This window comes from Gymnoscopelus braueri (genome assembly GCF_963280865.1).
Source record: "Gymnoscopelus braueri genome assembly, chromosome: 9".
Classification (NCBI taxonomy): Eukaryota; Metazoa; Chordata; class Actinopteri; order Myctophiformes; family Myctophidae; genus Gymnoscopelus; species Gymnoscopelus braueri.
In genome coordinates, this window is record NC_137610.1 from 41,558,113 (window position 1) to 41,630,201 (window position 72,089).

General features: G+C 41.8%; 7 protein-coding genes across 12 annotated transcripts in view; 3 read left to right on the top strand and 4 right to left on the bottom strand.

The window, feature by feature from the left end:
* Positions 1 to 3,348: 3,348 nt before the first annotated feature.
* rxfp3.3b (relaxin family peptide receptor 3.3b) lies at positions 3,349 to 36,382 on the top strand (the record flags this gene model as incomplete). Its single annotated transcript, XM_080438175.1, has 5 exons — positions 3,349 to 3,410; positions 26,772 to 26,845; positions 33,220 to 33,506; positions 34,671 to 34,954; positions 35,710 to 36,382. The coding sequence occupies 5 exons, from the start codon at positions 3,349 to 3,351 to the stop codon at positions 36,380 to 36,382; spliced, it is 1,380 nt and encodes a 459-aa protein (XP_080294301.1).
* A 6,389-nt stretch (positions 36,383 to 42,771) lies between these two features.
* On the bottom strand, positions 42,772 to 45,884 carry LOC308092324 (calmodulin-like protein 4; the record flags this gene model as incomplete). Its single annotated transcript, XM_080438176.1, has 5 exons — positions 42,772 to 42,869; positions 42,995 to 43,183; positions 44,388 to 44,528; positions 45,436 to 45,466; positions 45,813 to 45,884. 5 exons carry the CDS (start codon positions 45,882 to 45,884, stop codon positions 42,772 to 42,774), a joined length of 531 nt encoding a protein of 176 aa, XP_080294302.1.
* Positions 45,885 to 46,667: 783 nt separating this feature from the next.
* Positions 46,668 to 51,736, bottom strand: cln6b (CLN6 transmembrane ER protein b; the record flags this gene model as incomplete). The annotated part of the gene is made up of 8 exons (XM_080438177.1): positions 46,668 to 46,815; positions 47,002 to 47,130; positions 48,019 to 48,141; positions 48,396 to 48,451; positions 48,687 to 48,875; positions 49,302 to 49,400; positions 49,764 to 49,884; positions 51,684 to 51,736. The coding sequence occupies 8 exons, from the start codon at positions 51,734 to 51,736 to the stop codon at positions 46,668 to 46,670; spliced, it is 918 nt and encodes a 305-aa protein (XP_080294303.1).
* Positions 51,737 to 53,315: 1,579 nt separating this feature from the next.
* On the top strand, positions 53,316 to 61,185 carry fem1b (fem-1 homolog b). Its single transcript, XM_080437154.1, has 4 exons — positions 53,316 to 54,103; positions 54,577 to 55,000; positions 55,202 to 55,699; positions 57,545 to 61,185. The coding sequence occupies exons 1-4, from the start codon at positions 53,856 to 53,858 to the stop codon at positions 58,256 to 58,258; spliced, it is 1,884 nt and encodes a 627-aa protein (XP_080293280.1). The 5' UTR covers positions 53,316 to 53,855; the 3' UTR covers positions 58,259 to 61,185.
* A 2,679-nt stretch (positions 61,186 to 63,864) lies between these two features.
* On the bottom strand, positions 63,865 to 66,646 carry lyrm5b (LYR motif containing 5b). 5 transcript variants are annotated; one of them, XM_080438398.1, is made up of 3 exons: positions 66,638 to 66,646; positions 65,697 to 65,767; positions 63,865 to 64,907 (listed from the first exon to the last, which is right to left on the bottom strand). In XM_080438398.1, exons 2-3 carry the CDS (start codon positions 65,739 to 65,741, stop codon positions 64,695 to 64,697), a joined length of 258 nt encoding a protein of 85 aa, XP_080294524.1. In that variant the 5' UTR covers positions 65,742 to 65,767; positions 66,638 to 66,646; the 3' UTR covers positions 63,865 to 64,694. The 5 variants fall into 5 exon arrangements, with proteins under 5 accessions (XP_080294524.1, XP_080294523.1, XP_080294522.1 ...); XM_080438397.1 differs by lacking the exon at positions 66,638 to 66,646 and adding an exon at positions 66,496 to 66,637 and having other exon boundaries at positions 65,697 to 65,764; XM_080438396.1 differs by lacking the exon at positions 66,638 to 66,646 and adding an exon at positions 66,496 to 66,636.
* A 1,520-nt stretch (positions 66,647 to 68,166) lies between these two features.
* LOC308091735 (ran GTPase-activating protein 1-like) lies at positions 68,167 to 70,389 on the top strand. Its single transcript, XM_080437443.1, has one exon. It carries the CDS (start codon positions 68,221 to 68,223, stop codon positions 70,075 to 70,077), a length of 1,857 nt encoding a protein of 618 aa, XP_080293569.1. The 5' UTR covers positions 68,167 to 68,220; the 3' UTR covers positions 70,078 to 70,389.
* Positions 70,390 to 71,060: 671 nt separating this feature from the next.
* The window catches only part of nedd1 (NEDD1 gamma-tubulin ring complex targeting factor), a 12,678-nt gene continuing 11,649 nt past the window's right edge, over positions 71,061 to 72,089 (bottom strand). For both annotated transcript variants that reach the window (XM_080437442.1, XM_080437441.1), the window contains exon 16: positions 71,061 to 72,089. This exon is cut by the window's right edge and continues 262 nt beyond it. The gene's annotated coding sequence lies outside the window, so the exon portion shown is untranslated.

The window sequence follows — 72,089 nt, forward strand, 5'->3', positions numbered from 1 at the left end:
GTTGATCCTGTGCTTCAGGAGTGCCTCTAATGCAAGCATGCATTTATGTGTTCAACAGCCATGTTGATCCTGAGCTTCAGGAGTTCCTCAGCATTTGATTGTTAGACCTTTCCTATCCGCACAGATAAGAGGGATGCAAGCATGCATCCGTAAAAGGTCAACTATCTACATCAGAATGAACCCATGCCATTGCCAACCACTTTTGAATGCAGACTCTTATTTAACCGTCTCCTCATACAGTACATGCCACTCATTGCTTTTTGAGCAACTTTCAAAGTTTAAGCCGGGACTATAGCCCCGCCAATGCGGAAATGAGTGAGTTATACAGATGCGCAGCAGTCCACATCTTTTGCAGAGGAGACGGAGCCGGGCCGTAAACCATGACTTTGGCTTTCCCTTGTCGGTCAGGAACAACATCCGTCTTGCCTCGCCAGAGGACGTCTTTGCAGGTACTGGATCATGGAGAACAGAGACAAAATATGGTTTTAGTTGGGGTTAGGGTTAGAAATAATGACGTTTGCACCTTTTCCCTCCCCGTCTGATTTACAGTGTTTAAGATGTATAAAGTTCATCCTACAATAGTGTGAAACTATGTGTAGCAGCAGCATGCTGCAGACCGCAGAAATTATTTTATTAAACGAAACTAAATTAATGAGTGTAAAATGTAATAACTATATGCAGCAGTAAGCATACTGCGGACCTTACCCATCACGCACAGATAAAGAAATGCAATACAAAAACAGAATCATACTACCCAAATCAGTGCAGTGGAACCCAGCCAACACTTTCAGCAGCATACTTATGCCTGATGTCAATCTCAGATACGTAGATAGCAATCCACGAAAGCTTCAAGTTCCACAAGCATGCAGAAAACCACCTAGATGAACTTTTGGAAAGACACACACACAAGAGCAAGCATGCAAGCCTTCTCATCTGGACGCTGTGGAGATCTGCAAGCATACAGCTGGGATTATCTCATTCACTCATGGTGAACGTAGTAGCGTTCATGGCTGCAGACCGGCAACCTGCTGCTTCATTGTGAATGCTGGAACCTAAGCAGCTGAAGAGTACTGTAGCTGCACCGTTTGCAATAAGGGCAGACCGCAATGCATCTTTAAGACTTTGTTTGCAATAAGGCAATTATTTTTTATTGCAATTATCATCATAATGTTTTTCTTCTTTCTGCAACCATCCAATGAAACTTAACCCAGCAGCACCTGTATGAGACAGAGACAAGTAAACTCCCTTTATCCTTGCAATGAATATTATATGATTTCCGCCTTTCACCTGCTGTTTCTTTTCTTTTTTTCTTTTTTTTCCAATTCGAGATGTGGCCAGACGGTGCGTAACTTGCTTTAGTAATTAACAGACAAAGTATGCATCTGAAAATATTTGAGGTGAGAAATAAGCAATGTACTAGATAACATGCCTCAGTCTGCCCACTGCTGACACTATGTTACTATGTAGCAGTAACCTTTTTCCTGTAGCACATTAGTATCCTCAGCATAGTAGTAGAAGTAGCAGCTCAACTGCAGTAGAATGAGTAGCACAATAATAGTAGCAGCATTTAGCCAAAGCATGATTTATAGCTGTAATGTTAGCAGCAAGTTTAAGTAGCCTTTTAGTAGTGGAATCAGTATCTCACACTTTTAGAACTAACACAACCCAACCTGAACCTTCCCGGCATCCGTGATGAAAAGAAGGTCATGCCATCAAAAGCCTTGGATCACCATCATAGCAGTCGCTCATAAAATGAAAACATAAGCAGTGTGAATTCAGCAATGAATATCCCTTTACAATGACATGGTTAGCTAAAAGTGAAGTAACATGCAAATTACTTCAGTGCACTAATGAATCCGCTCCCTGCATCTAATAATGCTGATAGGAATTGAAGCAGCAGAGAATCAGATTAACCTTTGTTTGCCCTCTAAATGGCACCCCCTGGAGGACAACCCACTACAATTGAAGCAATCGCCCCATTTCTCAAGACTTCAAATCCACCATGAAGTAATTATCTATTTAAGCATCTGCAAACTAATCCACCCACATAATAGTTACCTGAACTTGAGTCTGCCCCCCCCCCACTGACCGTGTCTCCACTTCGGCCACTCCCACATTCCATTCCTTCTCTCAGTTCTAGTTACACACCTGTCCCCACTCCCTCATCAGCCCTGAGGGGTTGATGAGGGCTTGTACTCATCGGCTCGTACCTATCGTTGGGTTTGGGTTCAGCACATTCTGCTATCGTGACAGTATGAACTGACCTACTGTCACGATAGCAGAATTCTGCTGGAATGGAGACACGGTCAGTGGGGGGGCAGACTGTGACATAGACTGGCAGTCAAATGAAGTTGGGAGCTCTGTCAGTTCGAAGGTGAGAAAGAAAGTTGGCATCCTCAAGCTGCCCCTCACCAGTCTCACAGAGAAGTTCAAGTGTGCAAAAACAAGACTCCAGAGGACACTGAATGAATCCAGAGACTTAGTGGTGAGCAACAATGCACCGACCTTGGCAACCAGGCACAAATGGAGACCAGCCAAAGCAGTGGAGGAAGCAACAGCAGCCCTCAAACATGCTGACATTGTGGGATATGTTCAGCAAGGAAAAGGAGGCTTTGGGCTAAGAGCTGCCCGATCAGTTTGGAGTAAGGCCATAGCACCAGAACGGAGGAAGATGGTGGTGGAGGAAGTGTGCCACCAGGAGGAGGTTGCAAGGTGGGCCAAGGCAGTCTCTCTTGGCAAACAGGGACAGTGGACGCGATGGGACAGTATGGAGAGGAGGAAGATCAGCTGGAAGGACATGTGGGCCATGGAAGCACGGCAGTTGCACTTTTCCATTAGAGCTACATACGACGTCCTTCCAACACCAGTTAACCTTCACCAGTGATACGGTGAAGACCCGGGGTGTGCCCTTTGTTCCATGCCAGCCATCCTCAGGCACATTCTCACAGGGTGTAAAACCAGTCTCACCCAAGGACGTTACACGTGGCGTCACAACCAAGTCCTAAAGATCCTTGCATCCACCCTGGAGGACAAACAAGCTGCCACCAACTCCCTACCACCACCAGCATCCAACCACCAACAGGCAACTACCTTTGTCCGTGAGGGGGCTAAGGTAACCAGGAGCGGCTCCACACCATCTGAGCGAGGCCAGCTACGCTTGGCCCGTGACTGGAAGATGCTGGCCGGATATCGGCCAACAGCTTGTGTTTCCTCCAGAGATCGCTACAACCACCCTGAGACCTAACTTGGTGCTCTGGTCCCCTTCTCTAAAAAAGGTGTACATCATCGAACTCAAAGTACCCTGGGAGGACTCAGTGGATGAGGCTTATGAGCGAAAACACCTACACTATGCCGATCTTGCTGCTGAAGCACAACATCATGGCTGGAATGCTGAGGTCCGCCCAGTGGAGGTGGGCTGCAAAGGTTTTGTGGCAAGATCTACCAGACTGTTAGCAGATGGGAGTCAGAGGCCAAAGCCAGCGCTTAGCCATCAAAGCTGCATCAGAGGCAGCCAAAAGAAGCAGCCAGTGGCTTTTTATGAGCAGGAAAGACCCCTGCTGGGCCCCGAAGTAGCAAGCCAGGAGATATGCGGTCAGCTTAGGCTTGACTCAGGGAAAAGGACGACCCTGCCATGCATAGTCCCATGCAAGTCTGCCATTCAACATAGAGGTGTATAGTGTCAAGGCCGAAACACCCCAAGAACCAAGGGAACACTACTGATGATGCGTCCCAAATTACAACCTAACCCCAGCTCCCTTGCATCCACCATTCATCACCAAGACGACACTCTCTGTATGCGCCTACACAAAGTAAATCTACATCTTATCCTGTGTTTCAGAAAACCTACTATTCACATAAGATTTTTGTTTCAAAAAGCTTTATACAATATATATAACATGTATATAACGACGCAATGTGACATAGCTCTGTTTAACACAATGCTGTAACCCAGGGTTCCCCAATAGGCGGCCCGCGGGCCATTTGCGGCCCGCGAGAGGCAACTGTCCGGCCCGCGACGACTCCTGTCATATATATTTTTTTTAAATAAATAATTGTATATATATATATATATATATTTATATATTTTTTTTAGAATAATAATATTTGTATTACTGTTCAAGCAGACTAAGGGCGCGCTCCCACCAAGAGTTGGCTGGCCGCTGTTAAACGCAGGTTGTGCCACAGTTTTTTGCAGCCAGCGGATTCTAAAAAACGGGAGTGTCACTCACTTTCAGGACCCTCCCCGTAGCCCGCACTGCCTGCTGCCTTGAGCACCATGTTGCTTCCTGAGTCTTGATACAGTCCGCCTTCGACTCACCCGATTGGACAGAGGGAGAAAATCAGCGCCTGCCTCCAGCAGTTTTATGCTTAGTCGCGGAGAGCAGATAAACGCACGGTCTGCGCGACTAGCGGAAAAATCTGCTCTTGTGTGAATCAACGCATTTGCATTGACAATGCATTGGCAGATTCTGCAAACAGCGGCCAGCCAACTCTTGGTGGGAGCGCGCCCTAACAAACACATCTGTAAGTAAATAGTTGATTCTGGACTTATTTAGATTTTCAGTATGTACAACTGGCTGCTGTTAATCTGTATTACTTATTTTGTTTCCAGAGTGCATTTTTTCCTTGTGTGACCCTCAACACAGGATTTAAGAATCCCAGGCCTAAAATAACACAGTGTCAAATTAGCTCAATTAGAGAAACAAAAAAAGCGCGCGTGCGCGATTTAGGCGCCGCACAATGCCCCTGGCCCTCGGCTTGGTACCCGAGACATAATTTGGCCCTTGGGGAAAAGTAATTGGGGAACCCTGCTGTAACCCCTCCAACTGTTGCAGCCTATATACTTTCGACATTTTCTTAAACTGTTTTTATTATATTTTGACACTTGCTTTGGCAATGTAAACGTATGTTTTCTCATGCCAATCAAGCTCCTTTTAATTGAAAGTCTTGACTAAACATGTGCATGCTTAAATCAGTCCTTGTCCCTTTTATGCCCATATATGGAGACCCCTGATGTCATCAGTATTATAGTCATCTCTATAGTCATGTACTAATAGTCATGTACTATAGTCATCTCTATAGTCATGTACTGTAGCCATGTACTATGTCATCTCTATAGTCATCTCTATAATAATCTCTGTAGTCGTCTCGATAGGCTGATTTGCCCATATATGGAGATCTATATATATGTAAGTCCTTGTCCCTTTTATACCCATATACTGTATGGAGATCTCTGTATCTGTCAGTCCATGTCCCTTTTATGCCCATATATGGGCATGCCCCCTTTTGTGCCCATATATGGAGCTGACTGATTTATTTGCTGATGTCATGACACAGTCCATATTTGGGCGTAGCTGCATTGGGAACTCCTTATATGGTTATATGGTGACATGAGTGTGATGTCAGAGGCTGGTCCTCTTAAGCCAATTTTAATATAGGATAAATACTGCACTGCAGGGTGCTTAGGGCATGGGCACAAGGTTATCTGTATTTAAACTATTTTAGTGTATCATATCTTTTTGTATTTAATGTTAATTAAAACCATAAACACTGTGTGCCTGCAGCAAACAGCAGTGCAATTCTCACACGGCCATATAATTTTGCTTCAACTAATGATCAATATAATATAATAAATAGAATACCACCGGTTGCTTCAGTGATTTTACAGACTTCTTTTGCCTTAAAGAAAAGCAGGAGTAAGTGCTTATGATATTGATTAGTTAATCAATCAATATAAGTTAAAGATACAGCATAAATATTAGTTTTGTTTCAGAGAAAATATGACAGCTAAAAAGTAATAGCCAGCACTTTTAATTCATAGATTCATCGAAAATATGACAGCTGACAGCTGTTTGAATGAGACGAGCCATGCTACGCACGCGCGTACAGTCCCACACTTTGTGCCTGCATTTTGAGCACATATGCAGGTGTAGCGCTATTTATACCATGGACATGTGCTGTGTTCAGACAAAATACATTTACCACGAGCACTACCTCTGTATCGCATTTTGGGTCCCCGCTATCCCTCCTAGCAGCCAACCAGAGAGTTCTACGGTCCTCTCAGCCCGCTAATCCGCTATACTATCCGACGGTCGAAAGCCGTCGTACAACTTTCAACCCAACGCGACAGTGTACCCACCGCCCATTCAACTGCAGATTTTCGGCAACAAATGCTTTCCAGCACTTACCGTCACCGACGTCAGTTTGGTGGAGAGCCACCTTAACTTAAATATAGTGAAAGTCAAGATACATCAATTCAGGACATGATTACAAAGTCCATTAGAAATGTATAGAAAATAAATTTCTATACATTTTTATCAGCATGGTATAAGCATTTTATAATGCAGCAGCAGACAATTGTACATAATAATTTGCTTGAATGAACAAAAGTATTTGCAATTTGTTCAAAAATAATTGCTATTTTTTAGCAATTGCTTTTATGATGTGCACAAGTGACTAGAGGTTGAACAAGTAGTTCAGAGCATTTATATTCTGATGTCTGATATGTAACAAAGTGACAAATATAGAAAAATATATGAACATACAGTAACAAACACACAGTAACACACAGTAACAAACACACAGTAACAAACACACAGCAAGTTGTTATGCTCTAAATATACCCAATATCATTATAGAAGTACTATAATTACTAATTTACTTCTAACTGTTGGATGTGTACTCAGAGGAGAATGATGACAGCTGTAGAAATTGGCTCAGATAAAACGTGGTCTTTCGTGTCCACAGGACACTGAGTGACAGGTAGCTATTCCACCGTGGGAATGCATTTTATCTCGGGATACTGTATGAAGTATCCTGGGATATCTCGCCTGTGGTTGTGGCTGCGAGGATGAAAACCATGAATGGTACAGAATACAGAATATTATTTCATCAAGGCACTGCTATTGCTTCTGGGTGCCAACTGATGCAAAAATAATGAAATACGTTCATGAATGCATAATCCAGTGCATTTTTTAAGACATTAAACAGAGCAAAGAGGCCACCAAAACGTGTTTAGCATTATTTCAAGTCTTCAAATAAAAACGTTTTAATGGTGTGTACTGGCCTGGGTAATTAATTTCTCATCATACTTTATATAGATAATATACAGTTTGTATATACTGTACTGTATGTATGTATACTGTGTGTGTGTGTGTGTGTGTGTGTGTGTGTGTGTGTGTGTGTGTGTGTGTGTGTGTGTGTGTGTGTGTGTGTGTGTGTGTGTGTGTGTGTGTGTGTGTGTGTGTGTGTGTGTGTGTGTGTGTGTTATACACTTGCACTTGCAATCTCTTAATGTCGGTACAATAGCCATACAATTGCTCAATTGCTTTGATATTTTTGGTAGCATAAGATGTGTGTGAAAGGACTGGCTAAAAGAAGGACAAAACAATTACTCAAATATTGTTCTGTGTCTGCCATTGTCATTTTAGATGGAAAAGACACTTTCACCCATAACTGTTACTAGTCTTGACATGATTTATGTCTTTAATAGAAACTCCAAATAAAAAAGAAATGTATGTGCACACGCACACATGCACTCACGCACGCATTCACGCACACGAGCACACACACACACACACACACACACACACACACACACACACACACACACACACACACACACACACACACACACACACACACACACACACACACACACACACACACACACACACACACACAAGCAGTTTTCCTATCTGTTTTGGATTGTAGAGATGTAATCTATTCCATCCTTAAACACTAGACTCTATACCACTCTGGCCTCAGGTTTATCGCCGCAGATAGTTACGGCATCCACCACTGTGTCCTTTACTACAAGGACAACAAGGACCTGCTTGTTCAGGTTTCGGTATCCAGCATTGGTCGGGCAGGATTTCTCCTTCTCTCTCTCGCTGAACAAGCTCTGGTTTGATGTCACACACAACAGAAACCGTTGCCCTACAATGCCCGATTTGTGCTGATGTCAACCGTTGCCTACTGTAACAAATGGCAATTTGCAGTGTGACGTCAGGCTTGGCAATATATGGGCATATTTGTATACACACACGTTCCACAGGCAGAGAGACAACTTGAACTTTATAGAATATTTTGCCAACCCTAACTTTTGGCTCAACTTTACAACACAGGAACAGAGACAAGTAGCTATTATTGACTCTATAGACGTCTCTGTCAGTCCTTTGTTAGCCAACTCGATTTGTTCGCCTATCTGTGCCTATCTTGTGAACAACATAATGTCCATGTGACTCCTATACGCTGACAGAAAGGTCACGTTGATGACCTTTTCTCCACAGGCGAGTAATCGAGCATGAGATACACATAAGGTGGAGATTTCTGCCTCCGTACTGATGGTTAGACAGGATTTGGAACATGTTGTTCCCTGCCATTCAATGCAGAGGTGGAAAATAGACTGCTTTCAGAGTAGACTTATTTGAACTGCTGTTTACTGTCAGGAGCTATACTACTCACTAATGTGTGAACATTTGTGAAAACTCCCACCTATTATCACATGCCCAAAATAGGGATGCCAGGGTTAATGTGGTTATTCAAAAATATTGAACTAGGAGAGACAGACCTTAGTGAGAGGGAGTCAGTGTAGGAGATTGACGGTAGGAAAACAATTGCTTCCATCCAATTTAAAATGGTGATGACCTACAATCTTCCCCTACTTTCAAGATATGATCCAGCTCTGCACCTCTTCCAGCACACTTCAATCAGCAAACACAGGACATCTGTTCCTCCTGTCCCTGCGACTCCCTGGTCAGCATGCACTCCAGGGGACCTAGGCTACTCGTCACCCTTACTGGCTGTGAAATGGACTACATTTCTTGTGCCAGTCAGCTACCATAGTATCTCCAAAAACTGTGGGTAAGGTCAGAGTACCTGAGTTGTGTGGCTCCAGGGTACAGGAAATATTTGTTATATATTGTAATACTAGCTAGTGCTGTATATTTCATAAACGTAGATACAAATATAAGTCATATGTTTGCTCCACAAGTAGGCTACAGACAGAAGAGTGGATTCAGGCAGAGAGGTGACGGTTTGTCTGAGCCGGGTGGGGGTTACAATTAGCATTCCCAATTGGGGAGACAGAAGGTCTCCATCCCCCCTTCCTGCCTCATACAGGTGCAAATCGAATCAGGGACTCAAAGTGGGATCTATTGTTTGTCTGGGTGGGGTCTCACCTTTTGAAGGCTGACCCCCACCCACTTATTCAATGCTATATAGATTGTACTGAAATGTAAGCTTGGGGTAGTGTGTGTGCCACTCCAGGCCGTGAGGCTGTGGAGCTGGCTGAGGGACCCTGGGGTCCAAAGAACTCTGTTTGGTACTATGAAATAAATCGGATGCAAGAAACCTCACTGACTGGAGTGATGACTCAATTCATTCTACAACCATTCATACTCATCTCTGGAACAACAAACTAACTACAATATGGCGTTGTTGGCAACTACAAAAGTGCAGTAGAACCTTTAAGTCTGTGGTTTTCAGATACCACACTAGCTAATGAAACCACCTGGTGTAGTGCTGGGCTGGAATCAACCACTGTGCAGTCTTTTGATATGTATTGATCTCCAATGACAATCTCCCTGCCAATTAACAGACACAGCAATGACCTCTTCAAAAAAGAGAACACCGCGTCTATGATATCAAAGACAAAATTATGTTCAACTTCAACTTTACCAGGACAACAGAATTAAGTCCATAAACAATAGCACAACATCTTATGCTGTCAGTTCTACTGCGAGGGGAGCTGTCTTTTGGATCAAATGGAGATGGCATTTAGAAACCAAATGATTTGGTTATTCATCCAACAGAGATCTAACCCAGTTAGAGCCAAACAACACCAGCTGCTCGGTTTGAACAGAATTGACCTCGGATCCCATAGAAGGGGGCGGGGCTACTGACATTAGGGCAGTTGGAGGGGCTACTAAAATATCACTAAGTGAAACAAACATGGCGACTGCAGCAAGTTACGTTACGCCAACAAAAGCTGCTGATATATGTTGGAGTTTGTTTATCATGTACAGTGCACATACGTCAGGCAATGTTTTAATACGTTTCTTTTCTATTTTTTCTTGCAGATATATTTGGTTCACGCTTGGGCAGGAAAACACAGATGGACTCTGGTCCTGTCACCACTCAATCATAGTTTAGTCTAGCCTGGTTCCAGACGAATCTGCCATTGCAAAAAAAAAAAAGCCCTCTGCAGATTATACGCAGTGATATTAGTCTGGCCATATGCCAGGCTAAGTTTAGCCATGCCCCAGCGAGTGAGCTGCTCACTCATCCTCTCCACTGTTTACTAAAAGAGAACCTCCATTTGGAGTAGAATGAAAATGGATGGGTGGACTGGGGAGACTAGAGCAGAATAAAGTGATTCTGACATGGCAAAATAAAAATGTATTAGTAAGTTCACCCAAAAAATGACTTTATTTCTATCATTTACCTACCAGGTGAAAATGAAGAAAAAACTTGCTGAATGGAATTAATCCGGGACCCAAATTAACAGCAAAACGATATGAAAAATCTGTCCATAAACTCCAAAACACCGCTCATAGTGTGTCCCAAATGTCTTCTATCATTTTGTATTAAAGCTCCGGTGAAAACATCTTCTTCTTGATGAAAATAAACTCCATGTTTTTAACTCAGGGAACCTTTGGTCCCAGTCTTCCACTTGTTGAGGGTTCATAATTAAAAGCAAGTCAGAGATGTTTTTTGGCCGTTAGTGATTGAATGATTTAAAGATGAGCATCAATATTTTAACCAATCAATTCCATAACTCACTGGTGTAATATTTTCAGCTTTATTAGTTCCAATTTGTATTCTAGCACCTGCATGGTGCATGAGCTGTAGCTGTCTGTTTTGTTTGGGTATACCTGAGCAAAGATCATTACTGGACTAACTGCTAGAGATTAAAGGTTTCATGACGTTCAGTTTTACCACACATTAAAAGTCTTTGTCATGGTCCTTCAAACGTGTATAAAAAGTTTTAACAAAAAAATCCACTCCATTGATCCATGGCAGGTGTTTTTCTCTCACATTTCTAAAGCCTTTTCAACTGCAATGAAAAAAGAAATCTTTGCCTGCGAGTGTCGCTGTTGAGGGATTTTGCCTGTCAATCATCGCCTCTGCTCCGCCCCCCCCCCCCCCCCCCAAAGGAAAGGATAGGGGAGGGGAGGGGCGAGGAGGAGAGTGGGCGGGATTAATGGCCTGTGACTTCACTGCCGAAGGGCCAAGCTCAGATTACTTTTCAGCCTAATTATTCAGAAAACCCCAGACCACAGAAAATCCACTGAATGTTCAAAGTTCAGATTTTTGGGGTGTAATTGAGGTCATAAAACCCCCCAAAAAACATACAAAATAAAAAAAGTGAAAATGAATGTCATAGAACCTTTAAGGCATCCTCAAATGTTTACTATATATTAAGATCACAATAGTCTGACTATATAATGACTATTGGCTATTAAAACTATATCTATAGTAGTCTAGTCTACATCCATAATTATACAAAGATTCTTAGCTAGGCCTTTTAACCTTCAGATACAAACCCATTTAGACCTGAGGCCGATTCTAGTCCCCATTATCAGGGGAAACCTGAAATCACATTAAACGCAAACAATATGAGTTGCTTTGAGGTGCAAATGTTCCAACTCATGTGTATGTATTGTGAGTGGGTATAATAAGTAAGCCTTGCCGAGCTCTGAGGCCCATAGGGCAGGAGCCTATCTCCTGTTTCCTTAGCATGAGGCAGCTTGATGTACAAGTACACCCCCTGAACATGACGCTATACTGTATGTCACAGGGACTTACCCCAAGCCAACCCTTGATGCTGAGTGCCAAGCAGGCAGGCATTGGGTCCCATTATTAGAGTCTTTGGTATGGCCAGTGGGTAGAGTGGCCTTCTGGTAATCAGAAGGTCAGTGGTTCGCTCTTGACCCGTTCAGTATACAGTATGTGTCGAAGTGTCCCTGAGCACACTTAACCCGTAACAGCTCCCCCCCCCCCCCCGAGCGCCTGTGAGCAGCCATAAGCCAGTTGATTCTGAAACTTTGTTTTCCACAGGATTAATAAATGTCTTCCTCTTCAGGTTTATAATTACAAATTAGAATATACATACTGTAGGGTAATCACGCCCAGGATTACTTAGACAATTGGCACTGGGTGAAAAAATGGGTTACAAAATCGTAACCGTAAAAGAAAAAGAATATACATACTGTAGGTCATACTGTTGTTTCAGTGACATTTGAGAAAACATCCAGCTCACTGTGTCATTGCCTGTGTTGTCATTAGGCTACTGCTTATTGATGGTTGTGGCCGGTGGTCACTGACCAAACAAGGTGCGGCGAGCAGAGGAAAGGACAACTCAATAGTGAGTTCAGTTTCCCACTGAGGGGTGCAACCTTCATAGCTGACTGAATCACCTGGCTAATGAGGCCTACAACTGGTGATGGAGAATGACTAAGTTATGAAAGCTTTGCTATTATGCTCTGTTCATGACTTTATTTATGCCACCCCTTCTGGATTACTACAACTCACTGTATAATTCAACTGGTTCAAAATGCTGTTACCAGACTGCTAATGCCCATAGAAGAGATGGCATTTATCCCATTTTATGCTCCCTTAACTAGCCCATTTTATGCTCCCTTAACTATAACAGCCGAAGTTTTCAACAGGGGGTCCGGGGACCCCTAGGGGGTCCTCAGAGTTACCACAAGGGAGATCTACAAGCAGATCTACAAGCTCACAATACGTCGTAGATCGGCTATTTCGGCGGTTTGGTGTAGAGGGAAAAAAGAGCAGACCAAGTTCAGAGCCAAAGGTCAAGTTTACTAAGTATTGAGGATTTAAGTGGTTAAATGTCTGAACATACACATGCACATGAATCCAACATATTAATAGAAAAGATAATGTGTAAACAAACAATAAAACAAACACCATGGTGCTGTCAAACAAGTCTATGAAGCCATCTATGCAATTTTATACAACTAGAGGTTCGGGCTGCTATGCGGCCTGAACATCTAGTAGCCTACAATATAGGCTACAGTATTATCAAAATTATTGTGGGCATGCACATGGCTACATATTTAATGACAAACACACAATGCAACAACAGAGGCCGCACAACAGATGAGCGCAGAGTGTGTGCATTCAAAATATTTGCAGACTTTTAGTTATGTGTGGGTAAGGCATCTGTTCCTATGAGTCGATATCTGCCTGGTGACATACACATCACATACACACACTCACACACACACACACACACACACACACACACACACACACACACACACACACACACACACACACACACACACACACACACACACACACACACACACAGGGCAGCTTCACACGTTGTGATTCACAGAGAGAAGGTTTTGTCCGCAGCCGTGAAGCAGGTCAGACCCCCAGTGAATGGTTCGCGGGGGTCCCGACGCTCTGCTCCGTTGTGCTACCCGGGGATGTGCTATGTGTGCAAATAACAACACAACCTGGATTCGAACAATGCATGTGTGAATCTGCGTGCTAGTAACAACACAACCTGGATTCGAACATTGCACGTGTGAATCTGCGTGCTAGTGCTAGGGCAATGTTAAAAGGGTGGCATTTGTTCCTCAACGTAGTGTGAATGTGCATGCAAAGTTTCACTGGAATCGAACGCTGCGTTCATGATTTGCGTCATTTTGTTCAAAACGGGCCACTCCTGCAAACTTTAGATGTCAATCTTAGCCAATCAGGATGGAATATGAAAAATCTGAAAGAGCGGCCCCCCATAGGAAATTAATCGAAATGGCCGCAGGCCCCTAAAGCCAGAGCGGATCATCAATGTGCAGAGTGAATGGATCCCACTCCGCATTCAATTAATCTCTCAAGACAAATTCAGCAGCTAGCAATTTTGGCAGATGGGTTCCCAGATTGGCTTTCAATCAACATGAATGATTTAGGCTACACTTGTGGAGTCAAAGTTAAAAAAAGTGTGTGTGTGTGTGTGTGTGTGTGTGTGTGTGTGTGTGTGTGTGTGTGTGTGTGTGTGTGTGTGTGTGTGTGTGTGTGTGTGTGTGTGTGCGTGCGTGCCTGCCTGCCTGCCTGCCTGCCTGCCTGCCTGCGTGTGTGCGTGCGTGCGTGCGTGTGTGTGTAATTAGTGTGGTTGCCCGAATGGGCAACCAGACTATATACTCTACTGACTTTATTCTAGATAAACTTTATTTTGCCGCGCATCTCCTCCCACAGTTTTTTCCCCCCATTTTGTGCCATATGTCAAAATCACCGGCCTCACCGGGAATCCATGGCTATCATTTTGCTAAGAGATTGGTTACATCGTTTAATTGATATTGATTTATTAGTGCATTAAATTTCCCCATCCACTTTGATGGGAAAATGAAAAAACTCAAATTCAAGTATTTTTTTTCTCAGAAACCGTAAGGACTAGAGTTACAAGACTTGGAGGGGAGGTTCATAGTCCAGTGCAAAATTATTTAAAAAATAATTACACCAGTCGGCCACATGGTGGCGCTATAACAGCCCACTTTACCTTTTGGCCTATAACTCTTGAACCGTAGGTCGTAGAATAAAAAAATCGCAAAATTGCAACTCCCCATATAGGCCACGCCCATTTCCGTCTGGATAGATTTTCCACCATTTTGAATTTTCTTCAAAACACACTTTTAGCTCCTCCTCCTACAGATTTTGTCCAAATCTCACAAAAATCGGTACACATGATCTATGGACCCATGCGATAAACGTATCTAAGCGGAATTTTGATAGTCCATACCGTTCGGCCGTAATTGGATTCCAAAGTTAGCGGGAGGGGCCTGTTTTACAAAGAAATGCCAAAAACGTGAACAAAACGTCTAGTCAATCCCAAATTTTATTAACCAGACTATAGTTCTAGTGACACTTTATTAGTGTGGTTGCCCTAACAGGGCAACCAGACTATTGTTATCCTCCGAGGCCCTAACAGTTTATTTCAAACCGGATCTCCTCCCACGGTTTATTTTTCCCAATTTAGTGGCATATGTCAAAATGACCGGCCTCACCGGGAATCGTGCGCTTGTATTTTGCTAAGAGATTGGTTACATAGTTTAATTGATATTGATTTATTAGTGCATTAAATTTCCCCATCCACTTTAATGGGAAAATGAAAAAACTCCCATTCAAGTATTTTTTTCTCAGAAACCGTAAGGGCTAGAGTTACAAGACTGGGAGGGGAGGTTCATAATTTAGTGCGAAATTATCAAAAAATATATTACACCAGTCGGCCTCATGGTGGCGCTATAACAGCCCACTTTACATTTTGGCCTATAACTCTTGAACCGTAGGTCGTAGAATAAACATCTTTCCCCTAGATTCCTTGGGTCATGACGCATCTCTCCATATAGGCCACGCCCATTTGCGTCAGGATAGATTTTCCGCCATTTTGAATTTTCTTCAAAACACACTTTTAGCTCCTCCTCCCACATATTTTGTCCAAATTTCACAAAGATCGGTACACATGATCTCTGGACCCATGCGATAAACATCTCCAAGCGGAATTTTGAAAGTCATTACCGTTCGTACGTGAATGGCTTCCAAAGTTAGCGGGAGGGGCCCGTTTGACAAAAAATGCCAAAAATCACGAACGAAACGTCCAGTCAATCCCAAATTTGAATCACATGTCAAGGGTGGTTTACTCAACAAATCCCCAAAAGCATTTCCATTTTGATCCATAGGGGGTGCCACAAATGCTCAAAATGTAACCGTTTGATGCAAAAACCTTATTTTGGGGGGATCAATCCTCTCAAAATGAAACGCAAGTGATCTCAGGAGTGACGTGACAATGTAATTGGCGCAGCCTCCGACGGTATTCCTCCCAGCGTATTCCTCGAGTCCCGGCGGCGGCGACCCGCGACTCGCGGCGGCGCAACCACACTTTGCATTTGCCCTGAATTGCGAAAATTCTAGTTGCACAATTGCTTTGGCCTGAGGCATGATGTGTGTGAAAGGACTACAAATTGTCAAACTGGCTAAAAGAAGGACAAAACAATTGATCAAATATTGTTCTGTGTCTGCCATTGTTGGCAGACACTACAGTGCCACCACTACATATTATATAAAATGGTGTCAGACTAAACTCTTACATAGCTTCATAGACTTGTTTGACATCACTGTCAGTGTTTGTAGCCTACATCTAATATTTGTGTTTGTTTAAATGTTATCTTTTCTATTAATATGTTGGATTCATGTTAATGTGTATTTTCCGACATTTTACCATTTAAACCCTCAATACTTAGTAAACTTGACCTTTGGTTCTGTACTTAGTCTGCTCTTCTTTCCCTACTGGAAATAGCCGATTTACAAGCTGACAGCTTGTAGATCGGCTATTTTCGTCGAAATGTTCCCCCCCAGAATAGGGATAAGTGGTTAATGTAAAAATAAGAACAGAAAAAGTTCCTATCACACAAAGATTTGCGATGCGACACGTAGCTTGTAGATCTGCTTTTTTTTATCTTGAATTTCTTTTTTACATTTTGGAATGTTTTTGAAACATTTTAACAACAATACTTTTATGGGGGTCCGTGGCACACAATATTTTTAGACAGGGGTCTGCGGCCAAATACAAAGCCATCTGCAGTACAAGCCGATCTATACGAGCTCAAAATGTGTCCAAATTGTTTACAACCCAAGCTGACCCAAACCAGACTAGAACCTGGTCTGAACCATTCATTTCATTGTGGGCCAGAATTGACCCGACCACCCGAACCCATGATAATTGCTTCTCTTTACCAGAACCCACCCAACCCATTACTAATGGTGTTGGCAACAATTTGACAGCGGCATTTGATTATGCTTTTTGCATATAATTGATTTGGGTGATCCTATGGCCTTTACTAATGGTAGCATAGGTTGTAGTTTCACACACAATATCTCAAAATGTATCTCTGATGCACAGATTGCCTCTAGCACCACCCTTGTGCCTAACTTTCCACTTGCACACAAGTTATCTCAAAATCTATTGCAGAAAGCCATGAAACTTTCTAAGCACAATCATGCTCTCTAAGAGATTTACTCCTATTATTGCATATGCTCTAGCGACCTACAGTTGTAAAAAATCTAATGGGCAGCTTCCAGTACAAACCATATTGATTTTATTCACGCCATGGGATTTCCTCTAGCATGCCCTTTGGCCAATTTCCAGGTGAGTGGAACAAGGAGCACAGACTCTACAATTGTGTACCTTACTCTGTTTGCTAAGAAAATTGAGAAAATCAATGGCATGTGATGCAAATTGGCTTGCTGTCAAGCCATCTTATGTGCAACATAGCATGTAACATAATCACTGTCAACCATTTTGTACACAGTTAAGTACACAGAGAGAGCTTTGCTTTGTAGTACTTCGCTGAAGCCTGGAGCTTTGAGTAGTAGCAGGGCTTGTAAATAATCCCTTCTAGGACTTTTACAGCTGACCAGCCACATCTTTCTTTCAGCCCAGTCTATATTGCCAACTGCCATACTCTAGGAGGCTATGCCCAGACAAACATTTTTAACAAGGCACACACATACACAGCTGCGCTGATTAACTAATGTTCTCATCAACTGCAGTTGCTGATTTGAAGGCTTATCTTCAATTCAGCTGCCAAATTTGGCTTAGAAGATAATATCATCACGTTCGCTGATGACACAACAATGGTGGTGGGACTCATTACTGACAACGATGAGTCTGCGTACAGGAAGGAGGTGGCGTTTTCAACATCATGGTGCAGCTCACACAATCTCTCCGAAAATGTGGACGAAACAAAATAGATGGTGATCAATTTCAGGAGAGAAAGCAAGTATCACACCACAGACCATCAGTGGCGCCGCTGTGGAGAGGGTTAACACCATCAAGTTCCTGGGGGTTCATCTACAGATGACCTGACCTCCACCTATAACATCATTAAGAAGGCCCAGCAGAGGCTCAAAAAGGCTTACCATCTTCTATAGGGGCACCATTGAGTCTATCTTAGCCTATAGCTCACTTCCTATAGTTCGGCACATGAGAAACATCAGCTGAACTGTGATGACAGGAGGAGATAGAGGTGCATCAAAGCCAAAAGGAGTAGGATGTTGATTAGCTTCTTCCCAAGTGCAGTGAGGATTATAAATAAACTGTGCCCCCTGCCAATGCCCCCCTCCCCAAACCAACTGAACTGAACTGAGTTTGAGTGGACTGGACTGGACAGCATGTAACTGCACCTTTAAAATGCACAACAGCACTGTATTGTACTGTGCTGCTAACCTTTTAAAGGATTTCACCATGGCACTTTATATGTGCTATTAACTTAACTGATTAATTTAAATGAACTGCATTTGTACACATTGGGTTTTTAAATGAGTGTTTATGTTATGTGTTTTAGATGGTCTTTTTATGATTTTGTTTGTGGATGTTTTATATTTATGTTGCTTATTTATGTTGCACTTGCAATTGTCTGAGGGGGAACAGTATTTCATATTCTTTATGTATGTCAGTACGTAGGGAAATAAAGTGATTCTGATTCTGATCCCACATCAACAGCACAAAGGTTTATACTGTAGATGTATTAAAAGTTTCATTTAATATAATGTATATGTCCTTTAGCCATTGAGTTGTTTCTGCGCATTAATAGCTATGTGACAAGCTTGGATGAGACTTTAAAAATGATTTTCACAGACAATGATATGAAGGCTTTTCTAAAGCTTTATGGTTAGGATATATTTGATCTCTGATCTCTTTGATTTGTGTGTGTGCGTGTGCGTGTGCGTGTGCGTGTGCGTGTGCGTGTGTGTGCGTGTGACCGAGTACCATGTGTTTTGGGAGGGGGTGGGTAGCAGAGAGAATTATTACAGAAAAATTAAATCAATAATAAATATATTCTAATGTAAAAGATAACTAATAACAAAAGCAACATGGTATATGGAACATTCTACAAGTCAACTAATGTATGGTTAGCTGCTATTCCAATGCCCCCCCCTTCAAGTCACATGTTGACATCACAATATGCCTTTTGGGGATGCCACAGTGTTGGTTATTCAGCCAGGATATGGAGGACTTAAAGTTGACAATAGAGCTTATCGACTTAAGGCTTTTGGGTAACCCCTTCCACGTCCCAAGTCTTTGAAGTCAGCGGGGGAAACAGGATGAAAGATATTTCAGCAGCTCAACCTGGGCTCACTGATACAAATGCACATTCACTCACACACAGTCTGACAGCAGATCCTTTATTCAAAGTTACGCTACCATCTGCTGCTTCTGACTATCAATTTGTCTGAAAGCGCTGTGGGAGCCATGAGCTTTGTGTTGATATTAATAGCAGTGTCCACCTTCTTGAGGAAGGAGGACAGCTAGAACGGAATCCTTTTTGGATATATTGGATATATAGTATATTCAAGAATATTTGTTCCAATGGAAATTTCGCTTATAGGACATAAAGGCTGCCACATGAAATGCATGCAATTTGCGTTGTCACAGACATAAAGTGCATAACAGATATACTGTAAGTGCAAACATAAATGCATTCAAATAACTCAAAACCCCGGCAAAATCGCCGCTCTATAATGGACATGAAGCATCAACTGACAGCGAAAAAGTACAAATTCATCCAAAGAGTAAGAAAACTTTTATTTTTCCTCACCGACGTAATGTAACTCAATATCATAAACGACACAGAGTCACATACCTGACAAAATCGCCGGGCTGATTTCTTTATTTTTGGAACACAGTTCTTATAAGACGCAATCTAAGATTTCCAATACAAAAAATAACTCTGTCACCCAGAGGTAATGGGAATGACGTCAGGACTTCAGTAGGCCTACTCTATTTAGTTACAATTACAATAATAATAAGGCATTTAACAGACACATGACATTTCATGGCCATATGTTGTGATTTGATGATACTGTTTTGAGTAATTAAGGACAGATAAACAGACAACATCGTTGCAGTAGTTTAGCAATCACTTTGTAGCTCAACTAACGGCAATAATATCATCATTATGACATCAACACACAGGCCAACAAGGCAGCAAAGCTATATTGAACCCACAGTCTATTAGTCCGTGAGCCAGGACCCCAAAAATGGGGTCATCATTACCATCTGGGGGGATTAATTCTCATAGTGATTTTTGGGTAGGTATACACCCCTAGAGCTAGGAAAAATGTGATAGCCTTGCATCGGTGGTAGCTATCTGTGTGTTATCACTCCTTTTATAACCACAAGCCAAAACACAGTTTTCAAAATCCGAATGAAGCATTCTACTTCAAACTGATGGTTCTCTCTTATTATTGACCCTTTCTCTCTGAAAAATGGTTGGGATAAAGCTCAGACTATATATTGTCCAGAAAGGTTGTTAGAATTTCTACAATATTTTTCTATTACAGGCAGTGACAACATAGTGACTATATGTGACATAAGATGTACTTTGGTTTTAATGAAAGATGGAACACAAAGGGTTCCTTTGTAAATTACCTATAGATTTAAAACCATGTTTACATACATAGATTCTAAGGAAATGTATTATGAAATTCAATAAACAGAATATAGTGCAATGGGTAAGAAAATATCCAAAATGGCCACTAAACACACGCCTGGCAATTTTTTACTTTTAATCCGCTTGTCTTAGAATACCTCTGTTTAATACCTCTTTTTTAGGGTTTTCATATGTAGAATCCATTCCTGATGTTATTTTTTTAATATCAGGTCAATCATGTCAAAGGTCAGGTCAAGGTTAAAATTGACCTCTGGGAGAACAACAAATGGAAACAACTTGATGAACATTCATGGTTCACTATTCATGATTTTGTTTTGTGAAAAGTGTCATTAACATGTCACAAGAACTGGTATTCATAATAACATGAATGTAAAATGATATAATCTAATGTCAAATATGTATCTTTTGCAACTACATCTGTATTCTCCAACCCACATCCTGTTCTACCTCATCCTTACAAGTATCCTCCTTATTAACATCACTCCTCATCTGTAGCTTGAACATATCATCAGTAACCATCTTCACCAGAGCAGTTACAGTACATCAGTGATGTACTTCTCACTCTCTGTGCCCTAAATTGATATTGCACCATGTCACATAGCTCTGACGGTGGGGTCACCCTTAGCAATGACAGGAACAAGAATATCCTAGATCTCCTATCCAAATGTTGTGACATCAAACGACTTGTCAGGTGGGGCTTGGTGGTCTGCCACTTTCCACAACATCACTTGTAAATAAATGAGCCCACATCTGGTGCAACAGGTTGGTCGGTGTTGGAGAAAGGGCCATTGACCTTGGCACCCACCTCACCCAGCACATCAGGGTAGCCTGGGAAGTTCCCTGCCAGCAAAGTGTAGTGTGCTCTGATCTTGCCTTTGTCATACATATAAGACTGTCCCATCCCAATGCTCCATCTATACTTTACACTGTAGGTCCACCTGATACACCCCAATACACAGCATACAACAGGACAAGAACATCAGTGTAATCACTGAGCATGTGTACCACACCCTTTCCAGAGATGGCTGCATCAGGGATATAGGAACTCATGGTGATGTCTGCCTCATCATGACTAAATGCAGTATCTATCGTCAGCACTGAAGGTGTACAACATGCTCAACGGCTTCTGCTTAATGTTCTTACTCTTCATGATGACATCTCATGTGGGTAAAGGACATTACTATTCACAACAGCATGGGGGCAAATTAGCCAAGGATGGGATTGAAGAGATGATCTTTCTGTGTGTGAGGAATCCTACACCCCAATATTTTATGACCAAGACACACCAGTGCTTCAACTCTCCCTCTGTTTCTGCACATTTTGGGGAAGGCTTCAGTCCACTCCACTCACATGCATCATGACAGCATCTTTCCTGATCGTTATGGCAGTCTGCTCCCCAGACTGGTCAGCAGAGACAGTGATCCAGAATCCATCATGGTGCCGACAGACAAGGTCTAGCTTAGCCTCTATGCTATGGCATGGAGCACATGCATCTTCAGCAGGCACTGGGTTAGATATCAAGCACACTGCACATGGCCAGCATGGAAGAAGTGCTTCAGTCATGTGCTTCATGAGAGAAAAGGTGAAGTTAATGTCAATGTGTCTCCCTGCGCATTCAAACTGGTGGATGTGAAGTGTAGGAAGAAGTTGTCTACCCACTGTCAGCCAGTAGGATGGAGATGTGCAGTGTCCAGGTAGGCTACTGCTGTATCTGTTCAAATGTCTTTGGCCAAGTTGATAGAAACCACTTCAGAGTGCTGCTGATACACTCAGGACTGACCACTGAACTTGCCTGTCATGTTCTGCAACCACATGCATTTCCACTTCCAGTGCTGAACCTTGCATCAGTTTTGCAATGCAGCTGAAGAATGACTGTATAACATGCATCCCACCGGGATGCACAATTACATTATAGAGCTTATATACCTGCAAGGTGTCAACAAACGGCTCCATGTCAATTGTGAGGTGAATAGGGCCTGCTGTACATGTCAACCAGTGACCATATCTGCTGCCTGCTTGGACACCTGGTTGGACGATAAGGTGCGAGAGAGACCTTGACCTGACCTTTAGCACATAGGCCAAAGACTGACCAGCAAGTCAAAATATAACATTAGAAATAGATTCTACACCTATGAATGCCCCCCCCCCAGGTCCCCATATGAATCACGCTCACGAAGTTCACAGATTCCCTCACACAACTGCAATATTTTGTTGTTTTTAACATAATTTAGTACAATGGAACATCACCATGGGATGGACACCATCTTTGATTTGGCAATAAAAAATTAACTGATGGTAATTTCACTGATTCAGCCATATTTCTTGAACCCTAAGACCTAGTTTTAGACACCAAAACCACCTTTCTAGGTTGAACAGTATCATAAAGCCATTTAAGCTCCTGGCAGTCATATTGGACGCCATCTTGAAAATGATGGCTTTACGAGAAATATAATTTCCTAGATTTTTTGTATGTTCTTAAGCATGCCTAGACGTACCAGAACCAATTGAAAAACCTTTTGTATATTTTTTTGGGGGGGGTTAATAGTATGTTTTCATATATTGACCCATGTAATTTTCGCCTAGTGTTATAACATAAAATGCATGATAGCACCCATAAAGCTACCATTGGTGCAAGGCTATCACATATTTTCTAACTCTAGACATGCATACCTTGACAAAAATCACTATGAGCATTAATCCCCTCAGATGGTAATGACCAACCCCCCTGGCTCACGGACTATATGGGCAAAGTGGTCAGTGTAGCCACATCAATTAACCATGCCAATTAAGCAACAGTACTGACCTTTTGACATTTTACTTCCCGAGTTCACTAATAGAGGGATGAAAGTGTTTTATATTGTTTTTATATATTCCCCTGTATTTAATTGGAACCCTGTGGTGTCTACATGTAACAGCCCAGACACATGTACAGCTTTTTCAACCCACAATTGAAAAGTTGAACCCACAATCTATGGGTGCTCAGTGTAGCCACACCAGTTAAGCAACAATGCTGCCTATGGCATTTCACCAACATTTAAAATTACAAAACATTTAAAATGACATTTCTAAAGATTTTTTAGCCAATTGTTGCTTTTATTTAAATAGATGTGTGTAGGAAGCTGAGACTAGAGAGGGGGAAAGACATGGCTCCAGTCAGTATTGAACCGGACACATGGCTGGCACACCAAACATTCACCCAACGGTATTATATTTTTAATTGAAACCAGTTTGATTTGTGCTGTATTTGCATGTTGACAGAGAAAGACTTCTCTGTCAACGTGTTGCTTCGGTTTACGCCTCGTTATCAGCCGTACACAGTGTGTGTGTGCCTCCAGGCTGCTTTCGCCACTGGCATGAAAGATGATTGGTAGAGAGCATGTCCATATTTGGGCATAAACTGGGCACACAGAAAAGACACACGCACGAAATGGGTGAATGGAACAGTCAGTTGGACCATACTTGACCACAGCCAACAGGAAGCTTTTTGTTCCGTGTCAAGTACCCCAAAATGGTTTCGATCTACACAGGCTATGTACATACAGTGCTGGAGTTCCCATCTGGCAGACTGGCACAGTTCCTTACTCAGGCTATGTACTGTACATACAGTGCTGGAGTTCCCATCTGGCAGACTGGCACCATTCCTTGACTGAAGGGCTCCAGGGCTTCAGTCACTTACCCTGGCTGAAAAGCAAGCACTCAGAAAATGGGCTTGTAAAATCATACCTGACCAGATAGTTAGGGTACCCATGAGGCTCTCTGCGTTCTCGGATTGTGCACTCTAGCAGAGAGACGCATTCAACCGTGTCTTGGCTTTGCCAGAAAGCTGCTTAATTCCAACTTGAGAGACTGGCTATCCCCCTCAGGGAGGTTGTTCCCAAGATGTCAAACTGAGAGATTTAGGATCGATCACCAATCTCCTATGTGCCGAGTCTGCCGACTCCTAAATGACAGTAGATTTGAGAGAATAGATTTTGGTCTATTTGGAATGTTTAGTTTAAACAATAAACACACAGACACAGACAAGTCCAGCTTTATACAGTATATATATAGTAGATTATTACATGGGCTTTTATTCTGATCATTACTCAGGCAATGTCTTGCTTTCATACAGGCTTCTGACAGACAGAGTTTTGAGTATAGCAGCTGCAGCCATGCATGTACTGTAGGGTAGGTTTCACTATAGAGTGTCGCAGTTCCCGCCCACTTCCTGTTTTTTTTGGTGCCGGAAGAAAAAACTCAATGCATTTTTCCATTGACATTTCCAAAAATATTTATATCTATTAATTTAAGCCTCGAATCAAGCCATCACGAGATGACATGAATCATGACCATAAAACGTTTTTTTCTGTGATTTTTTTTTATTTTATATTTAATTATATGATATACTATATTTAATAAATACCCTTTGTTTTGCCGTTTTCAACAAAAAAAAAATCACAGAATCAAACGTTTATGGTCATGATTCATGTCATGTCATGATGGCTTGATTCGAGGCTTAAATTAATAGATATAAATATTTTTGGAAATGTCAATGGAAAAATGCATTGAGTTTTTTCTTCCGGCACCAAAAAAAACAGGAAGTGGGCGGGAACTGCGACGCTCTATTGGAGCAGGGGCACTATGCTACCACAGCCAAAGCAACCCAATCTCTCAATTTGGAAATCTCATGTTCACATAGAAATGTGTAGTTCCACACTGCTCCATGTTTTCTTGGACTCCTGGCAGTGTGAGAGTCAAAATTTGACTTTGATTGGTGTAGGGATTTGGATCTCCCCCGGCTTTGGCCTGGCAGAATAATTTTCATTATAATAAAAATTAAACATAACATTTTGGCAAAGTCAGCCACGTAGTGGAGTATGTGTTCCTACAGCCTAAAAAGGCACCATCTACAATACTACATTTCAATGTGGGAGAATGTTGTTTTACCATAATATTACAAATACATGCAGTGTTATAACTGCATGATGACAGAACTGCTTATGGCCTGCTTCGTTTTCTTTAAGCTGATGCATATGACAATAATAGACATGTATTTGCAAACTGCAGCATATAGATCACAACATTCTGTTGATGATGACATAATGAGACCTCTTGTCTGGAAACAAACAGTTCTACTTCACCTCTTAGAAACAATTTAAACAAAGAAAAAACAACCCATCATTTCCATTAATGATTAGCCTCAGTAATTATTGCCTGCCACTGGCAGGCAATACATATTGAGACTAATCATTATGACTCGCAGTACTGTGGCAGACTGACACACTACTCTGCCTACTAATCAGACCAGTTTAATACTTAATACTTAATACTATGTTATATTACATAGAAGCTTGTGGATCAGCTATGTGCAGCGAAGATATTTAGAGCAAAACCAGAAAATAAACTAGAGCCCTGAGGGGACTCCACTCCACTCAACAACGTAAGGGAAGATTGCACTTTACATTTGAAACAAATCTCAAAGTGCTACTTTAAAGAATAAAAATTAAAAAATCCTAAAAACACCACATCTAAAAGGGTTTTAAAAACCAGAATAGCTAACCGAACACTTTATTAAAAATGAAGTTGTTAAGTGGTTAAGTGGTCATACGTCTGCCAATGCAGACGTATGACCAGTTGTTGAGAGTACCTGGCTCAAAGAAATGGTAAACTTTGGTCAGATAACAGAAGGGCTCATACTGCAGCTTCAAGTTCTGGCCTGAGATCACCAGACGTCTTCATGATGCTTATGACATGTCCACTTCTGCAAGAGGAGGAGATCATCATCATCCTGAATATTGTGGCAACCCTGACAATCTGCATAATAGACCTGACCTGAACGAGGAGACTTTGGAAACACAAAGAGGCTGGTGGGCTTGTCTAATGACCTCAAACTTAATGAAGGCCATTGTGGTGTTCAAAATGGTCATGTCAGTTGAAAAGTTACCATTTGCACACTAACATATGGGGCCACCAGGGGGAACCAAGGGGTATTGGAAAGGAGAGGGAAATGAATGAATGAATGAATGAATGAATGAATGAATGAATGAATGATATAATTAAAAATAAATCTATTTAAATTCAATTATTTATTTATTGTGCCAGTTTAACCACTTTCAACCTAGCGTCTCCATTTTGGTCATGCCTTTTTCAAAACTACACTGATGATGTTGTTGATAACATGCTTATGACTTTCACTGTTCAATGGGCAGAGATGTTGAAGTTGATCCAAAAGAAAAAGGAAAGCCTGTCACAAGCTCTAACAGGAGGAGTTTGCTTTTGTCAGCTATGGGCATTCAACACATCTTTTAGGACAGTGTTTGAGGAGTTCAATAGAGGCTTCTACAAGGTGTGTGACAGAGATGTGGTGGACTTATACCAGCCAAGTGAGTTACAAAGAGTGATGTTGGGACAGGGAAACTATGACTGGGATATGTTGAAACAGAACACATATGAAGGGGAAAGTAAAAAGGGATATTTTTGTCACAGTACATTTGCATACATATGAAATTTGAACCTATGTATTTAACCCATCCTAACTATTAGGATGAGTGGCAGTGGCCCCTATTAATACAACGCCCAGGGAGCAGGTATAGTGGTTAAGTGTCTTGCTCAGGGACACTTTGACACATAGACCAGGGTTGGAGGGTGAACAGGGTACCTACCCATTCAGCTATGGCTGCATCATGCCAATCATCTTAACATTATCACATTCTGGAAGTCCCATTTCACAAGTGTTCAAAATGTATAAAGATCTTTTGAAAATAGCAGATCTACAAGCTCACAACTTGTGAGCTTGTAGATCTGCTATTTTCAAATAGTCAAAGTACAGGGATTTTAAATAATTGTAGTGGAGTAAAAGTACAATATTTGCCTCTAAGATGTGGAGTAGAAGTAAAAGTATTGAAATTTGAAAATACTTAAATACAATAAACATACTGTAAAGCAGGTAGAAATCAAATAATAAGCTGCCATTTAACTTACATCCAACATACAGGTAAGTACTGAGGTAAATATTATACATCCATTTAGGTAGGCATACAGGTAAGCAAAGAAGCAGGCACATTTCCTTCATTAACCATGGGATGGTTCTAAACTAAACAACAATGAAATCCAGAAAATGCCATTTATAATCTACACACACTTCAGAAATAATATTGAACATAAAAACATACCAACTATGCTTCCATAAAGGCTGAACTGAAACAGTTAACCAAACTTTTAGAGAAGCAGTCTTTATCTATGGTGTCTGCTCCTTCCACAGTGAGAACTAATTGACACCACCTGGCTGCATCCTACTTACAACCCTGTGTATACCATCAACCAGAGCCTTCTATGCCATCAACTAATTAACTAAACTAGATTCCTGTCTTAAAGGTACAGAACACATTTAACATACAAGACAGCACAACAGTACTAATGTAGCCTACTCGGTTACTTTCCACCACTGCATGGTAGTGCTGTCCTCCTCCTTGAGGCAGTTGCATTTCTGGGGTTGTCAAGCGGGTTCCTACTTTCACCAACGTTCACTGACTTAGACCCAGCGTGGATTTGTCAATGACCTCCAGAACCACTTAAACCCTCTAGGCTTAGTAAACTGGACCTGAGTTGTCTCTGCACTTGGACCGCTTTTTTCCGTCTACACCAAGTCTCTTCGCCCAAAAATAGCAAATCTACAACCTCACAGTTGGTGTGAGCTTGAAGATCTGCTATTTTTGCTGGGGTTTCAAGGGGTTAATGAGTTCTTGCCTGAGTTTGTGTGCCTGATCAGAGTCCTTCAGTTTTGAGTCCATCTTCCCAGGCTTTTGATTGGCTTTTCTGTAAATAATGATGCATTATATTTTGCATTTTTCTTATTTTTTCGTCTAGCACCATTCTGCATTTGCTATGATTCCCTACCTGGCACCTATTGGTTAAAGCATTGTGTGCTGTTTGCTGCAACTACGTCGGAAATAAAATAACACATACACATTAAAAGATAAAGACATTGCTCTACCACTATGCATTTACCGTCAGACATATGGCACGATGGGTGTTGCCCCGGACATTAAAAGATAAACACATTGCTCTGCCACTATGCATTGACCGTCAGACATATGGCACAATATGGTGTTGCCCCCAGAGAGAGCCCCACTGTAGTTTAATGTTCGAGAGTCCTATCTGTTTACCTCTTAAGCAAGCCCATTTAAATGTACAACCAAACTGGACCCACATAGTCGATCTCAACCTGTGTTGTCTCAAGTTGAGTGGGTTTGGAAGAAAATAGCTCAGATGTTTAAATTTGAACCCTGGCTTCAATGTTCTGCGGGAATCTGACAATCCTAAACTCTGCATAGGCAAATCTCCCTTTTTTAATACATATTTTTAATTATCCTGGTATAAAAGGGGAGTCACAGTTTTTGGAGATTTGTATCAGGATGGAACAATTAAATTATTTGAAGTACTGTGACAGGAATTTGACCTACCACACAATAAACTCCTGCAGTATCTGCAACTGAGACATCTATTGCTGAAAACATTTGTTCCTTCTAAAGTTGCCATTCATGCTGAGGAAGGCCTGTGGGCCGAAACGTCCGTCATATGAGCTGCTGCTGGGAGTGAAAGACTAAAATAAACAAGAAATCCTTCTAAAGTTGACACATTAATTATTTAAAGGTTTCATTGACTTTACAAGGTTGGTTTAAAATTCTCCGAAATGGGGATAAGACGTCAAGAGAACTGCGTACAAGGATCATCTGTACATGCTGGGGATCTGCGAGATAATGACTTGCTGGAGGATGTGTGTTATGGAGGACTGCTTTTTCTTTCATTGAGGCTCCATATGTTCAGTGATGTTGTGGCTATGGGGGTGTTTTGTTTTGTTTTGCATTGCTTTGCATTGCTTTGCATTGCTTTGCATTGCTTTGCGTGGGTTTTGTTTGTTTGTGTTTGGATGGGAAAGGAGGAAAAAGAGAAAATTGCATGACTTTCTTTTTGTTTTGTACATTGAGCTAAATTAACTGTATTTTACCAAATAAAAATTTGCGATTCCCTGGAACGGCAGAAAAAGAAATCTGGGCAGGGAAGTGGATGGCCACCACTTACCCCTCCCTCAACACCGCTGAAGTGCCCTTGAGCACGGCACTGAACCCCCAACTGCTACAGTGGAGCTGCTCAGTGGCCAACAGTATAAGACTGTGGTTGTACTGGGCAGTACAAGTAGTAGTAATTACTACTACAGCTGCCTGTGTGCTTACACACACGCACATACACACGCGCACACACACACACACACACACACACACACACACACACACACACACACACACACACACACACACACACACACACACACACACACACACACACACACACACACACACACACACCAACACACAGTAGAGTAGAAATAGATGAAAAACAGACACTAAACTAGTAATATGTCACCCGTAATAGGCTGCATGTCATCTGTCATCAAGTGTCAGAGACTTTGAAATATAAGTAAATTAACGATATCCAACAAACACCTGCCAGTAGCTTTGGACCTAGACCCAGCAGCACAGCAGCTGTGTAGGTGTGATAAGAGAAGATGTCCATTTAATGAAGGAGGGGAAACTTGCAGGTTAATTCAGAGAGACAAACAATGGAAAGTGAAAACACAGCAAAGTTCCAAAATCCCATTAAACTATAGTGTCCTCCTTTAGTTAGCAGAAAGAAAAGAAAGAAGAACAAATTTAATGTATGGGACATGTACTATTTACATAAAAAAACATTTTTTAAATACACAAAAACAAGAAATGATGACGCAGTCATATTAATACCAGGTTGCTCTCTCCAGCCTCCCCGCACGGAACCAAATGGACCCGTGGTCCTGTACCCTTTCGCTCGTGGAGTAACAAATCGCTGTTGGAGGCGGCGCTGTGTGTGTGTGTATGAGGAGTCAAGTCAATAGTTTGTTTGGTGGCAGCGACCACACTTCTTTTTTTTTAATAGTTGGTTTGGTGGCGACGACCACACTTTTTGTTTTATTCTGGGCTATGATCCCATAGCATGGGAGGACGTCCCTCGTTCAGAGTATGGGGAAGTCTCCCCATTGGCTTAAAGGATTGAAGGACAGCCAATGATGAAAATGTCTCTATATAGACGTGTGTTCAGGGTGAAATGCCCTGTCCAGTTGCTTGACCTTTTTACCTGTGTGCCTGCAGGAGTTTGCAGAGCAGTGAGTGAACATATTTGTGTGTGCTTACTTTTTGCAGATGACCTGCTGCTGCTGTCTCCAACCAAGGAAGGACTACAGCAGCAACTTGATCTCCTACACAAATTCTCCCAGACATGGGCCCTGACAGTGAACCTAACTAAGACTAAAATCATGATATTTCAAAAATTATCCAGCCGCCAAAACCATAATTTTTTCCTAAATACAATCCCACTAGAACAAACAAAAAACTATACCTACCTTGGCCTAAACATCAGCAGCACAGGGAACTACAACCAAGCTGTAAAGGACCTGAGAGACAAGGCAAGAAGGGCATTCTATGCTATCAAAAGAAACATCAAAATAGACATCCCAATTAAAACCTGGCTTAAAATACTGGACTCTGTGATAGAACCAATTTCCCTCTATGGTTGTGAGATCTGGGGACCATTAGCAAACCATGACCTTGAAAAATGGGATAAACACCAAACCGAGACCCTACACACAGAATTCTGCAAATCCATTCTCCGTACCCAGCGAAAAACACCAAATAATGCATGCAGGGCAGAATTAGGACGATACCCACTAATTATCATAATAAAAAAGAGAGCACTTAAGTTCTACAACCACCTAAAAGAAAGCGACCTAGATGCACTCCATAACAAGGCACTCACACACAGCGAAACCCTAGAGAGATGCCCCCTCAGCCAGCTGGCCCTGGAACTCCGGGCACAAACACAAACAGAGCCACGAGATAGAAAACCCATTGGACTAAACCAAATTATAAAACAGCAAAAGGAAAACTACCTGACACACTGGAAAGAAGCAACACAAAAGCAGAGTAAACTAGAATGCTATCTGGCCCTAAACAGAGAATACACAGTGGCAGAATACCTGAGCACCGTGACTGACCCAAAACAAAGAAAAATCTTAACTAGGTACAGACTCAGTGAGCACAGTCTTGCGATCGAGAAAGGTCGTCACAGGCAGACCTGTATCCCGAGAGAAGACAGACTATGCACCCACTGCACACAAAATGAAGTGGAAACCGAGCTACACTTCCTAACCGTCTGTCCATTGTACCAAGACATCAGAGACACATACTTCCCACAGATTACAACCACACACAGAGATTTTGAAAACATGACCAATGACAAAAAACTCCCATATCTGCTGGGCGAAGTACAACAATGTGCAAACACAGCAGGCAGCAAGATTTGTGAGTTGCTGTGATAGGAAAAGGATATCAAACGGAACACAACCACCCTAAAGACTAATCATTGTGTATATTCCGGCACTATACCTGCACCCAGTGATCTTGGTACATAGAAATTGAAGATTCTGACTTTCAAATGTACATATTTTTTGTGTGTGTGTGTGTGTGTGTGTGTGTGTGTGTGTGTGTGTGTGTGTGTGTGTGTGTGTGTGTGTGTGTGTGTGTGTGTGTGTGTGTGTGAGTGTGTGAGTGAGTGAGTGAGTGAGTGAGTGAGTGAGTGAGTGAGTGAGTGAGTGTGTGTGCTTGCTGCATGGGTGCGCACGTGCGTGCATGCATGCGTGCGTACGTGCCTGCTTATATGCTGCAGGATATGCAAACAGAATGTACATATTGAATGTGCCAACATACATGTACATTCAGCTGATGCTAAAGACAGCAACATGTAGGAGTTGATACAGTGGTAAGCTATACAGTGACCTATGACTGTGGGATACAGTCATAGGAAGAATTAACATCATAAATTACAGAATCCCACTAAGGCAAAAAAAGTACGCAAAAATAGCCTACACTGTTTCACCAATTGAATTGTATCTGTCTCGTGGATTTGTATTGGAAAATGGCTGAACTGTCTCTCTGGCTGCTTTCTACAATTTAACAAATGTAACCATTATATCCGAATCATAACACTATCATCACACAAACATGTTATGTTATGTTATGTTATGTTATGTTATGTTATGTTATGTTATGTTATGTTATGTTATGTTATGTTATGTTATGTTATGTTATGTTATGTTATGTTATGTTATGTTATACATATTCTATTCATTCTATTCTATTCTATTCAATTATATTCTAAACCAAATGTAGAAATTCGAAATCATGCTGAAGCATATAGAGTGTGTGGGATGAGGGGGGGGGGGGCATCTATGCATAAAAACAGGTGTAAGCGCGCGCAACGGTCACTTGGCCACCACGACAGGAGGAGGCTAGGACCTCTCCAGTGTCTCAGACGTGACAGATGTTGCATGTTTAGGATGTAACTTATGATGGTAACATATAGGCTATTCAATAATTGATTAAATCATGCTCGGTTGTACATTATTTGAATTATACTTCTGATAGTTTCCGTTTCCACCGTGAGAGCGCGCTACAATTAAGGTGATACGTTCTCACAGATAGGCGTCAGTTATTGCCGCTCTGTCATTTTCACTCCCTAATGCGTCGCTATAGGACTACAACAACTAAAAGGCACACATTGGAGCTTCAAGTACTACTCGAATCGGGGTTTTGGACAGCTGCCTCGGTGGCTTACCTGGTAGCAACGCTTGACTAATAACCGCAACCTCCCATCCCACTGTGGGTAATAGGCTACGACTTTCTTGGGAGTGAGAACGGGTTGGACATGGACCTGGCGGACAGGGGACCCGGAGTGCCGGTGTTACCGTTTGGAAGAATGGAACCAGAGGACTGGAACCACACGACCAGCGCCAACCGGTCCACCCTGGAGTCTGACCCCAACCGCTTCGGCAGCCTGGAGGACATCGACGCGTCGGCGGACGGCAGCCCGGCGCTGCGCATCCTCATCTCCGTGGTTTACTCTGTGGTGTGCGCCGTGGGGCTGGTCGGCAATCTGCTGGTGTTCTTCCTCATGAAGGTCCGAAAACCAAACTTTTTCAAGTCAAGGACCCCCAAATTGATATGTATTTGGCCGCGGACCCCCATCTGATAATGTTTTGAAGATTTATGTGTGGAAAAAAATATTTAAATTAATCAATCAACATTATTTAAAAATAAATTTAAAATAGCAGATGTGCAAGCTCGCAGTACATGTGACGCGCTGTGAGCTTGTAAATCTGCCAAAGTGTAAAATATGGATAAAGTGGTCAAAATGATTAGCTAATGCATGGGGACCCCCTGGAACCTCCCCAAGGACCCCTGGGGGTCCCCGTACCCCACTTTCAGAACCAATGCCGTAAACCATGGATCTGCCATCTATTTCTATTCTATTCTTTAAATCAGTTCTCAAAGGGGGGTCCGGGGACCTCCAGGGGTCCTTGAGGGGGTTCCAGTGCAGGGTCCCCAGAAGAAAAATGTTAAAGGTAGTAGCTAGTGATTTTCTTGGGTTAAAATAAGTGTTAAATAGCTCTATATTCTGATAGTACTCATTGCTATACAGAGTGTTTGTACAGTAACAGGAGTCTCCATGTCTCTTCTTTATTTAACAGAAAATGCATTTTCAGATCGGGGTACCAATTTGATCCAATCAGAATAGAGAACAGGATACAGATTAAACAAGTGAAATGGAACTGGAACACTATTTTAAAAAATGAAGCTGATCTCTCCTGATTGCCTGATATTGAATGAACATGAATTTGTCACCCATGCACCTGAAAATGTATTTTCTGTTTATTGAAGAGCTGGAGAGATGGCGAGACTCCTATTACTGAACAAACAATCTATGATTACTATCCGAAAATAGTGCTTTAACCTTAACTTGCCGTTACCTCCCTTACCCTACCTTTAATATTGCATCAAAATCAGTTTAATCACTTTGACCCTATACAGTATAGCTACATATAGCCCTACACGCTCACAACATGTGAGCTTGTAGATCTGCTATTTTCCAAAGATCTTGAAAAAAATGATTTCCTATTTTGGAAACATTTTAACAACATAAATCTTGCATGGGGGTCCCTGGCACAACATGTTTTCATGTGGGTCCAGCGGCCTGTACATAATCAATCACCTTGGGCGTCCTTGACATGAAAAAGTCTGAGAGCCACTGCTTTAAATATGGCGCATTCTTTTTCTCCTGAAGGTCAGGCCCGGCAGAAGCAGGAGGACCTGCACCATCAACTTCTTCATCCTGAACCTGGCGGTCACAGACTTCCAGTTCGTATTGACCCTTCCGTTCTGGGCGGTGGACACCGCCCTGGACTTCAGCTGGCCGTTTGGTAACGCCATGTGCAAGATCATCCTGTCCGTTACCGTCATGAACATGTACGCCAGTGTGTTCTTCTTGACCGCCATGAGCGTCACCAGATACTGGTCTGTGGCCTCTGCCCTCAAAGACCGGACCAGACACAGATTCTGCTCAGTGAGGTGGGTGATGAGTTTTATTGCAGGTATGGCCTTAGATTAGAACTGTCCAAATCATACTTTCAATTTGACCAAATATTCTCTATTTTATTACACATTACTGTAAAGTTCTATTAGCCTGTGTAATTTTCTTTAGTGGATAAAATGTTGTTTTGTCCAATCTGTATGGTAAAGTATGTTAATACAATATAACTTGTATGTGGGTCTCCATGCTCTTCTATTGAGACATTTAGATTCTGTCTGGTTTGACATGACCTTTGACATGATCCTGTTTCTGGTTTGACATAAATTTTGACCTCAAGTTTCAAAATTCAATGTCTCCCCAGAGCAAGCATGGCAGGCTCTATTAGCTCACTGTTCAGTGGTAAAACATGTCAGCATTGCACAGGAGACCCAGGTTCAATCCGGGATAGAACAGTCAGGAAAGTTACATAGTAGGACATCTTTATGCAGCCCATAAACTAAACAAGCTGACAGCTGCTGTGGTTATATAGCCTTCTGCAGCATTTGATGACCTTAGATTTCATTATGTATTTATTGTTGTTGTTATTCTTCTGCAGCCTTCTGCAGCACTTGATTACCTATAGATTTAATTATTTATTTATTGTTGTTGTTATTATTATTAGCCTGTTGTTTTAATAGGTTATTATTATTATTATTATTATTATTATTATGCCTAGCCTACTTTTATTATTGATATGATTTGATGTTATTTCAAAACTAACAGATGGGGCATTGACATGTGCTTGTGTGTACAGGTGGGTGAGCGCGGGGCTGTGGCTGTGCGCAACCGTGGCCACGGCGCCCACGGCCATCTTCTCCACGGTCAGGAACATCGCCGGGGAGAAGCTGTGCTTGCTCCGCTTCCCGCACTCGCAGCACTGGCTGGCGGTGTACCACCTGCAGAAGCTCCTGGTGGCCTTCGTGTTGCCCATGCTCATCGTCAGCGGCTGCTACCTGCTGCTGCTGCGCCTCGTGCGCACGAGAAGCATGAGCAACAACCAGAAGCGGAGGTCCAGGGTCACCAAGTCGGTCACCGTGGTGGTGTTGTCCTTCTTCCTGTGCTGGATGCCCAACCACGCCATCACCTTCTGGGGCGTGCTGGTCAAGTTCAACGTGGTGAACTGGGACACGTCGTATTACATGGTGCACACCTACGTGTTCCCCGTCACCGTCTGTCTGGCCCACGCCAACAGCTGCCTGAACCCGGTGCTGTACTGCCTCATGCGTCGGGAGTTCAGGAAGATGCTCAAGGACCTGTTCTGGCGGATGTCCTCGCCGGCCGTCGGCACCTCGTGTCAGGTCCGGCCGTTTTCCGGGATTATGAAAGCGGACGAGGACCCGGATGACATGCATTTGACGGTCATCCCTCTAAATAACATGGACACCGAGCAGTGCCGGCTGTCCGTTCTCAACGACCAGTGTGACTGACGCGGTGCCCGGCTGCCCGCCTCAGAGGGACGTTGCCTGGCGGACCGGAGTCTCACTGGTCACTAAAACCGTTTTGTATCAAAACCAGTTGGTCATTAAACTTTCATATTCGATACAAAGACAGTGAACAATCTATCTATCTATCTATCTATCTATCTATCTATCTATCTATCTATCTATCTATCTATCTATCTATCTATCTATCTATCTATCTATCTATCTATCTATCTATCTATCTATCTATCTATCTATCTATCTATCTATCTATCTATCTATCTCTCTCTCTCTCTCTCTCTCTCTCTCTCTCTCTCTCTATCTAGTATCTATCTAGTATCTATCTAGTATCTATCGATCTTTCTTTCAAGTTGCTGCAAAGTTCTTGCTGCTTTGATTAGTTTGTGATTGTAAGTGGCTTGTGGGCTAAAAGGCCACCAGAATCGCTCAAGTTTATTTGATAAAAAGTGAAACTAATGTGTCAAATTGCTAATTATCTCCACAGTCACCCAGCTGTGTCCTTGTCCTCAGCGCACCCTGCACAGCTGAGCACCTCTGTCCTCTCATTAGATTACACACACATTACCATTATGTGGCATATTTCTGACTTTGTTGTTGTACTTGGCTGTGCCATGTAAGCTTTATTAATGTGAATGTAGAAGGAAAAAAACATGCCAGTTGAACCATAAAAGCATTGTTCTGAATTCTGAAAATAAAATGATGACTCTGATAGCCTATAGGCCTATTTCTTTTATGTAGTAGACAATCTAAGGGGTAGCATACAGCAGTATTTTCTATAGGCTAATACAGCATTATCTATGGTAATTTTTATAGCATATATATACAGCAGTATTTATATAGTATTCTAAGTTCAGGGTTATCTTTATTGCAGGGAAATTAAGTTCATACCAAGTACAAATATGCTATGCAGGGACATGAAAATGCAACAAGTGTGCAATGTACAAAGCAATAGATGCTTTCTGCCATTAACCACTTAATCCCTATTTTATACTTTTCAAAGATAGGCGATCTACAAGCTCACATGTCACATCAGCTTGGTAGATTTTTTTTTTTTAAATCTTTGAGAAATTTGGCCCATAATGACATGCCCAAAATAGGGAAACCAGGGTTAATATGGTTAAGCATCTCAATAGCCCTTGGGAAGAAGGAAACATGGAATATGAAATGATGACCTGAGGAAATAACGAACGAATGTGAATAATCAATCATTTGTAGCTCTGAGCCACTAGCATATTTCAAACAGTCCTAAAGGACCCCAACTCCCCATTACAATATAGAATAGATGAATAAGATTGCCTAACACAGTCAATTTCTATTTAAAAAAATATATATATATATAATAACATTAATGATCTTAAAGCCATATTTAGTTGCGTGCCAGTGTTGCACTCTGAAAATAGCTGATCTACAAGCTCACAAAGTATATCAATCCCTTCAGTCAAGTCAATATTTCATCTCAAGCTTTTATTATTATGCTTATTAGTAAAATTGTTGTCTTACATTTGACAGACGTTTAATAGAAAGGTACAAGTGGAGCTGAGATAAAACCAGTGTTGCAGACTTTATTCCTTTTCAGTCATTTGTCCAGCACCTGGGTGAGAGTGGATGTGCATGCATCGCCATTGTCAGATTAAGGTTTCCCTACCATGGAATAATAAAAAATGTATACTGTAGTAATATTCATTGTTGCATAGGAATACTCCAGCAGCATTTTCTATAGTACCACACCATGTGTTTTTTCCTGGGATTAATTGTGTTGTTTTCCTTGGGTGTTGAAAAAGTAAGTTTGCCACATTAAGAGTAAAGTAGACCTTTGTGGACATGTGATACAAGACAAATATTGTCATATACAGTTAACTGGCAGGTGGTTAATTGAACTGCTGATAGTGGGGGTGGCATCACATGACATGACCCTCTGCATCAAATGACCTCCAGCAGACCTTCAGCAGATAAGCAGACATTCAGCAGACTGAAATAAGTTTAGAAATATTTATATTGTTATTACAATACATTTGAATACTTTTAACAGAAGATGATTTACCTTATCAAAATGTGTTGTTGTTTTGTGAGGATATTGCCCTACTTGTCTTTGACTAACAAATTGCAGTGGTGTTTTTATCCCCAAAGTTTCTGTTTAGTTCATCTGGGTTTGTGTCTGTGTCCAGCCTTTTCCTTTGGTAAAATAGTTGTTCATCTAAACATCACATCATGAAAACACACCTGTAGTAGGCTATAATAATTCATCTACTGCTGCTGTCGGTAGCCTTCCGACAGCACAACTCCACTCTGGTTATGATACCAGAAATGGTAATATGGCATTTGAAACTCTTGTGTCATGTGGACAATGTTCTAATCCCCTTCACGTCAGGTAAAGGTTCAGCTGTGCAGTGTAATATTGACAGCCAGAGGACACAGTGAATTGTAAACAGGTATTAAACCATAAATGCCTTGCTAAGTGGACTTTGCACCGCCATGTAAAGCCTGTAGAATGGAATGAATCATTCAACACATAGCGTCCTGATGGAGAGAGAGGCAGGCACATAACTCAGTAGAGAGAACAATGGGGCTACTAGAGTGTGACGATCCACTCATCTCCTTATCATACCGAATAAAAAGTAATAATGGATACAGCTTCTGTAGTTTAATGGCACCGACAAACCAAAGTGGTAGATCCCTGCAGAGTGAAGCTGAACATACAGTAACAGAGACCACCGAGTTAATGATTAAAATGGAACATTTGCAGGGGACTTCAAAGAAAGCCTCGTTGCTACAGAAATTAATTGCCCTCTGTGGGGCCAAATGTTTAAAACATGTCAGACATGGAGATCCTGCCCCTACTGACTGTGTGGCTGTGTGTGTGTGTGTGTGTGTGTGTGTGTGTGTGTGTGTGTGTGTGTGTGTGTGTGTGTGTGTGTGTGTGTGTGTGTGTGTGTGTGTGTGTGTGTGTGTGTGTGTGTGTGTGTGTGTGTGTGTGTGTGTGTGTGTGTGTGTGTGTGTGTGTGTGTTCAGGGTGTGTGTCCAGTTGCTTGACCTTTTGACCTGTGTGCCTGCAGGAGTTTGCAGAGCAGTGAGTGCACATATTTGTGTATGCGTGCGTGCATGCGCGCATGCGTGCGTGCGTGCGTGCGTGCGTGTCTGTGCAATGCATCTGGGTTTTTTTGTTCACGTTCACATGCCTGTCTGGGTACACATTTCATGTGGTCAATGAAACTGGCCCCTGGGGGGACATGCATTTAAACACATAGGAAGCAGTTGAAAGACAGAAATGATTACTGTCTGGCACCCGCTGGCACCACAGGGGCCCAACAAGAAAGCAGTTTTAAGGTTCATTTAACTCTATGAGATCCAATTCTACACTATTTGATTTTGTGTCAGCATTGGAGGTAATGTTACTTTCACAAGTAACAAAGAAATAAAGCAGTACTCCTACAAATTTAAATTTAAATTAGAGTTGCTGTAACAGACCTGGAAATAAACATTCTGCTACACAAGCCTCGTTTGGGCAAACACAGCTCTGCAGAGCCTGATTGATCATTGCAACTTATACGTATCCAGCCAAGAATGGTTGAAGACATCTACTATTAGTCCATGGGCCAGACGAGATGTCGGTACCCGAAAGGTGGCAAAGGTTACTTATCATTTTTGAGAAGCTCTATGTCTGTAGATAACATTTTGGTATGATAACCCTTTCTGAGTCACAGCTAAATTGGTGTTATCAGCTGCTGCAGTACCCTCCCCCATTGAAAAAAAGCCATTTTAGATGTAGGTGCATATCTTGGCATTGGCTCCTGTTGAATACATATTTCAATATTTTTCACTATAGTGTTTGGTATCATTTTTAAGGGGACACTTTAAGCTTTCATTCAAGCCATTTTGTGTATATGTAGGACAAGTACAGTGGTTACTGGAGCTCTTCAAACTTAGAATAAAACAATATCTGCCTAAACCATATTTTTTATTTTAGTCCTGTGCCATCAAGAAACATCAGTGGCACAAAACACAAAATCTGGAATGCTGACATGACCCTAAGGATTCAGGAAATGTATAATTTATGTATAATAACTCATTCTGAGGGACAGATTTTCAGCCTTATATTAAACAAGCAGTTTTAATGCGAAACTAATCAGACCATAGTCAGTTACAACACAGACTCGTTTTAAGTATTGGTTCAATAGTAGCATTTTATAATAAAGCAGTTCATGAGTCACAGTAGTAGTCAAATCAACATGAAAGTATGTGCATGAAATTATGTGTCCTTTTATCTACATATACTGTATATCAGCAGTGTAGTAACATCAACAGTATAGAGATATACATTGTGCAACATTGGGTTGATCGCTCTATACAAGCAACACACAATTAGTTGTCATTTATGAATTACAATATGTATACCTGGATGAGTTAGAAATAAATGTATTTATATTATAAATGATATCAATAAATTCAATCAAATTAAATGATATCACTGTGTCACACATTCATGTGTCAAACTGACTTCTGTTTAGCTTCTTAAAATTGTTTGTGTAATAAGGCTGAAAATCACATATTATAGGCAAATTAGACATTTCCTGAATCCTTAGGGTCATGTCAGTATTCCAGGTTATGTGTTTTGTGCCACTGATGTGTCTTGGTGGCACAGGACAAAAAAAATGATTTAGGCAGATATTGTGTAAAAAAAAAATTATTAGAAGTTTGAAGAGCTCCAGTAACCACTGTACTTGTCCTACAAAACAAAAAGGGCTTGAATGAAAGCTTAAAGTGTCCCCTTAAAAATATTGAAATATGTACTCAACAGGAGCCAATGCCAAGCTATGCACCTGCATCTAAAATGGCTTTTTTTCAATGGGGGAGGGTAACTGCAGCAGCTGATAACACCAATTTAGCTGTGACTCAGGAAGGGTTATCATACCAAAATGTTATCTACAGACATAGAGCTTCTCAAAAATGATAAGTAACCTTTGCCACCTTTCGGGTACCGACATCTCGTCTGGTACATGGACTATATAACAGTATTTCAATGCACTGGTCATGCTATATGTTACTGCTGCATGTAACAAAATTTAAACTTTACAAGTCCTAAAAAAAACAAGGGGACAATTGTAATACACATAAATATCCACAAGAGGGAGGGAGAGCATCATTCAGGTTGGTCATTTATCTTCCTCAATTTGTCTAAGCAGTTGGTTAATCAGGTTGATCTTTTTTTTATACAGTGAGTGGTTTATCTACGTCAACAACAGGTTGATACAAGGGAGTGGAATACAGACATTATAATAACACCATCACCCATAATTTAATCATCACAACGTTGGCAGACAGAACTATAGTGCTGGAATTGGAGTGGCATTTTTGGTACAGTATCAACAGTACAGCCAATCTTCACTTGTACTACTTTGCCATTGATCATGGCTTCTCAACATTTACCTTGAATACAATTAAGGCATATTGTTGATTGACAATTAATGTAGCAGATGTATGTTTTATAACATGCTGTACTCATAAAACAATGTGGTTTATTATTAGACCAGTATAATGGGATTGCTTTTTTAAATTACTTTTCAATGTCTTGTTGTAACTACACTATTAATTCACTACAATTATAATGAATTTAACTGTCTGTCCAATAGAGACAAATAACTGCAGTATTAGTTCGACACAAATAGAACTGTCCAGGTAGAAAAGTTACTTCAAGGTTTATCTCCGGTTCTTGTCCCACCAAAAGGGTTGTTGGGACAAGTGGGTGGTATATAGTATATCTTTTAATAGTATATCATGTGGTAACATTAATGGGTATGTTTATGTTCAGATAAAATCTAAACCTTATAACTCGTGACATTCAGCACATTACTCAGCCACTGTTAGTCAGCAGTTTGATTCAGTGTGTGTGTGTGTGTGTGTGTGTGTGTGTGTGTGTGTGTGTGTGTGTGTGTGTGTGTGTGTGTGTGTGTGTGTGTGTGTGTGTGTGTGCGCGTGCGTGCGTGCGTGCGTGCGTGCGTGCGTGCGTGCGTGCGTGCGTGCGTGCGTGCGTGCGTGCGTGCGTGTGCGTGCATGCGTGCGTGTGTGTGTGTTCATATTTGGAAGCCTCGTTAATGTCCATCGATTTGTTGTGAGAGGCCTGCAGATTGCAGGAATGTTCAAGCCAAGAGCTTAAGGCATTGGCAAAATTCTGTTCAGTGTCTGTGATAATTGGCAGTTGCCACATATGGAGGAGATGATGCTGCCTGTATCCGTGATCTGTATCCTGAAACACTTGAGTTTCCCAAGTTTTTGCATCTACTATTGTTTGTGTTCAAGAATTTGTTGTTAAATGTGAATGCAAATAAATATGTTAAATGTGTGTGTTCCCGATAGTACTGTGGTGATTCAGAACTGGATCAGAACTTCCTAGTTGGGCGGGTCACTGCCTTGGCAAACTGCACGCAGTTGCAACGTCCGTCAGGCCCAACACCAGCGATCTTCAACAGGTCATCCACTGAAAACAGGACAAAACACCAGTCAATCAAACTAATCCACAGCCCACTGGATAGCATCATGTTACAAACTACACACATTTTGTGAAATTTCTACTTAATATTGACCGCCATCCCCTGCCCTCACCCTCCGCGTGTGTGAGTTTCTCCCCCAAAGAGGTGAGCTTGGCACGGATCTCTGAGGCAAGGAGGTAACCCTTCTGCTCCTTGTCAGCCATGTTCAGAGCATCCAGGATCTCCTGCTCTGGTGACTCCTGCTGGTGCTGTTTGTACATGATGCCGAGGAATGTAGAGAAGTCCAGCTCCCCACTCCTATCTGAACACGCACGCACGCAAACACACACACACACACACACACACACACACACACACACACGCACGCACGCACGCACGCACACGCACAGGGACACAGACACACACACAGGGACACACAACCATCTATGTTATAGATGGTTTACCCTACTAAAAACATTTCTTTTTAACAAGGCATTTGCCTAGAAGATGGACTTGATGCCTTTTTGTGTTTTGAAACTTGAAACTTTTTCTTAGTTAGTAGTTGGGGAGGGGGGTCTCTTACCATTGATCTGAATGTTTTTTCAGTTCATTGTTTTAATTTTCTTTAATCTATTTTCTTGACTTTTTATGCCATGTACTTAAAATGTAAAGTTATACAAGTTATACATCTACAATTCATTTAACCCCTGCTCACTTTGCTAGGGTGGGATGGCTCAAGGTAGAGAACAGAGTACAGCAACTTGCAAGGGCCTGGTCTACAAGATACACTACACCACAAAGACTCCCATGTGCCTGTCAAACTACTTCAAAAACGTTAGTGACATCCACAATCACAACACCAGAGGGAGCTCCACAAATCACGTTCAACCCAGATTCGGCTCTAACAAGAGATTAAATTAGTTCTACTGCTATGCCACAAAAATGTGGAATGCCCTACCAACAGTTATAAAAACGTGTGAATTCCTACTCTCCTTCAAAACCCTGTAAAAAAAAAGTCAAAGCCGTTTACTGTACATATTTTCGATTTCTACCCGTTTGTTGTTGATGTTTTTGCATAGTAGTGTATATTTGTCTGTCATTAAATGTTTCGATGAGCTGAGTACAAAGGACCCCAATGGAAACAAGCCATAGTGCTTTCTTGGGTTTAAAATCCTCTCAACAGACCTTGTATTGAACTTTACTTCCCTGTGCTTGTCTTTGCAAACTGTTAATAAAGTGTTCAATCAATTCAATCAATCAACAAACAAAATGTATTATTGTTATTATTATTCTTATTACCACTTCCAACCACTGCAGGTGTGTTATATTAATATAATAATATAATATTATTAAAACTTTAAGAGAGTAGGAGAGAGATAGAATGATGAACAGACAGACAGACAGACAGACAGACAGACAGACAGACAGACAGACAGGTGTACATATCTTGTGTCTGTAGGTACACACACACACACACACACACACACACAACATAACAGAGAGATGAAGAGACAGGAGTACTGTACCTATCTTATGGATCATTAAGTGTCTGTCCACTTCGGACGAGGTGGGACTTGAACCCAAGCAGCGCATCACTGTAATCAGCTCCTTGGCATCAATCTTCCCACATCGCTTTTTATCGTAGAGCGAGAAACATTCTTTAAACTCTGCAAAACATCATCTGTCAGCTGTACACATCCAGGTGGAGATATATTCAAAATGTTTAAAAATGTTGTTTACATAGTGTACATATAGTACAGTATATATTGCACCATAAAATATATCTGGGACCCTGGAATTTCATTTTCAATATATACTTTACATGTATTTTGGCCACTCAAAGTATATTTTCTTCTATATATTTGTTGTACGTGTGTGTGTGTGTGTGTGTGTGTGTGTGTGTGTGTGTGTGTGTGTGTGTGTGTGTGTGTGTGTGTGTGTGTGTGTGTGTGTGTGTGTGTGTGTGTGTGTGTGTGTGTGTGTGTGTGTGTGTGTGTGTGTGTGTGTGAGGCTCGTTAGGTACACCAGAGCAAGTGAGTGCCCCCCATTCAATGGGAACAAGTACAGGCTTTGTACTGATGCAGGGTTAGGGCACTGATGGAGGGCATGTGAGACACTCTACTGTCTGTCTTCTCAACTCGAGTCTGTTGTGAAACAGACCAACAATGACAGTTCCCAACCCTGGTTCTCAGGAACTGGTACTGCTGGGTTGTTGTTGTATTAGTTTCATCAGGTTGATAACTACATTCACCCTCAGGCTGTGCTCCAAGCACAATTGGTCCCTTATCAGACTTGCAGTTAACTTTGTTTGAGCAGTAGTAGCCATCCTGGTAGGATAGAAAACCATCTGTTCTAAATGTCCTGGTAGGATAAAACCCCAAAGTATTGGTAGAATAGCAATCCACGTAATAGGGTTCTCAGAGGACCATGGTTGGGGAGCACTACTCTACTATGCTATTCATCTGCACCAATTAACTCAATTAAATCACTCTGTTCATCCTTTTGTGAAATTACGGTAGAGTAACAGCTTTCCAACATCAAACACAAAAGCAGTGATCCATTTCCCAACCTTACCAATGATCTGATCTTGTGTCAGGAACTTTGCCTGTGATAAAAATAGGAACATAAAAACGTCAAATATGTTTTCAGACTAGCAACGTAAAGCCAACTTCAACGTCATTACATTTAGTTAAACACTAAGTTTGTTTAAAGTTGCATTTTTATTTAACAATAAAATATACGTACGGAAATTACTGTATCTAAAATACAGTAAAATTATCAGAGAAGAGATATTCAATAAAAGTTAGAAGAGGAAACTGTAGAATAAAAAATATATGTCCTACGTGTACTTACCATGGTTTCTTTGCGGGCTAAAGTCTTGTCAGATGAATTTGTCAGCTGCTCTGTTCCTACTGAAGCTGCTGAATCTGATCAGGTGTTTCGGGTGTTACGGTGTCCTGGGGTGTGTGTAAGATGAGGATGATAGTGGGACTGGAGGCGGTGTGCCGTGCCGTGTCATCCATCTCCCTTTACTGACATCCAAACCGCATGTGTAATGTTTGATGTCTGAACTGTTGAACTTGCCCATTGATTCCTTCAGCAGGCGGCTATACAGTAGGTTTCAATAAAGCAAGCCTCTCGTCTTGTTTACTTACTGGCTGAATATTTTACTGAACTGATTCTAATTATAAACAATAAGCAGATTATACTATTGAGTGTGTGTGTGTGTGTGGGGGGGGGGGGGGGTTGCTGACAGCGGCTGTAAATGGTGTTTATATATTTGTAATCAGTGGTTTTAGCTTATTTATCTGACTTCAGTAAAATTGTAAAGACTCTAGCCTCTAATTAAATTAAGCCTCCCTCCTATGTTCTTATCTCTTATTCAGGTCATATCTGTTTGTCTTCAGTTACAGTAATTGTCTAGAATGTAATGTAAACAGACAAAGGACAAGGAGATAAGTTAGATACTGTATGTACAGCTGTGACATACAGTATCTATAGACATAAGAGCAAGTCAGCCATAGATGAGACAGACATTCAGAGACTAATTGCACAGACTAATTTATAATTACATTTAAAGTAGTTACATAGTTTAGATAAGTATTTGCCTATAAAATGTATATTAAAAAAAATAAAACAACAAAACTTAAGTAAATCTTACATTTCTACATATAACACTGAAAAATAAGCCACTTTTCTCTTAAGATAAGATCAAATAAGATGGGAGGAAAATGGTGTTATGGAGTAGGTTTAGGGTGGTTGTAGTGGGTTGTTGATAGTTCTTTGGGGTGGAGTTAGTGGGTGTGTTATTGATAGCTTTTTGGGTGAAGGTAGAGCATGTAGAAGACGGAGGGCTGGGGCACATAGATGACCCCGGGGTATTTCTTCCTGAGGTCAGCGTTGCTCCATAGACAAACCGCCCACACACACACAAGGCCTAGAGAAACACAGAAACTACACACAAAACACAAAAAATACACATCAAAACCACACAAAATAGTGTGTGTGTGTGTGTGTGTGTGTGTGTGTGTGTGTGCGTGCGTGCGTGCGTGCGTGCGTGCGTGCGTGCGTGCGTGCGTGCGTGCGTGCGTGCGTGCGTGCGTTAAGCCTCCCTGCGTGCGTGCGTATGCATACACACACCTGTAGAGCAAGAAGAGTCCGTTGCTGTCGTTGACAAGTCCCTTTCTCTTCTGGTGGAGGGTCATGGCGACCATGGTAAAGAGAGTGAAGATGAGGAGGATGAAGGCCTGTCCTTCAGTGACCAGGTACCTGACACGAGACAGACAGACAGGTGGAATGGTAAGAATAATCTAGTATATAAATGATAGATTCACACACTGGAAAGAAATACATCATAGAATTCATATAATGCAATAACAATAAGGGCTCAGGAAAACAAGTCCTTCCTCTGACAGTGAAGCAGTCAGTGTTATTGTCCTGATATGAGTTTTAAATCTCTATCTCAGCCTGGGTCTTTTGTCTGTGGAGATCTGAGAGGTAATTACTCAGCACAGTCAGGGAAACACTGCCTCATAAATTATTCTACCACGCTGAAGATGAGATCTCTCTCTCACACACACACACACACACACACACACGCACACACACACACACACACACACACACACACACACACACGCACACACACACGCACACGCACACGCACACGCACACGCACACGCACACGCACACGCACACGCACAAGCACTCTCACACACACACACACACACACACACACACACACACACACACACACACACACACACACACACACACACACACACACATGGATTGTTTTTCAGCTGGTGACTCCAAGTGGACGGGGGTGGCAGTGGAAGAGTGACTGCTTGGTAACTGGTTAGATCCAACAGCATTGTTCGATCCCCGGCTTCTCCTGGCATAGAGTTGAAGTGTCCCAAGACACTGAACCCCTAACTGCTCCCAATGAGCAGGTTGGTGCCTAACATGCTTGCCTGCATCATCGGTGTGTGAAGGGGTGAATCTGATGCACAATTTACCAAGTGCAACCCTGATGACATCATCATGGAAATCACTACCCTAATGCTATGACTTCAGTTTTAATAAATGAACAAACTTTATGTTTCTAGGAGCTTTGTTATCTATCCCTGATTAAATAATGGTACAAAAAAGACTTACCAATAGTAGAGTGCATTGGGCAGTAAAAGGAGCCAACCAGCCTGGGGCATCACTGGCTCCTCCTCCCTGGGACGGAAACAGCCCGAGAAATAGAGGAAAAGGATGAGGAAGAGAGGAATGTACCTAGAGAGAAAGAAAAGATTATCACTCGACCAACCCCTGTTCCTGTGCATTTTACTTGTAATTGGTATTGTTGACAATAAAGTTGAACCTTGAACCTTGAACCTTGTTCATCGAGTTCATTTCTTTAATAAAACATCTGATTCTCTGAGCCTTTAAAAGGTACACTGTTAATATGAATTCCTTCTAACTTTATCTGATCTTACAGCAGAAAATATTTAGATTCACATGCAGGGGAATATAGTTTGACTTCTTACCACATGAAATGACCCAAAGTCTCATCATAGAAGTACAGAAGCTCAAAGGAATCAACCTGTTAAAACACAATATTATCAGCAAAGAATAGTATAGAGGGACTCTTCATGTGCCACTAATAAGCAAAAGTACCTTAAATTAAATTAAAGTAAACTAAACCTTACAGTAAACCAAGATAAGCTAACCTAAAAAGTAATAATTACATTGAAATGAACCATGTATAACTAAACATACCTAAACTAGACTACACTAAAAAATAAATGTAAACTAAAGTGAAGAAACTCAGGTTGTACCAGGGAAGCAGGTTTGAGGTTCTTCATTATTGGGTTTTCCCTGATGGACAGGTGGAGCTGGTAGCCAACCAGGAGGAGGTGATGTGTGATAGAGTCAGCCACCAGATGGATGCTGGTCCCCATGACAACAGCAATGATGCACAGGTAGATGACAGAACGGGGGAGGGTCTTGGGGCTTCGCTCTGTCAGCTGGGATATACATGTACGGTAATTAGACCCAAGTCAATATTTCTACTTCACACTCATGAAGTTAATCACACTTAGCACCTGAGAGCTAGGTTTGTTTGTTTGTTTGTTTGTTTTCACTTACAACTGAATTTAAAGATGATACACAAAGAATCAATAAAAATGTGAAGGAGAATGCCTAAAACATCATTTAGGGGCTTGAGAAGTAGCATTCTCCGGGAAGGTTTGTAAATTAATTGTAGGATAAAATTACATCAATGTGGAATATACACATCTATTACAAATAAACATTAATATTAATATGGTCTGCCTAATTAACCTGCTACCCAGTACGGCCACAGTGTTCTTCTGTTGGCCACCGGGAGATTCTCAGTATTCACTGTGGGAGCTGCCCAGCATGACCATGGTGTGTCAGGTGTGATGAGTTACCTTTAGCAGCAGGATGGGGGTGGAGATGTTGTAAGCCATGTGGAGAAAGTCTGCAGGGCTGGGTCTGTTCAGAGGAAACCATTCCACTGGCAGCAACAGCTATAACAAGAGTTATTATGGTTAGTAGAACTCTATCCATCTATCTCTGTCTGTTTGTCTAACCTTAGGGATATTGAGTTGTAATTATATAATCTAGTGTGATCAGATAATGAACTGGGAAATAGAGTTAGATTGACGACATAGGTCTCAATGGTAGTCCATCCTCTCTAGCCTTTATTCTGTCCTCCATTCATCCGATGTACTGTATATCATATCAATCCCACAACTAAATAACAAGTTAGTCCATCCTTGTGCATCTCTCCTATGCCCTCCTATAGTACTACCATACACACTCCAACCATGCTCTTTCCATAAACACATCAATTCACATTCTATGTCAGGTCAGGTTTTGAACTGAGATACCGTGACAATGGACCTGCCCACATCCAGGAGCCAGTTCTGTAGGGTGAAGCTGATCCACAGGTCCAGATGGAAATTAGGTTTAAACAGAGAATGGTCTTCTTCCCTGGACCTGGGCCTAGATCTGGATCAGAACGACAGACAGGCGACAGACAGGTTACCAGGTATGTGTTAACTTTACTTTCAGGTTGCATTGACAACATATACACACACATTATCAGCCTCAGGGCAATTAAAAAAACAAGTAGTTTGTTTTTTGTTTGTTTTTGTTGTGTGTGTGTGTGTGTGTGTGTGTGTGTGTGTGTGTGTGTGTGTGTGTGTGTGTGTGTGTGTGTGTGTGTGTGTGTGTGTGTGTGTGTGTGTGTGTGTGTGTGTGTGTGTGGGGGGGTGGGGGGGGGGTATATTTAATTTTCCTGAATATATCAACTTGATGGCATTGCTAATTTCAAATACAGCATAGAGCTCTGCATGGTCAGGCTCCGGACACATTAATGACCTACTCCGGTGTCCTTAATACTAGTACAGTAGGTCACTGAGGTCTTTTGACAAGGATTCCCTGGCTGTTCCTCAGACCAGAATAAAAACTAAAGCACTATTTCAATCCTTTGAAATAGTGGCTCCTGGGCTGACCCAACAGCTGAAAGGTTTGGGCGCATTTCACATGAGCATAAAATGTCCCCTGTTATTCTCCCAGCTGGCCGTAGATGAAGATTTATTGTTTAAATCTTTTACATATTTATTATTTGACACTGCTGTGTCAAATTACTTACTTACGTACTTACTTATTCCTTGAGGACTGTCACGTCTAGTGGGGGTACTTAAGGTAGCTAAATGCCATAAAACACATTCACTTTTTGCTGCCCCTTCACTCCTTATTGAGACAACAACAAGTAGATGAATGAATCTCACTCATGTCATGTCCCTCACATACAACACTTCTATCTCAGGGTGTGATCAGGGAAAAGCCCCCACAATACCAGCTGCTGTTTCAGGATCATCCTTCCATCACCACTTCCCCAAATTCTCAGTACATTGTCCTACAGCGACAAAGAGCAAGAGTAACCAACTGCAGAGGTACTTTATCTTGTCTCAATCCATATTTATGAGTGTGCTATAATAGTTGTCTAAACATCATAATGATCTGTGATGTTTAAAACACAGAAAAACAAATTAACCACTCAAACTGGTTGACCGGTATCCCCTAGGGCTCTATACTTGTTCCACTTCTTTTTTCCCTCTACACCGAATGTTGTCAATGAAAATAGCTGATCTACAAGCTCACAATGTGTCGCAACGTGACGTGTTGTGAGCTTGTAGATCTGAGCTTGTAGAGCTGAGCTTGTAGCTCTTAAAAAAAACTGTAGCTATAGAATTCATTAATAAAGATGTCATTATGATCCATCACCACTATTATAATTTCGATTCATACATTCTACTAAATAAAGCTGCTATTTATTGTATGTATACGCTCTGTGTAGAACACTTTTGGCGAGACAGCGGTTTAAGGCCATTTTTTTAAATCAGTTTCACTACATTCATGTAAAATGGGCCTAAAGAAACAAACAAGATGTGTCAAACCTGGAAATGAAGGTCGCTGAGGTATGTCGCTTCCTGATTGATGACTCCATGTTTCCCTCTGACTTCCACAATCTATAGCTACACGTTCACAATGTCCATAAGCCTACTAACAATATTCCAAAAGATAAACCTTTTCACGAAGGGAAATTCTGGATAATTTCCAAGCTACGATAGTGTCAGAGGTGACTGGTGAGGGTCAAGCAGATGGACTGGATAATACCTACGTTGTCATCTGTGAATCATCTCCAACTCTATCAAACTCTGTTTCCCAAAGAGCTCTTGACAGATTGTGTACAATATCCAAAGTCAATACTTATGATAATGTCCAATCTTGTCTCTTCTCACTTCTCTTCCTGCAGAACATGATGTCCTGGTTCTGAAGACGACACAAAATGCATGTTCCGTAATGTCCTGTTGTACTATGTGAGCCCTGTTTGTTCTTGTACATTTCCAGTACTGTGTTAAGAGTTTAATGTTGGGTTGTCACTGAACCACATGGCAAAGTAGAATGAAGCATTTGCTGAGTTCAGAAGATAGAGTCACACTGTCAGAAATTGCAGGCAAGAGTCTTTCTACTAGTGGGAAGCTGTCAGGTTCAGTTGAGATAAACCCATAATCTGTATAAACCTTTCTACTGTGTTATATTGTACAGCTATAATCTGGTTTCAAATGAATAGAATTATTCCAGCTGTTCCAATTGATACTTCATCTAGGTGGGGAAAAAGGAGGTCATAATGATGGACTTATAAAATATAATGTTACACTGTTAGAGTTTTGATTTTCTTTTGTAAATGAAACTGATGGAAAGAAAACTGAAACAAAAGAAAGGAAAGCAGTCTGGTACAAAACCTGACTGAAAATGTATGTAAGTTATTAATCAAAATCTATACAGAGGTCAGGTCAACATTATAAGGTTATTAATACATATAAGCTAAATATAATAATTAGCCTAGATATAGGCTATAAATAATATAGGCAGATGATAAGAAGGGCAATGACTAATACTGGATGAAGTTGTTTATAACATGTGCATAGCCTTATTTATTCAGACAATTGGTAAATAGCATTTGAACAGGCTTTAAATTAATAGATTAAGATTACTGTCAATGAAGAACTCCCCCAGTGAAAGAAAGTGTATTGTCCCGCTGGGATTTTCCCAAATTGTTGGGAGTAAATTGGCTTAGAACACGCGTGCCTCTGCTTGGGTTGTATGCAGCTATTCTGTGAGCCATTTATGGGAGCGTGTTGAGAGGTGTTTTGATTCCCTTGTGCACAACTGTCTCTACTCCTCAGACATGAATTTTGATGTGTTTCAAACATTGCTATGTTTTAATTGTCCTCCAAACATAATGTTTGGAGGCCAATTGTCATCCATGTTTGACAAGAACTTCTAAAAACAGCCAGCAGCATTAATATAAGCACTCATCTGCTGAACAAAGTTTTGTCTTCACCCCTCCCCCCCCTCTCTCACACACACACACACACACACACACACACACACACACACACACACACACACACACACACACACACACAATTCAAATTTGGCATGAGAAAACATATGTTTACATTGCCAAAGCAAGTGTCTAAATATAATAAAAACAGTAAAGTGGGTAAAGTATGTAGGCCTTGGAGGGGGTACAGTGTTAAATAGAGCTATGTCACAAACTAGCCTGCTAGCCTTATCACTGAAAAGTTGATGTACTGAAAATAAACAATCTGGCCCCGATAAGTTATCAGGGCCAGATTGTTTAATTTCAGTACATCAGCTTTTCATTAGTCAGTGATAAATGATATCCTGTATAATTCTGTATAAATATTGTAAACCAAGCTGTGTATTTTGAAATCCACACAGCCCAGTCCTCCTCCTACCCTGACAGTAATCTGATCTTTGAGGGCGGACCATGTGTGAGTAGGAAAGTGTTCCGACCGGACATACTTCGAGGTTGAACCATTACTTCCGGCAAATCACTGGAAAGAGCGAAGGTGAAACGACCAGAGGGTTGGATTTGTTTTGAAAACACTACTTCTTTTTGTCAATTGAACCACGTAAGACAGAAGTATTTTCATCTTTGTGTTTTACGGGTGACCAAAAGAGGACGAGGATCTTTTTGTGTTTCTAATTCCACACAAAGTTTAATTTTAATCCGGAAGGCTTGTTTATTTGACTAGATCTTATAGCCTTTAGCTTTTTTGAAGCTAACCGCTAGCTCGCTCAGCTGTTCGGCGGCGTGTGGTGAGCGGCACTTAGAAGTCGACAAGGAGCGCCTTCCTCCAGCTGTCAACGACAAGGAGTGCCTTCAGCTGTGCGACCCCGAGGACCACCTGCATATCGTCCCTCCTGTGTGTGTGTCTCCATGAGGGTCAAACATCCGTGTTTTCATGTGAGCGCGGGTGCCGTGTCGGTGTTTTAATGGGCGGGGGGTCGCATTGCTGTGGACACAGTAGGAGACACTTGTTGAGGAAGAAGCGGAAGTCCTGGCGGCTACGACCTGCATCATCAGGGCCACCGGCGCCATGGAGTCCCTGGCCGGGTACGTGTACAAGGCGGCCAGCGAGGGCAGGGTCCTGACCCTGGCCGCGCTCCTCCTCAACCACTCCCAGGCCGAGACCAAGTATCTGCTCGCCTATGTCACCCACCTGGCGGGGCAGAGGTCCACCCCTCTCATCATCGCGGCCAGGAACGGACACGACAAGGTGGTCCGGCTGCTGCTGGACCACTACAAGGTGGACACGGAGCAGACTGGCACGGTCAGATTCGACGGGTTAGTCTCACTCTCTCACACGATGTTCACATTTTGGCAGTGTCATGAAAAATAGAGGATAGATGTGCAGCTAGTGCTACATAGGGGGTCCATTCATGGATTTGTCTGGTTCTGTGAAAATAACCCACCATAAAAAACTACCTTTTAACGCTAGATATTAGAGTCTAATATCATAATGCCTATGCAGGTTGCAGGTTGTTAATAGTCTAATAATTAGGCTATTGACAAGGTGCATCCTGCATAGGCATACAGGGCAAACAGCGCAATGCAGAGCATATATTATGGCAGTAGTAGACTATAATGCCTGAGGTCTATGAATTTGATGTATCAGCACTTTTTGATACGGGTTGTGTATAACGTCTGCAAAGTAAATCTGGTTGTGCTGCACTTGTCACTCTGGATAATAAGAGTGTGCCTAGACTTGACTTTACACTTTTAAATCACGATTGTGACTTAACTTCCTGTCCCTCTAGATATGTGATTGACGGGGCCACGGCCCTGTGGTGCGCGGCAGGGGCGGGGCACTTTGAGGTGGTGCGCATGCTCGTCAGTCACAGCGCCAATGTCAATCACACCACCATCACCAACTCCACCCCTCTGCGCGCCGCCTGCTTCGACGGGCGCCTGGACATCGTGCACTACCTGGTGGAGCACCTGGCGGACATCGGCATCACCAACAAGTACAACAACACCTGTCTCATGATCGCAGCCTACAAGGGCCACACCGAGGTGGTGAGCTTCCTGCTGGAACGAGGAGCTGACCCCAATGCCAAGGCCCACTGTGGAGCCACTGCGCTGCACTTTGCTGCCGAGGCAGGACACCTAGACATTGTCAAGGAGCTGGTTCGCTATGAGGCTGCAATGGTGGTCAATGGACATGGCATGACCCCACTCAAGGTTGTTATTTTTTATTATGACATTTTAGTTATATTATTGTACATCTACTAGAGTCGGTCCCACACATAACAGAGTATTTGGTATATTGTCTACTAAATTGGCAGCATTGCTTTTTGCAACAAAGATTTAGGAATGTTACTTTATCTCTTGTCTTCATCTCCTCTGCCATCCCTTCCTTTCTCTTCCTCTCCTGGTGTCCAGGTGGCAGCAGAGAGCTGTAAAGCAGATGTGGTGGAGTTACTCCTGGCTCACGCTGACTGTGACCCTTTGAGTCGTATCGAGGCATTGGAGCTTCTGGGGGCCTCCTTTGCCAACGACAGGGAGAACTACGACATCCTGAAGACCTACCACTACCTGTACCTGGCCATGCTGGAGCGCCACCGCAGCGCAGACAACGTCATCCCCAAAGAACCCCTGCCTCCCATCGAGGCATATGGGGGACGGTGCGAGTGCCGCACGCCCCGCGAGTTAGAGACCATAAGGGCGGATCGCGACGCACTCCACATGGAGGGACTGATGGTCCGGGAGAGAATTTTGGGCTCAGATAACGTGGACGTGTCGCACCCCATCATCTACCGCGGGGCCGTGTATGCAGACAACATGGAGTTTGAACAGTGCATCAAACTGTGGCTACATGCACTTCGCCTCAGGCAGAGAGGAAATCGCAACACACACAAGGACCTGCTGAGATTTGCTCAGGTACATGTTACATTTAAAAAGTGTCTTCTGGAGGTTGTTTTAATGATGACATTGGAACAAGTTTGTGTGTATGGGTTTTGACTCAAACGCAACATTTAGTCAGATTTGATATTGTATTGAACTAGGCTGATGTCCGTCGGAAACGATTCCCATTGGGAAAGCTTCCCCTCCGGTTATGCAATACCCATTGTAGCTGTTGTCCAAGCCAATCTATGACGTCAGTACTATGACATTATATCGATTACATCATCAGTATCCTCCATATATGGGCATAATAGCAACATAGACAGTCAGACAGATACAGAGATCTCCATATATGGACATAAAAGCAGACAGGCGGATAGACTTTTGGATTTTCGGTTCTGGACTATCGCCAGTCTGACTGACTTCCCACTCCGTACATCACACCATTGGGTCCTCAGTGATACCTGACAAGTTTTACGTTGATTGGCACACGGTCTTTGAGTTATGCACACACACAGAGAGATTCTGTGCATTCCGACGTGTAGGCATTGTCTTCCCTGATTGGCAAACCGGACCCATCGGCTTCACGAATTGGCCGAACTTTGCATCACGTAATACATTTGTGCCACTGCACAAATAGTTGTAGCGTGTACAACACCATTCGCATATGCTCATGAATGTCACAACACGACGTTAGCGTTCCCCGTATCTTTACATTTAATCGATTGGTTGTATGGTAGACTAGTGGATACTGGCTACCGCACAGGGTACTCTTAGAATGGATACAGAAAGAAATCTGACAGCAGGTACAATGGGTATTGCTTAACCGGGTGGGGCATGCATTCCCAACTTCCCGATTTACATAGTTCCCAACTTGCGTGCTCCCTGAGTAGGCCGATACCTGGTTTAGTTTTATGTCAATACCGTGCAACATTACTTTAAACAGACCTGCCGCTATATTAGTGCACTTTTTACAGACTTACGATAGCGATGTCCAGCCTCCAAAATGGAAACCCATCAAAGCATATTCATTTTCAAAGTGATCGGGATCTTGTATATTTGACCCCGTTGCACTCTGTCTGCATCAGCTGTTATAATTGTCAAATAGCATGCACTGCTTCTGGGCTGGGCATCGCAGTCGTCAAATCATATTATTTTAGCGCCATTCACACTGAGCACTATAACGATAACTATAACTATATCCTTCACCATTGTATTTTTATGTATAGTTGGTGTGAACTCTGCCATCCACTTGACTTAGAACATTTTTAAAACTATATTTTTATAGTGCTCAGTGTGAACGGCCCTAAACAGCGTGGAACTCGCGTCAGTACATTTCCTCATGCAGTGCTGGTTGCGACCAGCCGTTGACGGCCACATTTGTGTTATTTGACGCTGACGCTGGAAATGAAAGCTAGTTGCATTCCACAATGAAAGGACAGCAAGGAATCAAGAGTATAGAGATACATACAATAGTTCCCATAGCCAAAGAGCCTATTTGAAAGATGGCAGCTATGAGCTTCTTTAAGGTAAGACACATCCTGCTTCCATGATGGATGTGGGAACCACACAGCATATTGACACTCATGACACTTTATATCTGAAATGACCAAAATTACATGTTTTGGTTAATTAGTGATCGAAAATTAAAGCAGTCCAGTAATATCTGCCTCACAATATCCTCATTGGATCGCACATGCCAAGGTTCTTGGCAAATAGGTAAAATAGTTGAAAAGCATTTTGAAATTGCCACTATACAGAGAATCCAGCTAACCAGTAGCCTACTGAACTATTCATTTAATGTACTTAGGACTGTGCACTGTGCAGCTGCATTATCTAAGAAAATATAAAGATCGCTGAAGTCAAATGATGTGTCTCCAGGTCTTCTCCCAGATGGTCCACCTGAAGGAACCGGTCCCGGCCTCGGCTGTGGAGCAAGTTCTGGGCTGCAGCGTCCTGGAGATTCAACGCAGCATGGAGCGGGTGGAGTCTGCTCCAGAGGCCGAACTCCCACAGGCCCTGGACAACTATGAGTCCAACATATTCACCTTCCTCTACCTGGCCTGCATCTCCACCAAGACATCCTGCGGCGAGGAGGAGCGCGCACGCCTCAACAAGCAGATCTACGACCTGGTCCGCCTCGACCCACGCTCCCGCCAAGGCTCCTCCCTGCTCCACCTGGCGACCAGCTCATCCACGCCCGTGGACGACTTCCACACCAACGACGTGTGCAGCTTCCCCAATGCGCCGGTCACCAAGCTCCTGCTGGACTGCGGTGCACAGGTCAACGCCGTTGACAGCGATGGCAACAGCCCGCTACATGTCATCGTCCAGTACAACCGGCCTATCAGCGACTTCCTGACACTGCATGCCATCATCATCAGCCTGGTGGAGGCCGGCGCGCACACGGACATGGCCAACAAGCAGAGCAAGACGCCGCTGGACAAGAGCACCACGGGGGTCTCGGAGATCCTGCTGAAGACGCAGATGAAGATGAGCCTCAAGTGCCTGGCGGCACGCGCCGTCCGCAGACACCACATCACCTACCGAGACCAGATCCCCAAAACCCTGGAGGAGTTCGTCGAGTTCCACTGAAACATGTAACCCCCAACACACACACACACACACACACAAAACGCACCTCTTAAAAAAACTCCACTCCCAGCCAGGATCGGAGAATACTAAGACTCCTAAAGAAAACAATGATAAACTTACATCATCGTTCTTTTAAAAAAAGAGAAGATTTCTTGTTTTATTTTTAATTTTTCTAACAAATAAAAACGGTGCTGATGGTGGTGGGTGATCAATTGAACAGTTTTTGAACATATTTAGCATTTATATCTTTTTAAGTATGAATTGCTGAGTACCAGCAGCCTCAGTCAGCCGTCCTGTCCGTCTTCGTCTCTCCAACCTTAACAGAGAAATACTACGTTGTCCCTCAGCAGTGACTGTCTGATTAGTAAAACTTGAGAGTAATGTCCTCAAAGTTTGTATCATGTCACGCCAAAAGTATTGTTTTTCAGTTTTTAAATGATATTAAATTAAATTCCAAACCTAAGTCCTGACTGTTGACTTTTAAAATCTACAAGATATTGTTTTTAAGGGGAGGGGGGTGTTTGCATCCTTGTCAGTTTCACTCTGTGAAAAGTAACCTGCTAGTTTACTCTTCACACAGCTGAATGAGAATGACAGAGGTGTGACATCATTAGTAACTCTGGAAATGTTCGTTTTTTTCCCCCTTACTGGAACCATGTCGTTATAGTTTTATCTCTATGGCAACACCCCAAGACACACCAAGGCGTATTATATCTGAAAACTAAATTTGAAGAAGCTGCATGTCTGTTGAACCCAGGTTGGAAAGCACGTAAATGTGAAACAAACTTCTTCATATCCGGTTTGAGTTGACCTGCTGGGGAATGAGATTTAAATGACTGTGAATAGAAACCGGGTGGAACTTGATGGAAACTAATTCACCCCAGGGTCAACCTAGGAGGACCTTAGAGTCACCGCGTGAGGACTCACCCCAGGGCGAGGTTATAAAGTGTAAAACACTAAAGAAGACTCGGCCAGCAGTGTCACAAAAAATACTAGTCACTGCTGTTTTGTCTTTGTGTCCTACAAAGCGTACTTCTCTGAGCATGCCACAGAGCCTTTAGTAGTAATAGAAGATGAGTGGAGGCTCAGAGAATAGTCAGAGTGGGCGCTGTGTCTGCTGGTTCCTGATTGTCCCAGCTTACAGCTTTATGACGGGACGTTAGTCACCTGGTCCTTTTTTACCTCATCTCTCTTTGTCTGAGACGATCATATGTGGCACAGTTCAGGAATTGTGAAGGCTGTGTTTGAGTGTGTGCATGTGCACGCGTGTGAGAGAAAACGGGATGTGTGAGGTTTGTGTGAGAGACAGACAGAAAGGAGAGGTATAATGTTGAAGGTGGTGTGATATTTATTTGTTAAAATAAGTGTTGAATAGCTCTATATACTCTGTAGCAATAATTGCTATAGTGTATAGAGTGTTTTTTTCAATTTCTCCCAGTCTCCAGTACTTTAGTAAACAGAAAATACATTTTCAGGTCAGGATACCAATTTATCCAATCGGGAGAAGCGAGAACTAATACCAGATACAGGATAAAAAAGTTAAATTGGAAGTGATGAAACAAACGAGAATTGTTGGGGCTGTAAAAGTGAACCCTGTAGAGCTAGAGAGACAGGAGACCCCTGTTACTTAACAAACACTGTAGCAGTGATTTGTATTGGAATATAGAGCTTTAACTTCAACAAATTTAAAAGAAAAACATCACACCACCTTTAAGAACACAGCCAGCCTCATTGTCTTCCATGTACCCTATGTGTGTTTCTCTAACCTGTGACATTTCACAGGTTATTTATTTATCACGCTAAGCGCAGCAGCAGTTGTATTAATAAAGGATACTGTCAACACAGACCAAATACACACAGAGAAGAACTTGCTGGACAACATTATCGTACTTTTAATAGGAAATTTTATTTCAGAATATTTTGAGAGAAAAAAAGAAGTTTATTTAAAAGGGTATGCTTTATAAAGGTATATTGTGAATACTCGTCTGCAAAGCTAGGTGTGTGAGTTTAAATTTGTTTTATAAAAATAAACATTTGCTGGTTTAACATGTGCCTGTGACTTAATGCCAGATCTCACTTTGTTACAACAAAGTTGTCTGTCATTTTTACTCCCAAATCCTTAAGTAAGTATTTAGCCTTCGAGACTGGTTTAATCAATAATCAAGACAAAAACTAATCATATTCTTATCTCTACCTGTATGGTAGTGCTCTGAAAAGCATGAATGTTTTGACAAAATGAAATCTGGCTATAATTATGTTCCCATGATGTCCATTTCGATCATGAAGGACGATGACCGTCAGCACATTTGCTTTAAGCTCACATCATACAGAGACACAGCACCAACTGTCTGTCCTATAGAGACAAAACGGCACCTTAAACCGTGTCGTTTGTCGAAAATAACCTGATAACACATTGCGTTGTTAGCTTTAAGAATCAGACCAGCGACAGTGTTGTGTGACAGAGTACAAGTTAGGCTTTACTGAATAGACTAACTTCAGGTTATCTCCAGCCCTGGCATGTATATTGTTAGTACACAGTATATAGTATATGCCTAATTTAAACCATACCTATATCAACAGTAGCTGCTCTCTAGAACAGACAGTTGGTGTTCTGTCTCTGTAGGACAGCATGTTCTTCAGTATTTTTAAAAGCAGATGGTTGGAGGTCTAACCTGATTAGAGGATTTCTGCCTTTTTTTTTTGGAGGGGGGGGGGGGGGTGATGTGCCATCCTGTGTGTCAGACTGATGACAGACAGCTGTGTGTTTTATTTTATTTTTCATTTTTCATAACAGCTTCTGTATGGGAAGAAATGAACCCAAAGATTTTCACATCATTTCTTGTGTCTGACTGTCTATAGAAAATAGTTTGTTCATTTCTGATGAATGACTCGTGTTCTATTAAAGAGCTTGTTTCCTAATGAAATTACAGACATTTCTGTACGTTTATTCACTTATTCTCTTACTGTATTAACTATTCAGGCCAGTGACTGAAAGTCACAGTTCAGGTCTGAGTTATTTTTTGAAAAACCAAGTCTACCTGATGATGGTGCAGTCATGTACCTAGTGTTATGCTGCGTTCACACTGGCAGATACAAAGATACAGGCTACCATTATTTTTCAATGGAAGCCAGCGGCATGAAGATACATCCAACGTTAGTAGCTGCTACAAAAGCTACAACAACGTTGAGCTGGTTTCAACTTCAGATACAAAGCTACAAATATGCTGTGTAGCGCTTTGTATCTTTTGTATCTGCCAGTGTGAACGCAGCATAGATCAATTCCTATCAGTGCATTCTCTCATGTCTCCCTCTCAGTAGTCTGTCTCCCTCTCATCTTTCCTACTGTCTGTCTCCCCTACAGTCCCCCTCTCATCTTTCCTACTGTCTGTCTCTTCTGCACTGTCCTCCTCTCAGCTTTCCTACTGTGTCTCTTCTACACCGTCCCCCTCAGCTTTCCTACTGTCTGTCTCTTCTACACTGTCCCCCTCTCAGCTTTCCTACTGTGTCTCTTCTACACCGTCCCCCTCAGCTTTCCTACTGTGTGTCCTACGCTGTCTCCCTCTCAGCTTTCCTACTGTGTGTCCTACGCTGTCTCCCTCTCCACTGTCTCTATAGAGGCTATGCGCGTGACATCATCGTACCCGGAAGTTATGCGGGAACGCCTACTGAGTGGCAAAGAAATACTTTCTGGCCTCGACAGCCCATTCATCCAAACAGAAAAGTCCTGATTGTATTAAACAACGTTAAACTCACCAACATGGCAGCTGTACGGAAAGCTTGAATTAGCCTCTTTCTATTTGCAAAGTTTGTTTCTTAAAAATCCACCGTAGAGACATGTTATGAGTTACTTTCTGTCAATAAATTCCGTGCAGGCGATTATTTTTCTAAGTGTCAGAGTTTGGAAGCGCTCGTTTTCAAAAACGCAACATCCTGCTGCCTCCTGCATTATGTGCAATTTAGAAACGGATGGTACGCAGGATTGTTGAGTGATTTCCAATGAGCACTTCACTCAATCTAGATGAGGGGGGTGTGTCCCGGTGGAAAAGTGATGCATGTGCATACTCTCTATTCTGAACAAAAGGCTAAGTAAACTGCTCAAAAAAATAAAGGGAACACTTTGATCCCTTAGTTCTTTTGAGTTTTTTCATGAACTGTGTACACAATGCTAACGAAAACTGCTCAAAAGAATTAAGGGATCAAAGTGTTCCCTTTATTTTTTTGAGCAGTTTATAATGGCTTTCCCTATTATCTGTCTACAGGCTAATATTAAGGGAAACAGACTACTCTCTTTAAAAACTATGTCATGTTAATATAGAGTTGTGTAAAAACCAAGACTGAATGAGCCAGGAATAAGATTTTTTGTCTCAAATTACATTTGTCTGTAGTCTGGATTAGATTAAGGCATTTGTACTCCATACTTGGCCTTTGTCCCTCAGTGAAATCTCTCTTAATCCCTAATCTGAATTGAACATGAAGCAGAAGGTCAGCGGAGTCGTCCTGTCAGGTAATGTGTCCGAGACTAGAGTGCAGTAGAAATAATTAAACCGTTTCAGTCTTGAACACAGCACTGTCAAAGAGTACAGTACCATAATAATATATGAAATATGGGCGTTAAAAGTACAATATGAGGTATTTTTGTAACACGAGTAGATACTGTATAGTTTCTTCACGGCATCCAGTCTGACGTTAATGCCCTTTTGTTCTTCAATGGCATGTTTTATCGTCACATTTAGATGTAAAAAATCCAACATTGTATTGTCTCTATTGTGCAAGAAAGGAAAAAAAACAAGGCACTCTTCTGGTGAAAAAAGCCCTTATTGATGTAGCCATTTCATAATGAAATGTATTAAAGACTAGCTTAACCCACATGTAGCAGCCCACACAGCCTTCAGGGTATCTCTATTGTCTTGTACACTCAGCAGTAAAGCTGCAATTTGTCGACTCCTAGATCAACCAGTTATCTGCATCAACTAACCAGGTCCGCGACCAGTCAATCTTAAAGGGTAAGACCGCTTTGGTAGAGGTTTGGGTTGTGTAATTACCTTGCCATGATGTAACTCCAAAGGTGGGCAAGAAAATAATTCAAAATATGCTCCTCATTTACTTACATTGTACGGTAAAACAGCTCTAAAAGTCACTCTTTTAGCCCATAAATGAACCCAAACATAGCTGATTCAGACAATATAGAGCATCACCAAACCCAGTACTGTTTGTTTTTTTAATAAAAATGTCAACTTCCTGTTGATTTTACTATTTGAAGATCTGGATCTGGATCCGGATCCGCGGATCCAGTCCAGGTTTTCTACTTATTAAAAATGCAAAATCAACAGGAAGTTGACATTTCTATTTTTTAAAAAAACAGTACTGGGTTTGGTGATGTTCTATATCGTCTGAATCAACTTTGTTTGCGTTTGTTTATGGACTAAAAGAGTGACTTTGAGAGCTGTTTTACCGTACAATATAAGTCAATGGGGAGCATATTTTGAATTATCAATTTCTAATCAATGGAGCAATTATTTTTTATTTCTTGCCCACCTTTGGAGTTACATCATGGCAAGGTAACTACACAACCCAAACCTCTACCAAAGTGGTCTTGCCCTTTAAAGATGAAGCAAAAAATTAAGCAGAAACGCCATTAAAAGAAAATGCCTGAAGAATATTATTTTAACTCTGTTCCTTTTCCAGAGCTGCGTCCAAATCTAATGACTGTCAGCTCTGCTGTTTGAAGGATCAATTCACCACTAGACCCCCAACATTTTTTATATATTTTTTTATTTTAAAATTGATTTAAGATAAAGGAACACATTTATCAATTAAAAAAACTAATCTCCCATATCTTATCACAATCTGTAGACTGTGGATAGCAGCATAGATAATAATGTACATTACATTACTATATTAAACAGTATTAAAAGTAGAATTATATTGCTTTAACATAATACAGATAATCCACTCTACTTATAATTTGTTCATCATTGACACTATTTAGAAATCGGAGGGAGAGTCAGACAGTCGGAAAGTAGAGAGAGAGACAGTGTAGGAGAGACAAACAACAGGAAGGCTGAGAGGGAGACAGTAGAGGAGAGTGGTTAGATTTGACTGAAGGCCAATAAGACTCAGTGTCTTGCCAAGAGACATTTATTATCATTTACAGTCCAGGTGTTTATCTGATGGCTTGAGTCAGTTAGCAGGGTTGGGCAGAAAATGTTGGTTGCTATGCGATTTGCACCAAGTCAGCAATGTCGCCGCTCTCCAAACATGAACACACCCCTCCACCTCGTTTTTTCATTTTCTGTTTGTATTCAGTTTGTCTCACTTTGTGACAACACATTTGTCTGTCATTTTTACTCCCAAATCAAGTATTTAGCCTTCTAGACTGGCTATTCTACAATTCACATAAAAACACTAGGATGGAAACATGGAGAACAGGACTGTGTCACTGCTCCTCATCATAGTAGCGTTTTTTCATGGCTCTGTACTTCCTCAGGTAGTACAGAGCCTCGATCTCTTTGACGACAAACTCTCCACGGGCGATCATCTGTCTGATCTGTTCTGGGCTCCTCTCATCTTTGTTTTTGAGAAACGCTGCTCTCAGGCGCTCTCTGAAGTAATCTGCTCCTTTAGGGTACTCCCTGCCCAGGTAGAACAGCTACACAGTACGCACACACATGCGCACACACACACGACAGGTTACACAGAAAGACAAATGGGTAAGAGAGAAAGACATAAAGATCAGGTTCAGTTCCAGGAATAAATGGCTTTGTGTTAAAAGGATCCCTGGCTAATACGCCTTACATGCCTTAATACATTATAATTGCCCTCTATAACTAAAATTAAAATGCATGTGCTAATAAAAACAACTTAATACTTTCTAAGGTCAATATGAGCATCAAAACAACAAATACTATACACTATACATACATACTATACATTCCATAGGGCTGGACCACACATGGACAAATTATATCAAATTGCAACAGGCGTTGTCCCCCATTAGTAAAAGATGCATTATTTCTAAAATAAATGAAATGATGAAATAAGGTGTTTTTAGTTTTGAATTTTAGTTATAGAGGGCAATTATAATGTATTAAGGCTTATAACACTTATTAGCCAGGGATCCTTTTAAAAACAGAAAGAAAAGTATTATACTCTCTCTCCTGTACAAGTATATACTGTGTGTATAATACAAACTATTTTACTCACTTTTTCAATACAAACAAAACACAGTCAAGTAACAGTAGCAGAATGGTGGCCACTCACATGCACGTCCATTTTAAAGAGCATAATGTCATTACAATATGTGGTGTTTAGTCTGTATTCCCATTCCATACCAGGCAGGTCTTCTATAAATTGTACTGGTATGTATATAATGTACTCCATCTGATTCGTGACATTTTCACATAAATTAAGTATGAGCCATAATCTGACACAAACTTACAGTTTTATAGAGTTTGACAACTTCACCTCTGAGCGGGTTGGACATGCTTACAGAGGATCGAGGTCCGTCTACTGGAACACAACAATCAGTCATATAATATATTAGCAGTGGTGGAAGAAGTACTCACATTTTGTACTTAAGTAAAAGTACCAATACCACATTGTAGAAATACTCTGTTACAATTAAGTAAAAGTACAAAAGTATTATCAAAAATGTACCTAAAGTAAAAGTAGTCAATATGCAGAATATGTCCCATTTCACAAGTTTGCAAATGTATAAAATGTATACATTTTGAAAATAGCAGATCTACAAGCTCACAATGGGTCGCATCGCGAGGCATTATGAGCTTGTAGATCGGCTATTTTCAAATGGCAAAAATGTATGAAGTGGTTGATGTATGTTTTGTAATAATCAAAATCTAAAAAGTAACTAGTAACTAAGTTTTCAAATAATTGTAGTGGAGTAAAAGTACAATATTGCCTCTGAGATGTAGTGCCAGAAGTAAAAGTACTGAAAATTGGAAATAGTACTCCAGTAAAGTAAAAATACCTCAAAATTGTAAGTACAGTACTTGAGTACATATACTTAGCTACTTTACACACTGTCTGCAGACCTTTAGGCAGCATCAAACGAAACTACAGTAAAACCTTTCATTGTAAAAATCGAATTAATCGCAAATAACATGCAAAAAGGAGTTTGTGGCAAATTTAGGTCTAATACTTTGAAGACTTTGATTCAGTAACACAACTACGATCTAGTTCTAGTAGCTGAAACAGTTCGTAAAGTTTAGTTAGATGACCTCTGAATGGACTTTGGTCCGTTTTCTTCTCTTCAGAATCAAATACAGGCTCAATTGGACAATATTATCTCACAGATGTATCGTTTAATCACTTGGTTGAGACGCATGACGAATACAGCGAGCTTCCAAGGTTAATGTTTACTTTTTAGATGTCACAACTTCCGGTGTACCGTGAAACGTTACGTTCAACAGGACAACATCAGTTATGTCACACAACATACCAAGGATTCGTCAGTGATGTCACCACTAAAGCGTCGTCATACGGAAGTGCTTCAAAATTTGCATCCCCAGCCATTTATCTACCTTCCTTGATTTTCTCCAATCGACCTTTTAACTCTATGCAACCGACCTATGCCATTTTTTTTTCAATATTTCATATTTTACATTTTATTTTGTATTTATTTTATAAATGGTGGGCCAAATACATTTCATTTTATAACATTTTAAATGTCATTTAAGGCCTAATATTACTACAATTGCAAAATCAAATCATGTAGACTACTTTACATTATTTCTGAAAAGCATTTATTATTCAGAAATTATTCCAAAGCATATGTATGCTTATGTATAAATATATATTTTTTTTTACAATGACGAACCGGTGCTTGATCAAATAATATATACATATATGACATTATTTTGGACTATTTTCCAAAGCATATGTATTTTTATTTTTTACATTTTAGAAAAAATAGACAATTTAACATTGCGGTGCCCACAATGTTTAGGTGCCCACTCGACCTGTATCCGTTCTCTCTGGCCTTCAAATCACACTTTCTGATACACCTGATAGAAATGTGTCCCTTCCCCCAAACAACAAAAACAAAACACACACACAAAATGCTACACGTGATGGAGTCGTGATGATGAACACGTATTATACTGTATCATTTTTATATTCTCTCAATGCTAATTGGTTATAATTGCATTCCAATGTTAAAACAGAAGGGGAAAACTAATTTGGAACACATTATCTGATCTATCCCTAATATGAATGAATCAGTTATTGCAGGGCCTCTAAAACGCCAATGTGTAAAATGTAATTTAAAATTTATTTTTGACCAAGCTTCACCAAAATAGGTACACAATGTGACAAATATCTTTTTACACCGTGGCACCAAAGGGGTCATTTGTCCACCTATGTCCCCCAAATGTTTGTGTTGTGTTTGTGTTGCGACTAATCTCACAGACCACACCACCAATCAGCACCAAATTTAAAGTGCTCATTACTTCCAGACCAGTAATACCTGAATATTTGTCAAATTTAGTGATTTTTTTTTTGGGGTGTGAATATTTTTCACATTTCATTAATTAATCATCTCAGTCCCACCGATCCACTGAACTGTGTATAATATATGGGCAAAGACTGACCCCATGTTAGTTCTGCTGAGCTCCACTTTCTCATTTGTATGACTGTCCTCGGTTAATCTCACAAATGGCTGGACCGATGTACACTTACATCAAGCCACGCAAGTACCATACCATACCATACATAGTACCATGTAGATTATTATTTAACTTTATAATGAAAGTCAATGACAGTGGGATCAGACTTGAAACTTTACCCAAATATGGAGCTATACACCACAGATACATACATCATAGGTGGCTGACATCACATACTGGCCACATACAATCCAAAATCCACATGGGAATCATACATACTCCTGGCCAGCGACTGTGCTGAGCAGAATACTGTGTTCACCGTCAACAGCTTTCAGTTTCATGCTCTCCAACGCAATGGCTTCGGATGATATTTCCCAGCTGGCTGATGTTTTGTCCAAGACCCATGTCAGGGATGAAGAATTGAGCTACAAAGGTCTGGGACTGAAACTGGACAACGCAGAGACAGTGAAGGAGTTGGTACAAGAGATTGAGCAGTACCAGGGTCTCCGGGCGTTGCGCTTGGAGGGGAACACGGTTGGCGTAGAAGCAGCACAGGCCATCGCCAAGGCCCTCGAGCACAAAGACCAACTTCAGAGATGCCACTGGAGCGATATATTTACTGGACGACTACGCTCCGAGATCCCAACAGCCTTGAGATCACTGGGAGGTGCACTGATGAGTGCAGGGGCCAGACTGACAGAGCTGGACCTGTCTGACAACGCCTTTGGTCCGGACGGGGTAAAGGGCATCGAAGACCTGCTGAAGAGCCCCACCTGCCACTCACTGAGGAAGCTAAGACTCAACAACTGTGGCATGGGCATCGGAGGAGGCAAGATCCTGGCAGCAGCACTGACTGAGTGCCATAAGCAGTCCTCAGCTCTGGGAGCACCACTCAGACTGAGGGTTTTCATGGCCGGGAGGAACCTTCTGCAGAACGAGGGTGCCACAGCCCTGGCGACGGCCTTCCAGTTGATAGGCAGCCTGGAGGAGGTCCACCTGCCCCAGAATAGCATTAACCACCCAGGCATCACGGCCTTGGCCTCGGCCATACAGCTCAACCCGGAGCTCCGCATCCTAAACCTAAATGACAACACCTTCACCAAGAGAGGAGCACTGGCCATGGCTCAGGCTCTGAGGCATTTGAAGAATGTCCAGGTGATTAACTTTGGTGACTGTCTGGTCCGCTCTGAGGGAGCCATTGCCTTCTCAGCTGTCCTAAGAGAGGGACTGCCTATTCTCAAGGAACTTAACCTGAACTTTGGGCAGATCACTGATGCTGCCGCTCTAGTGGTGGCACAGGCTGTCACAGACAAACCTCATATGGAGAAGGTGGATCTGAATGGCAACTGTCTGGGGGAGGAAGGCTGTGAGGCTTTGAGGGAATTCATGGAAGGCATGGACAGAGGAGACATGCTGGCCTCTCTCAGTGATGATGAGGGAGAGCCTGACGATGAAGAAGATGAAGAAGAGGACGAGAATGAAGTGGAGGAAAATGTAGAGAAAGAAGGTGATGAAAATGAGAAGGAAAATGGGATGTCAAATGGGGAAAGCACCCCCACAAAACCTCAGAGTTCAGCAGAGGTGGAGTCTTTCCTGGACAGCCCGTCTAGTGGCAAACTTCTTCAGCTGGGAGAGGAGAGGACACTTCTAATACAACAGGTGGACGTGTCAGACCCAGACAAGGCTGCTGAGGTCCTTCTAAAGATCTCCTCTGTCTACAGTGAGCAGCCAGAGACCAAGAGAGTGGTTCTAGAAACCATCGATGCGGTGTTCAAGAGGCTCTTTTCTGGTTCAACCCTCCAGTCCTACTGCTTCCTCTCCAGCTTACTTGTCCTGATGGGACTCCTCAAGGGTGAGGGAAAGGGCAGGAAGTTGCATGTTGTTCCAGGTCATCTACGGTGTCTGGAACATGCCGTCCAACAGGAATACTTCCCCCAGGACCACGCCTCACTGCTGCAGACCTTCCTCTGCAAGAATGACATGGTTCTTAAGTCAGGTGGTGGGGCCACACACAGTCTATGGTGGACCCCCGGAGAAAAAGTGCTCTCCAGAATCCAGAGTCTGTCCACCTCACCAACCGTCTCAAGTTCAACCACTGCCAGTACTAAACCCCCCGACACACAGTGCACTGTACTGATCGACACTCCCAACAAGGCAATGGAAGCTTTGCACTTGGACAAGGGACAGGGTACATAAGAGGTGGATCTACGTCTCATGACGTAAGTTTTTATGGTGTGGGTCAGACTGTCCTTTTTTTGTTTGTCTGAGGCTATTCCAGCAAATCACTGGACCGATCAGTGGCAAAGTTCTCGTGCACACTGCCAGTAGGCATTTTTATAACGTGGCTCTGGTTGCTTGTCTGGGGCTAATCTTGCAAACCGCTGGAGGAACTACCTCCATGCATTCCATTTCACATTTTATATATTTTTTAAAACATTAAACTTCAGTTTTGTTATCAAAGTCAATGGCACTTGGATTGGGCTGCCCTTAGTTTTCCGGGGCTGCACGGCAGTGCACGCACAATAGAGCTGATCAGCATGCAACTACCCTTTGCCAAGAGGTGAGGGTGGGTAACCTGCTGATATGACTACATATTTTGGGCAAGGTTTCAGCCCTTGCCCAAAATATGGTTTTTGACTGACACATTTTGATCAAAAAATTTAGCTGAAAAGTAGGGAATTAGAATCTCTGCATACATCATAGATTACTGACTGGCCAGTGGCCACAAAGTCTAAAATCCACTTCCCCTTTTTTTTAACTTGTGCTTCCTACTTACATTTTCACAGAAAAGTTTAATACATTTTTTTAAGGTTAGACATACAAGGCAAACCTATTACTACTCAGGCTCATCGCTCCCAGTGGCGTATGGGCCATCTAGGACTCTTCTCCATCCAACACAGCTTTGGGCTGTCCTTTCTGCCTCCCCCCGGCAGGTTCCCTATCTCGGCTAAGCAGCAGTGTTTTTTTGGGGGAGTAAACTGATTGTAATTTAAACTACAGAGGGAATTAACAATAGTCAATGCAAGTATGATGATGCATTTGTTAATTTGTCAAGTTAGTTTTACAGCAAGTTTTGTTTGCTGCATTTCAACTTGTAGCAGTATTTATTTTCAGGCACTTGTAATGGCTACATTAAAATATAAAATGTAAAACATCCATGTTGCTGAGATACCACTATGGTCAATACATAATTACTTTATTTATTTATTAACAGTTCATAAAAATATGACCACAAAAGCAAAGTGATATGAAACATAAGAAAAGCGATTAGATTGGCACTATTCGTCTAACTGGGCCAAAAACAAACCCCATGCCACAAAGTCAGGTTCCACGTTTGGTGCTTCTGTTGAACTACGACAGAATAAAACACACAGTATATTGATCACACCACACTGTCCTGCAGACACACACAGCAACTACTTACCGTTTTCTTTAACCCATTAAAACCGCACACCGGGAAAGCGTCCGTGTCATTTTAGATTTTAGCGTAGGATATTCAAAAATAGCAGATATACAAGCTCACAGCGCGTCACTTAGTGCCGCACTGCAAGCTTGTACATCTGCTATTAGAATGAACATTCTTGAAAAATCTTGGAACTGTTTGAAAAATCTTGATTTTTTTTAAATTACAAAAACGTACTGATTTAGAAAGCATTTTTAGGAATCGACCTCAGGTCTTAATGGGTTAAAGGCCACAGGTAATGTCTAGGCCAGGGATTAGATTTAATCTAAAACTTACATCCATAAAATGGTCCTAAATGATACATTATGCATTTCTGTACCCACCAATAGTATTCACTGCAGTTTGTGCTTTTCATCTCTGTAGGTCAGACAGTGCCATTTGGCTCTGTATGGACAGTGCTGTTTGCTCTGAGGACAGACAGTGCTGTTTGTAGGACAAAGTGTTGTTTGTCTCAACATGACAGACAGCTAGTGCAGTTTGTCTCTGTTGGACAGTGTCGTTTGACTCTGCAGGACATAGTGTCATTTGTCTACGTAGGACAGACAGTGCCATTTGTCTCCAATAAAGTAAATAAAGCTGTCCATCTGTACGGTGGATAAAGTACAGTCTATCTACCACTGGTGTTGCCAACACCTGGAAGGCACAGATATGGTCACATCTTCCACCCAAACATACACTGGAGCCTCCACAAGGCTGCTGTCATCCACAACACATCATTCAGTCATCATTCTTGCTCAAGGGCACT

Bases quoted from the DNA above. Each gene is read 5' to 3' on its own strand.
- fem1b (XM_080437154.1), top strand. From the start codon at position 53,856: ATGGAGTCCCTGGCCGGGTACGTGTACAAGGCGGCCAGCGAGGGCAGG. The intron at 54,104-54,576 runs GTTAGTCTCACT...CTGTCCCTCTAG, and splicing joins GGCACGGTCAGATTCGACGG to ATATGTGATTGACGGGGCCA. The intron at 55,700-57,544 runs GTACATGTTACA...ATGTGTCTCCAG, and splicing joins ACCTGCTGAGATTTGCTCAG to GTCTTCTCCCAGATGGTCCA.
- lyrm5b (XM_080438395.1), bottom strand. From the start codon at position 66,602: ATGCGTCTCAACCAAGTGATTAAACGATACATCT. The intron at 65,768-66,568 runs GTGAGATAATAT...GTTGTGTTCCAG, and splicing joins AGTGATTAAACGATACATCT to TAGACGGACCTCGATCCTCT. The intron at 64,908-65,696 runs GTAAGTTTGTGT...CGTACTGTGTAG, and splicing joins TTGTCAAACTCTATAAAACT to CTGTTCTACCTGGGCAGGGA.
- LOC308091735 (XM_080437443.1), top strand. From the start codon at position 68,221: ATGCTCTCCAACGCAATGGCTTCGGATGATATTTCCCAGCTGGCTGAT.